This window comes from Macaca nemestrina, chromosome 1 (genome assembly GCF_043159975.1).
Source record: "Macaca nemestrina isolate mMacNem1 chromosome 1, mMacNem.hap1, whole genome shotgun sequence".
Taxonomy (NCBI): domain Eukaryota; kingdom Metazoa; phylum Chordata; class Mammalia; order Primates; family Cercopithecidae; genus Macaca; species Macaca nemestrina.
This window is the reverse complement of record NC_092125.1, coordinates 16,937,296-17,009,384: the sequence shown is the minus strand read 5'-3', so window position 1 is coordinate 17,009,384 and position 72,089 is coordinate 16,937,296. Positions and strand designations below refer to the sequence as shown.

The following is a 72,089-nucleotide window of genomic DNA, read 5'->3' as shown; positions in this document are numbered from 1 at the left end:
TTCTTTCTGCTCTGAGGATCATGTAACCCCAGGCATGTTTCCAGTGTTGGTTTAAGAGGGTCAGCTGGAGGGGGCCATTGGTAAGTGTCATCTGGTGTCACTGCAGACAGCGGTGCAGAGCAAGCTGACATCATGGTACCTGCATGTGAGTCCAGGGAGCTACATGTCTCTCTGCTTGAGCGTGTCTCTGACACTCCCATTTTTGGTGTAATGTCGAGCTTCTTTGCTTATAAATATTGTGAATAGGCCGGGCACGGTGGTTCATGCCTGTAATCCCAGCATTTGGAGAGGCCGATGCTGACAGATCACAAGGTCAGGAGTTCGAGACCAACCTGGCCAATATGGTGAAACCCCCTCTCTACCAAAAATAAAAAAATTAGCCTGGCCTGGTGGGGGGCACCTGTAGTCCCAGCTAGTTGGGAGGCTGAGGCAGGAGAATCACTTGAACCCGGGAGGCAGAGGTTGCAGTGAGTTGAGATCACGCCACTGCCCTCCAGCCTGGGTGACAGAGCGAGACTCCATCTCAGAAAAAAAAAAAAAAAATTGTGAATATATTTTCTGAATCTTGGTCAGGGTATATTATACAAAAGCTTCCTTGGTTTCATACCATTGGCTACTACTAAGATGTAGGGTTTTAGATGACCAACATGGAGGGCATATGTAAGTAGATGAGAAAGATTCTGATGTTCGCGACAATGGCCAACATCGCTGAGGGTGGCTTTTCATAGAAGGCCACAAGGAATAACATGCAGGGGAAGTAATTTAACTTAGGAGGAAGAAAATATCTCTCAAGGGCCCAGAGACTAGGTCCAGAGAAAAGTCGAAGAGTGTTGCCAGGATATTAGCATTAAGTTAAAAGAGAAACAAAAGGAACTATCTAAGAATGGAACCAGCAATTTCTCTCTTTTCCTCTGCTGACTTCGTGATTGTCACATAGTATTTTCTCTAAATTAAACATCTGAATTCTATGTTAAAAGCATTCCTAAAACACTTTCTTATATGGTAGTTATAGCCAGTCCAGAAATTACAGATGTAATCGTCTCACATTTTTAAGACTAGAAGTTCTTGGACTTGCTCATAAAGACAGCATCAGAATAAAGTAACCATCAATGACCTACAAATACAGTCAGCCCAGATAGTAAATAACCAGGCTAAAAGAGTCTGAAAGCTGCTGCTCAGGAAGCTGGGCAGGAAATTGCAGTCAGAGGTTACAGTCTTCCCTTTTTTCAACCAAGCTGAACCAGCAACATTTCCACCTGTAACAGGTCTGCTCAAGTCTCCCTGGTCCCAGACAATATCAGAAGCAAAATAAGAAACACAATTTTTAGAGAAGGAAATGTTGTAACAGAAAGATTCAGTTTCCAGAAGGTGCTATTTCTTTGGAAGGCGCTACCATGGGGAGCAATATAGCTGTGTTGGCATGACATGGGCCATGGGGAGCATCCTGCCTATGGAAGGTCGATGGACTAAGTATACTGGCCTCAGTAGGACTTGGGTTGTTCATAGCTCCAGGTTGCAACAGGGATAAAAAAGACTGGTTTTAGTATATGTGGCTATTACATATGCATGAATAATATTACATATTACTCATGTGTATAAAGTACACAATTTGCATGATCAAGTAAACTTTACCAAAGGTAACAGAGAGTCTACAGATTCAAAATTTAGAGATGATTAATCATTTCATAAAGAGCTCTCATTCTTCAATAGGTGTCATTACAGGCTTTCTTCAAATAGCAGTAACCCTTTGTGCATTTGAAAATGGAATGCATGTATATTTATTGATTTATTAACATACATATATATATATATTTTTTACTTTTAGAGACAGGGTCTCATTCTGTTACTCAGGCTGAAGTATACTGGTGCAATCATAGCTCACTGCAGCCTCAAACTCCCAGGCTCAAGCAATCCTACCACCTCGGCCTCCCAAGTAGCTAGGACTACAGACATGTGCCACCACACCTGGCTGATGTTTTTCCCATTTTTTGTAGCGACAAGGTCTTGCTATGTTGCCCAAGCTGGTCTGGTGGAACTCCTGAACCTCAAGAGATCCTCCTGCCTCAGCTTCCCAAAGTGCTGGGATTATAGGCATGAGCCACTATACTTGGCCACATTTATATTCATCAACAACCTTTCAAGAGTACATCTATTACATATAATAATTTTCATCAGTAAATAACCTCCAGTGTGTATATAGCTTTTACATGCACACCCAATTATGTTTTAGCAAAATTAATTCCATAATAATGTATAACCAAATAAATGCATTACCTCACCCAGTAATTTTTAGTGATAATTATGTAGGGATTTATACAAATGAGATTATCTCACTGCCACCTCCTCCCCTTGAAAGATCAGTAATGAGATCATTGTGATATACAGTAGGATTTAATAGAGATATTAAGTCAGACTTCCTTGTGTTCCTAATATATGTTCATGTAGCCCTTGGCTAGAAGGCTACAACCCTTGCTCTAGGTCGAGCCCTAAGTAATGCTGTCATCTGGGTAGGATCAACCCAACTGCTAAGCAATTGTCTCTAACTTAAGAGCTTATCAACAGGCTCACAGTCCCTAAACCATCTCCATTACCTTGCCATAGACTCTGAACTACCACCATGAATTATTTCTTTAGATTAAGACTTCTCACGTCAGAGCCTTGCTAGCTCTGGCACATTAACTCATTCACTATTTAGCATAATTCAGTTTGCATTCCATAGCAAGCTTGGCCCTAAGAGGGTAAGATGGAAGAAAGGCTCAACCCAGAGCGCTGGGCAGGGATGCGAACGGGAGACCTGGGGAAGGGAAAGGTGTATGAGGGAATGGTTGGATAAAGCAGAACAACACATGTGCTTGCATAAAGAGGAGAAAAGCAGGAACCAAAAGGAGGCAGGAAACAGAAGCTATGCAAACCCCTGATTTGGAACAGGTTCAGGACCTGGGCAGTGGCTGTCAATGGTGGGTATACCTTTTATGGCATGGATGCAGAAACTGTTATGGGATCCTTCTGATCACACTGTTCTGTGAATTGTTCAGATAGAGATACACTGACAATGCAAACAGATCTAGTTACCAGCATTTGTCTTCCTTAGTTTGGTCTTTTTGGCAGGGGAAGGGGAGATGAAGCCACTTTTAAAAACACAACTTATTCAAACAAATACAATGATTGTTTAGCCTTTTCAGCATTGACACGACCCTCACTGCGTGTGTCCTGATCTTCCCCAGTAATTGATATCAAACTGAACAAGTGGGATCACTATTTCTTTTGACCCCCTCCTTTTCTCTCCTTTTAATGTTTCCACCAAAAATACTGGGCATCTTCTTTCAGAACCATCTCTAACTTTATTTATTTAAAATAACAATAATAGCACCATAGCCCCATTTTCAGACACTGTTCTAAATGTACAGTAGATCCTACTCAATTCCTCATATCCCCCAAGGGGCATGTCTACACCTGTTCATGGTGGCACTTAGATGTTCTGAGGGATTGTGCTTCTGCTCGTGCCAGGAGTTATTTTCAGAAGGTTTCTATCGCTTCCTCATTGTCTGTATTTTTCTTTTCATTTCTATTGCAGAAGACGGGGTTTGAAGAATGAGTTCAATATCTCGGCCATTTCAGACCCATCATTAATTTCATGCCCAGCCTGATTTATTTGTGGACCCGTTTTCACTTCGGTATCTCTTTTCCCCGGTTTATTAGTCAAAAGCTCTTCTATTATTTTTAACCCTGTTTACTAGAATTATCTTTGCCACTACCTTGTAAGTTACACATGTTTTTTTCTGTTCATAATTCTCTTCTCTCTACATCTCAGCATGGATTTTCCTACGAGAAAATCTATACAAAATCATTCCCCAAATCACAGCACATATTTCAAGGGTCTTTATGTTTTCTCTCCTTGGTGGAATTGTGATCTTTCTGACCTTAATTATCCTAGTAGACTGTTTGGTCTTCCTCACAGGCTTTGCTTGCTTCCTTTGCTTGTTAGAAAGGTGGCAGGTCCCTGCTTCTAATCTGTTCTCCTGGGAGAGAGTTGGACCTGTGGACGCTGCCTGTACCACCTGTTCTCTTGGGACAGCCAGCAATCTTGAGAAGTCAGGCCCGGCTTGATGGATGTCAGAACTGCAGGGTGGCTCTGCCCTGAAGATCACTGTGGAGCCTCTTCCTTCCAACCCTGGAATGAAGAGGCCTGAACAGCAGGGGTGCTTGTCTGTAGTGTTCTCTGGCCCCTTTCTTTCCCACTGTCTATAAAGATACAGAAGCCACAACTGTTACAAAGACCCAATTTAACTTCAGGGTCCCTAAGGCAGAATCAAGACAAAATGGAGAGAAATGTTGATAAAATCTACCCCCAGCCTTTTCCCTTGTCCCTCCCAAGGTATCTCCTGCTCCCAGCTATCTGGCATCTTGTTCTGGTCCCCTAAGGGTCTGGTCATAACTTTCCATAAGCACACAGCCCAGGTCTGCCCTCCCAGAATGTGCTCCTCCTTTGGGACATCTCTACCCCGCCATGATTACTATCTTAGAAGGAGCTGAGCCGAATTGCTTCCCAGAAGAGACTGGCCAGCCCACAATGACACTGCTTGAGGGCTCTGAGCCTCCTGCAATGCTTCTTAAAAAATAGTGGTGTCCTCTTTTACCCCTCCTACCCTCTAGGAAATAACCCTGGTCAAATAGTGGGCTGTTGGCTGGACACCGTGGGCTCATGCCTGTAATCCCAGCACTTTGGGAGGCCGAAGTGGGAGGATCACTTGAAGCCAGACGTTCTAGACCAGCCTGGCCAACATAGTGAGACCTCATCTCTACAAAAACTTTTAAAAATTAGCTGGGTGTGGTGGGCAATACCTCTAGTCTTAGCAGAAGGATGGTTTGAGCCTGGGAGGTTGAGGCTACAGTAAGTTATGATGGCACAACTGCACTGCAGCCTGGGCAACAGAGCAAGACCCTGTTTCTAAAAACAACAAAAAATAGTTGACTCAATTTACTCACAGCCTAAGTTGAAAGATACAAATGAAGTATCAGCAACAGGGCAGATTCGGTGGGAGGTGGAAAAGAGAGGGAATTCACACACAGAAAAGATGACAGAAGAGGAAATGGGGAGTTGGGAAAGGTTAAAAATAGCAGTGAGGTGATGACGTAATAGGAGCAATGTTTCTTGCATTACAGATTGACAGAGAAAAACAGGCATCCTCACCCTTTGTCCCGCAGAGTAGGGGAGGGGGATTCCCCCAGCAGCTAATCCTCCTCCTTCCACCCAAGGCCTCCCACCCTCTCCTCCAGTCCTGTACCTCCACTGCTTTCCATCCTCCTCAGGTTCAGGACCATCGCCAAGGAAAGCTTCCTTTTGCTCCTGATATTTGGCTGTGTCCCCACCCAAATCTCATCTTAAATTGTGGCTCCCATAATTGCCACGTATTGTGGAGGGAACCCGGTGCAAGATAATTGAATCATGGGGGTGGTTTCACCCATACTGTTCTCATGGTACTAAGTCTCACGAGATCTGATGGTTTTATAAGGGGAAAGCCGTTCGCTTGGTTCTCATTCTGTCTTGCCTGCTGGCAGGTAGGATGTGCCTTTTGCCTTCCACCATGATTGTGAGGCCTCCCCCGCCACGTGGAACTGTGAGTCCTTTAAGCCTGTTTTTCTTCATAAATTACCCAGTCTCGGGTATGTCTTTATCAGCAGCATGAAAATGGACTAATACAGCTCCTCTTTGAAAAGCCTGGGGAGAGGTGTGGTTTGCTCCTGAGCATCAGAGCTCCCTGTGTGGACCCTGGGGACACTGCCAGCTAGACATGGGCTGAGCACTCCAGATCCATCACCTCATTTAATCCTCACAAAAGTTGGCATTAAAGATGATGACATGAGGTGTACAGGTTTGGGTGATTTGCCCAAGATCCAACAGCTGGTAAAGGGTTAACCATTGTGTGTGCATCCTGAGTGTGGGGCTCCAACAATTCTGTCTCCCTTCTCCTTTGGTGTGTTTGGCATGATGTCATCAGGGCAGTAGATGGGGTTCTGGGTGGTGTGCACAGCACTGGGTCCCTATCCACATTTCACACCAACTAGTAACCATTTATTATTCATTCCACTTAAAGGGATTGACCTGACTTTTCTGAGACAATAACTACTGAAGGTGGAAAATAAGAACTGATGTCTCGCAATCATAGGCCTACGAGCCTCAGATTGTCACATAAACAGAGAGGAACTTTGATATTATTTTCAAAGAAGACTACCACAGAACTCATAAGAAGAGTGATACCCATGTGTTGCTGAAACTGCCTCTGCAAAGATAATGACAGTGAGAGAACTTAGCATGGCTGACTCCATCTTGCTTCCAGTCTCACAAGCTGCCTGTCTTCACTCATTCCTGGGCATAAGCCAAGCTAACCATGAAGGAAATTGGTTTATAATTTAATTTTGAAGCAAAGGTGAAAATAGTACTTCCCTAAAGCTGCTCCCGTTCTTGTTTGGGAGCCAAAATCACCTTTGAAAGATGAAAAAAAAAATGGTCACAAGACTAGGATTATGGGAGAGGCCTGAATTCTGCTAAAACATAGGCATAGTTTCTATAAACCCTTATTGCTAAGGAGTCATGTGGCCAGAGGTCTGTTCCTATAGAAAACATTAGTATTGTAGAACCTAAGATTGATCTTTTGAGATGCTTTTCAGACCTTTGCATTCTGGCAACTGACTGACCCTACCTGGACTCATTGAGTTGACTCATGAGTCAACCAGTTCTGTGGCCCCCATCCAGAGGCAGACTCAGCACATGAGGGCTGTTTTCCGCACCCCTATGACTGCATCCCCAACCAGTCAGAAGCATCCATTCCCGAGTCCCCTGCCCACCAAACCATCCTTGAAACACCTTAGCATCTCAGCCTTCAGGGAAACTGATTTGAGTGATAACTCCTGTTCATCCGTGTGGCTGGCCTTGCATTAAATAAACTCTTGACTGCAATACCACATTCTCAGTCAACCTTTTTTGTCTGTGCAGTGGGCAGGAAAAATCTGTCAAGTGAGTACACTACAAGCCTCCTAGGTGCCAGGCACTGTGCCTGTGCTAACTGGGATCCTCAGGATAATTTTGCCAGGGAATTATTGCCTGCCATACAGCTGACTGAGCCTAGGTGCAGAGAGGTTACATGCCTTGTCAAGGCCACACAGCTAGGAGGAAGCCGAGCCTGGATTCAGGCGGCACCAGTCTGAATCCAGGTATACAACATTTCTGCTTCCCAAATACACGCTTTATAGCTTTTGAAGTAGCAAGAATGGGTTCAGGAACTCATCATAGGAGACATGCCCAGACTGTGCACAGTTGCCCAAGAATTAGAGGGAAGAGGAAGAGTCATGGGTGAGGGTGGAGCCAGAGTGGAAGGAAAGGGAGGAAGTTTCTTCTAAAACAGATAAAGAAGGGGATGTGCCTGCTGGGCAGCTGTCTGATGGCCCAAAACTGTCACCAGTATCAACCTGGCTAACTCAGGTCCCCCAAATCCTTCCTCACCTTACTGTGTGGGTATAAATGAAGTTACTCTGACATGGTAAGACCTGGAGTAAGTAAACAAACAAACAAAACAAGCAGATAAGACAACAGAGAGAGAAAGAAAGAGAAAAGGGAGGGAGGGAGGGAGGAAGGAAGGAAGGAAGGAAGAAAGGAAGGAAAGAAGGAAGGAAGGAAGGAAGGAAGGAAGGAAGGAAGGAAGGAAGGAAGGAAGGAAGGAAGGAAAAAAGAGGAAAGAAAGAGTCCACTCATTTTTCTCACTTAGGTAGACTTCCCATCCTCCTCTGAGCATTAATTGTGCTCACGTACATTTACATACGCTAAAAGCTGACAGCTGAGGTCAGCTGAGATTTTGGAAACAAATAAAGATAATGTGGTGTTATGAATTAAGAATGAGTTTTGTTGTTTATATTTCAAATTCTTGTATTTGCCTCCTAAGAGTTACCTCCTTTTAGAAACTACAGGAAAAAGATCTTAAGAGAAGGAGAATTACTGAAAACAATGGAGCATGTTTTACGAGATATTTTGATTTAAAAATGTTTTTGGACACGAATTCCTTGGCCAGTGAAAAATGAATAGTAAAGGAAATCTGTTTGTTGTTTCTCTCTGGTCCCAGTAAGTTTTCATTGTGCAAACATTTAAAGTGCCCTATTCTGATGGCATGTCAACTTACAAGCTCGCCAGAGGTGCCCAAATGCCTGGTCTGGCCCTGGTTTCAAGTAGCAATTTGAGCCAGCACTGCAGATCCGGCTGGATGACAGAGGTAAGGCCAGGGAAGATCAGGACAGGGCCAGAGAAACAGCCAAACTCTCCCAGGAAGGGCTGGAGGCTTCGACCAATTGTCATTGTCTCCTGTTCTTCCAGCACAGCTCTGGCTGTTTCCTGGCAGCCTTGCCCTGAAGGACTCATCTCACTGTGTCCTTTGTCAGGCCAAGTCGCCTGCCATGCTCTGCCTTGTCCCCAGCAAGGGAGGGTAAACAGGGAACTCCTCCCAGGGAAAGGCTGCTGGCCAAAAGAGAAGACGGGCATTTCCTTAGCTGGATGAACATCTGCATGGGCAGCAGACTTGCTGTTTGAGCAGGTGGAGAGGAGACGTGAGGCACAGGGCAGAGTAGAGAAAGGAGGCATGGCTGGGACCGCTGGTGCTCCCACAGATGGGCATGGCCAAGTATGGGCCCCTGGGGACACGCAGCTGCTGCAGAGGTCACTGGTTTGACTGACTCACCAGTGTGCCTTTGGCGAAGGCTACTGTGGGAGCAAGCACCCCAGGAGAAACAGGCTGTGGGGGCAGTGCTGAGGGTGGGAACAGAGGGGTTTGGAAGTGGGGGAGTAAGGTGGATCTTCCTTGTGTGCTCTATATGCCAGCCAGCACCTGTCCCCCACCCTCAGGCAAGCCGTCCTGGCCAGGGGCAGAGTGGAGGCAGCCAGATATACAAGGGAGAACAGTCTTTTTTCAAATCCTTTGTTCCCAAGCAAATTGGAAAGAAGGAGAGACCTGGAAGAGAGAGGTACGTAGGAGAGGAGAGCAACCTCCTTCGCTCTTTGTACCAAGGCTTCCTGGCTATAGCCTGGCCCGTGGGAGGGTGGGGGAAGGAGGAATTGGTCATTGGACTGGATATGAAATAAATAGACACTTGAAACAGGCCTGGGCTGTTTCAGTTACTGAAAGTAAATGGAATGTTATAAAATCTGCCCCAAATGTCATTCAGTGATGGGAAAGGGCATAGTTGAAGGGAGTGAATAAGAACAAAAAAAAAAAGTCACATTTGAATTCCTACTGAATTCACACATCTCAATGAACTGGCTGCCTGTGTCCTACAGGGTCTGTCCCTGAGGGCAGGGCTGTGTCCAGGCGAGTTAGAGGCAAAGCCAGGAGGGCTGGGGATATTGCAGCTGCACACACATGGCTGAGGCCAGGACTCAGGTCCTTGGACTGCAGCGCCAGAGATGAAGATGCGGGGAAGGGGAGGTGTGGGGGTTCAGTGTGGAGCAAATGCGTGAGGCACATCCTGGTGGGAAATAGTGGGAGAATAGAACAGCCAGGTGAACTGAGCTCTGGGCTCAGACCAAGGCTGTGCATCTGAATTTCTGCTGAAGATCCAGAAGTCAGCCCTCAAAGGAACCTGGATCCATTTTCAAGGTGCTGCTTTGCTTTCAGCTTCAGCAAATGATGATAGCACGGTCTAAATCCTAATCCTAACAACAGCAGCTTACCGTGATTGCAGGATCCTCATTTACTGTCATCATCCCCAGTTTACTGATGAAGACACTGTGGCCTACAAAGTGTGGCAGCTAGGTTACTTTCCACCAGAATTTGTCCCCACTTTCTAGAAGAGAGTTCTCAGTTGCTCTGACAAGTGGCTGCCTGTCCAAGGACTACGCTTCCCAGCTTTCCTTGCATCCTTCTCCACTTTCTCTCACCTCACCTCTTCGCTGGATGCCGAAGATGCAGAGGCCCTCGGGGATGGTGGGGCCACAAGACCAGAGAGACTGTTCCCCCAAATCAGGGTGTCGAGGGAAGCTGTCCTCCAACCAGGAGCCCTTGGATTAAAATGTAAATGCAAGTAAAAAGTAAACTTCTATTATGCCAAGCTACCAAGATTTTGAAGTTCATTTGTTACAGCAGGCAGAATTATCCCAACTAGCACAGAGAAATGGAATAAGTTTGACGAGCCATACGGCCAGTGAGTGGGAAGACTGGAGATAAACTCAGATCTGCCCAACTCCAGAGGAACACCCAGGCCAATCAGGTGCACATCCTGCCAATGCAGGTCTCATGTATGACGGGATCCCCCTGCCCATACAGCCTGCGTGTCTGTCTTCGCACCTAATGCTATTGTAATGGGACAAATGTGGGCTGGCCCAAGGAGTGGACACAGGATAACTATTCTGAGTCTGTGGGTTCCCCTCTGGGGTCAGCATCCAAGCTGTGAGACATTGTGCTGAAACTTCATACCAACCCCACTTCCAGGTGAGACCAGACAGGAGGTCCATTGAAGTGTGGCCAGCAGACAATGTCTGTTTTTGTTTTTGGGGTTTTTTTGGATTAAAACATAGATGGGGCAGTCTTCCTAAAAAGGTACGTGTTCACTGGACTCTCCACGCTAACTCAAGGACCCTGGAGTAGGAACTGGAAATGGGTGAAGAAGTTCCACATATAGACTCCAGCAGAGCTTGGGAGCCATCCCGAGAGCTTCAGCTTCTGCTGTTTGATGTGGAATTGACCTGACAGTAACAATGATAACAACAGCTGACGTTTATCCAGGGCTTCCAGTGTTCCAGGCACTGAGCTCACACTGTACCATCTCGTGTCATCCCCACAGCAGTCTCATGAGCGAGGGTCTTCTGCCAAGTTCACTCTGTTAATGAGGAAATGAGGATGTAGAGGGAATAAGCCCCTTGCCCAGAGCCACACAGTTACAGAGCAGCAGAGCTGAGACTCACAGCAAACTCTGCTTCCAGAATTCTGCTCTGAAACACTCGTCTCCAAGTGCTCTGGATCTTGCTCTCCATCAGAGACAAAGGAGCAAAATTTAAAAATTAATTTTATACATGTGCAACGCTCACTATGTACATTCAATGTCAGTAGAGCAGGAAGATAGGAAAAAACTAGCGACTTTCTAACGTTTCTTCCCTTGCCCTTGGGACTGTGCACCCCTGGAGTGGGCGCACTCCCTTTGGAAACAAGCTCTGGACCCCTCTCTGGATTGTACTCAGATGCCAGGACCACATGTGCTTCAGTGGCCAGGATCTTTTCCAAGGGCGGGCAGCCCTGCTCCAGGAGAGAACTCAGGGGAAATGGGAAGGCATGGGAAACACTGATCCTACATTTTGTCCATTGCACTGTCTTCATCACAAGATGCTGGGCAGTTCTGAAGCCTTGTGGTTGCAAAAGCCTTGTAAGATTCAGACTACCACTAGAAGGCATGTTTCTTTTATAGAAATGTCCATAACGGCTGAAAAGTGAATGGGAGTGAATGCTTCATCAAGGCCCGTGAGCTCTAGGTAGCCTTGGAGGTCAGGCGCTGACAGTTACCATGCTGTCAGTGGAGGTCATCATTGATGGAAGAGTAGGTGGAGGCGGGTGGCAGCATGCAAGTGTTCCACAGAGAGATAAAATACCCTAATAACCCTACTTTCATGAGGTCAGAAACCTGCATTTGTCTAGCTTGGCAAGGCACTGGAGATAGTGGAGGGGAGCCAGTACCATCTGGGCTTCTCCATGTGCAGTGCCCCTTCCCGAGAGTACATCAGGATGTCAGGGAGGCAGGCGGTCTCAGAGTGGGCCAGCAAGTTTTGGAAGGTGTCATTCATAAAATATTGAAACACCGAGGCTGCAGAACACAAACCAAATGGCCATGACAGGTTCTGCGCAGGGGAGAGTACAATGGAACCCGACCTCCATTCATTCCTGACTCTCATCCGGCTCAGTGGGCTCCAGTGTGTGTGGACTCCAGCCATGGGAGCAGGTCCAACGGTGCCGAAATTAGCAGAAGCAAGCACTTGCCATCGATGGTCACTTTGGGAAGGGCATCTCTTGCAGTTTTAAAACACTGTTCTGTTTCTTTGTAACAAAATATAGCAGGGTCTCAGCCAAAAAGAAAATGGCACATAAACCTTTGTCCTAAAGCTATGTTCAGGGATTTAAAAAAGGGTGCAAGCCCTACTTCAGACCATGCCCAGGTTTCCGAGTGTCTAGCACAATCCAACAGAGGGGGTAGGCTGCAGGGAGGAGAGAGTGATGGGGAGGAAAGAGTAATATGACATGATGTTCTATTCTACAGAGCAACACATGTTCTAACATGTGTGAGAATGGCTGCCTCTCCTCTACGAAGAGATGCCGGTGACAGCCAGGACTGGTGTAGGCTCTGTTGAGCATCGCAGTCGTATGTGAGTGCTCAAGAGATGCTATTCACTTTCTCAGGTAGGTGTCTCCCTCTGACTGCTTGTCCCCTTCTTTCAGAACCTGCCAGACCCCTTTTCAGGGAGTCCTCTACAGACAATAGACCAAAGAGGGAGCCTGCCCCAACCCAGAGTTGATTGAACCCAGGTTGGACACTGAGTTCCCCCCACCCCCATTGAGATGGGCCTCTCTCATCCTCTTTTGTGGAATTTGAACCAAGCGACTCACGTAATTTCCTCTGGGGTCTTGAAATATGAAAGGATTTAACACAGAGATGGGTGGGAGGTGGGCAGCCATGTTGGATCCTCCATAGAGAATTGAGGACATTGTGTCTGCAGAGAGACACACACACATAAGAAAGATGGCGGCAGAGATGCAGAGATGAGCTCAGCAGCCCTGGATCAAGTGGCTCAACATATCCCGTCCTTGACTTTCCAGATCCCAGCTGTGGTCCCATATGGGGCCTGCGGCATGCCCTGTCCTTGGGTTCTTTGAGCTACCCTTGTAGCCTCCAATAAATCCACTTTGCCCCGAGCTAGGAAGAATAGTTCTTGTGCCAAGTGATTCTGGACTAAGACACCCTATACCCTGCCAATGCAGCAGGCCAGTGTGGGATTCTGGAGCCCCAGATGACACAAAGCTTTCCTTCTACTTTAATCCAGAACGCATTCACCGATTCTCCCCACATGCCAAGCACGGGGAGAGAGCCTGGGACACCAGGCATGACACACACCCATGCTCATGCTTTCTCTCAATGCCTGCTTCAGTTCCTAAAGAAAGGAAACAGCAGAATCACTTCCCTCTCATCAGTTGACATCAGTATTCATGCTTTCGTGACATTCTACATGTCTCCAACATCTGTGATGGCATCGCCCCAGAAAGGGATGTAAACTGGGAAGTGGGTGGAAGTGAAAACAATAGCCTTTATTTATATGCTTCTCCCTTAAACAGGTGGATCTGGGGGAAATATTTTGAGCTCTATTTAATGCAGAGCTAAGTGGGGATAATTTGATTCCTTTTGCTTCCCCAGATGCGGTTTGTAGAGGGAACTTCACAGGCTCCCTGGAATTGCTCACATTTGGCAGCTAAAGCGGAAACACCGATCCAAAATACTCACCCCAGGCGTGGGGTCACTCCCAGTGGCGGAACTGCCCTGCATTTCCATTGCCTGGACTGAGGAACAGGTGAAAGGGGAACCACATCAGTGTGGTGGCCTGGGATGTGCCTACTCCCTAAGCCAAGCTTCTCTGTCCTGAGTGGGCTTAGGGTCCCCTGCAGCACGGGTGTTAAATGCTGCTTCCTAGGCCTCACTCTCAGAGCTTCCAGTTCAGTCGAGTCCAGGTCCCTAACCTGTTGTCATCCAGTTTATTTTGATCAGGTGCCCCACAACCACACTTTGAGAAGTAGATCGAGTCCATCTGGGCATCTTCCCTGTTGTCCCTAAAAATAAGGTTAAAAAAAGGCACCAGTTCAAAAATCCAGTTTATTTGTTTGAAGTTCAGGTTTACAGTTCCTCCAATCCTCAGATAACAGAAGAAGCATCTGGAAGGAAATAACTCCTGCACCCACCACACCCCAACTACGCCAAGGGAGTTCACACCCATGACCTCTGGGCTCCTCCCACGGCAGGGAAGCCTTTGATTCCGCGCCTACTCCTTGAGTCTAGAGGTCATAGGCAGCCAGTGGACATTTCTGGGTTCTGGGTCAGCTGCAGCTGCATTCCTGGGCAGGGGCTGTGTGATGTGCTGAGCGTGTCTTGGAAGAGTCGCTGGAATCCACTTACCTGGGATGCTGCTCCTAAAAACCCCTTTTCCAGCTGCGGCTGTGGTCACCTGCAACATCCGTTCAGCCACACAGGTGATCCAACCGGCTTCAGTCAGGGTTCTGGTAAGTGGCCCCTGCCTTGATTCCTAGGCTTGAGTTTCCTTCTTGATAATCTGCCCAGTCTTTAGTTTCCCCAAGGCTGAGATTCTACTTTCCTGTCTTCCAAAAACTTCTCCCTGGGGAAAGAGAGTCTGCTTTTGTAGACAGATTTTGTAGACATTGAACCCTGCTGACCCTGCTGTCTGCTGGGTGCCCCTGTCACCATGCCCTGCCTACGTGACATGATATCACCTTTGGGGTCCCCAATTTCTCACCACTTGCCTGGACTGTCCCTTGTGCAGTAGCCGGCCTCTAGAGCCACCCTCTACCCACCTGGCCTTGCTTTCTACCATGTTTCCCCACCCAGTCTACCTTGGGGCTATTCCAACTTGCTCCTGGCAAAGGGCTACTGAGTTTCTAGGTCTCAGTCCCTCCTCACCAGGCTTGTCTAAGACCTACATCCAACAGATTTAAAGCCAACTGGAGGCCAAGATCATTGGCTCATGCCTGTAATCCCAGCACTTTGAGAGACCAAGGAAGAAGGATCATTTGAGCTCAAGAGTTCAAGGCCAGCCTGGGCAGTAAGACTCTGCCTCTAATAAAATAAAATAAAATAAAATAAGATACAATAAAATAAAATAAAATAAAAGTCAGACATGGTAGTGTTCCTGTACTCCTAGCTACTTGAGAGGCTAAGGCAGCAGGACGCTTGAGTCCAGGAGATCAAGGTTGCAGTGAGCTATGATTATACCGCTGCATGCTAGCCTGAGCGGCAGAGTGAGACCCTGTGTCCAGAAAAAATAAATAATTTAAAATAAAAAATAAAAATCATCTCCCAGGGGTATAATTGTTTCTCGTTTATCTCCTAAAATGGATGGAAATATGAGTCAGGGCTCTTGGTTAGAAAACTGGTGCCCCTGCTATTTAAGCAAAATATAGGACTTTGTGAAGGAAAGAAAACGTAGGGGTGAGAAGTAGAGAGGAATGAGTAGAAATAGGGAGACCAGTGGCTATTTCCCCACAAATCTTAGATTGCATCCTGGAATCTTTCCTTTCCTACTCTTTGGACCTGCCTGGGCTCTTAGAAAACTTCCCAAGGCACTGTCCTCCTGAGTCCCCCTAGGGTGACTAAGCAATCAGAAAGCTTCTGCTGCTTCTCTGCTCTCAGCCCGCCTGGGGTCGCATGTGACATCTGGCTGCTGTTCCGCCATCCACTCTAACAGCCTCTTTGTACCTCTCTGCTCTTGGTCCCCCGGGAAGCAGTGTCACGTGGGTGCTGAGAGCATTCACTCCAGTGGGGTGGTTTCAAATCCCATCTCTGCTACTTATCACCTGTGTGACCTCAGGCAAGTCACTTAGTACCTCTGACCTCAGTTTCCTCACCTGAAAAGGAGAGTATGTTTGGCATATACTTATAAGGCTGCTGTGAGGATTAAATGAATTCAATATGTATAAGGTTCTTAGAACAGTGCCTGGCCCATAGCAAGCACTATCCCATATAAGCATTCTTTATGATTATTATGGCTCTCTCTCCATTCTAGTTAATTTTCTCATCATCTTCTTTACTGCCCAGTCTGGTCTGCATGCATTCCCATAAGGTTGCTATAATCTCTTTCACCTCCATTCAAAACACTGCAACATCTTCCTCAATTTCAGCTCAGTTCTGGGCCCACCTCTTCTAATACGGAATCCACACTTTCCTAACGAGCAAGAGAGTAGCCATTTTTACTAGGATCCTTAATCAGAGTAATATTTACTCAAGATTTTAGTGAAGCTTCTACTATCTGGACTGTCAGATTTGGAGTCAAAGGTGGTGCCTGGGTTTCTCTGTGCTTCTCATGTCCTGCCTGATACTGGGCAGCGGGTGGCATGCTCTCTGCAAGCACTGCTTCTCTTCACTGTACGCTCTAAAATATCCTTTGCATGCACTAGGCTGTATATCTACTAGATGCACAGTTGGTTTGGCCAATAGCTAGACCATCATTTAAAGACTGTTACGTGGAGCACCCTCTGGCTCTGTGATTGCCACGACTGCATGATGGAATTGTGAGACAAAAGCGAGACCCTGTCTGTGATGAAGAACCCCCTCAGAAGAAGCTCTTCTTCCAAGTCTATAAAACAAACCCCTCTGAAGTTGGTTACTAGGGTCCAAAATTCCAGGCCTTTCACCAGAATACTTTACAGATCAAAGTTAAGTAGGAAAATTTAATAAAACTACAGCCTCGGGTGTGGTTATTCTCAAAGCATGACATTTACCTCAGTTCACCAAAATTTCCCCTTTAGGCCACTGTTTCAGTAATTCGGGTCTTTAGTAGGGGAGATAATATTTTTTGCCATGCTATAAGTTCTTTTCTTTTAGAGGTATATATTTTCTGCAGTGAACACCAAGAATGTTAACGGGCCATCCATTTAACTTTGATTTCATAAAGTGTGAGAAAAGTGGCGGCAGGCTGCGGCACTTTTGCCAGGGGGTGGCAATTAAGCAGGTTGAGAAGGGACTTGAGCAAGTCAGGGACTCACTCTGAAATGAAATTACTGGAATTTGCTCTGTCGGAACTGTGATTCATGCAGAGATCTGAGAAGCAAGACTAAAGACTAATGAAACCGCCTTCCTTTAAACTCCAAGCTAAGTAGCTAACAAGCCCTCGGTACCTTGTTGGTAAAGTCAGATTTTCTTTCAGCTTCATCGCAGTTCTACAGTACTCCACGTTGATGGAGAACCCTCATTTTCCACTTATCTACATATTGATTGCATAAACATGTGTCCCCTAGGGAATCTGTAGTGGCAGTAAGCTTCAAAGGCTTCCTTACATATTTATAGCTGGAAGAAAGGTCTCAAGGGAGTCTTGTACCTTGATTGAGGTGCCCCCCTGGAACTCCAGGCTTATTGGTGGGACTGCTAAATTCCAAGACTAGTGTGTCAGTTCAGAAGATACAGGACTTAGCAGTCCAATGCTTTTGATTTCAAAAGACTAATTTATTCACTGATATTGGGAGATCAGCCTAGGAACTGGCGCTGGTCATTTATCTGAAACATCATTCCCTTTCCAGATAGAAAGTACAAGAGGCAGATTACATTATGGATCAAAAGTTATAGTGTGTGTAAAAGAGTAAAAATACTTGGAAACTGTTAAGGGAATATTTGTTCCAGCTAATGTTCTCTTGGATACAAGGTGTCATAGTATACTGTATACACAGTTACTGTATCATGCTTCTGTCTCTCTTTCCTGCTCCACTGTTATATCCTAAGGTCAGAGTCTGGATCCTGTTCAGCTTTGTGTCCCTAGTGCCTACAGCAGAGTCAGCACTCACTAAAGGCTTACTAAATGAATGCTGAATTAAAGAAGGAAGGCTTTGTTTTTGATCTTGAAAAATAAGTCAGTTTCAGGGCAGCGGACTATCCTGTATGATACTGTAGCACTGGATACATGTCATTATAGCGCATAGCATATACAACAAGAGTGAACCCTCATGAAATCTGTGCACTGTGGGTGATGGCGTGTCAAGGTAGGCTAATTAATTGTAACAAATGGACCACTCTGGTGGAGGATGTTGATAGTAGGGAAGGCTGTGCAGTGTGTGGGGACGGAGTGTACATGGGAATTCCCTGTACTTTCCATTTGATTTTTGTTACTACACTAAACTTGGGTCAGCTTGCCCAGCATGCAGAAACAGTTAAATATTGACACCTGGATTTGCAGTGAGAGAAACTGAGGCAATTATTGCAGAATGCCAAGCATGGAGAATCAGGCAGCTAATGCTTGAGATCCAACATCCCCAATGGCTTACAAGCAAGGGTTTTTAAAGGGAAGAGTATATTTCAGGAAAGCAGAAGTTACAGGCAAAATCATAAATCAATACATGGCAGTTATATATTGATTTGGTCTAAGAAGACACGATATCTTGAAGCAAGGGATTGCAGGTCATAGGTGGATTCAGAGATTCTTTGATTTGCAATTGGTTAAGGAGGCGAGGCTTTGTCTAAAGTCTTGGGGTCAGCAGAAAAGAATGTTAAGGTCTGGCCTGGGGGTGTGACTCTCTCCAGGCCCCCCAGAAGAAATTTAAAACAAAGAACAACTGTCAGAGTTCAGTCCTCAGTTCCCCTTTATCTGAGATCTATGTGACGGCAGTCAGCATTTTCCATCTGGTGGGGGGGTCCTGGTTTCTGAAAAACAACTCTAAGATGTATGTTAAGATGTTATCTTTAGCTTCTATAGGGAACCAAACATCTTGTGACTACTTTACCTGAGTGGGTATTAAGTTTATTATTAAATACCTTCATGCTTAATGGGTTATTCATTTATTTCCCAAGTCTAGGTGCCTGGAGTTTAATTCCAATCTAGGTGCCTCAAATTTCCCTTGAAGGGACTAAAGATTTTTCCTTTATTTTCATGCTTGGGGGATCTGGAGGGCTCTAAGTGGGGTCCCTGCACCATCTTGTTTTGCTGTGAACCTAAAACTGCTCTAAAAAATGAGGTCTATTAAAAAAAATAAGTCAAATTTCAATATGGAGTGATGGTGAGTGAAATTATTCAAGGCAGAAAGAACATCATGAGGCAAAATACTGAGGTGGTGGTCCTGTGTGGGATGAGGATTAGAAACAGACTCAAGAAAATTAGTGATGTTCAAGTTTGGCTTCAGGAAACTATATATATATATAAGGGGAATCATGAGAGATAAGAACTGCAAAACAGTTCAAGGAGAGAGGATGAAGGCCTGGGATAAACTAAAAGCTTCAACTCAGTTGAGTAGGCAGCAGGGAGTCACTGAAAGCTTCTCAGGTTACATTGCAGCAAGGATTAAAGTTGCTATTAAATCTGGGTCAAATTGTCAGATTTCTTTATTTCATCTAGTTTAGTGATCTCCAATTGCACTGCATCAATCACTCCCTTCAGGTACAAACAGCAGAAGCATCAAATATATTTGCCTAGAGTCACTATGAGTTGTACACTCCTCACTATTTCCTCATTCTACATTCAGATAGTTTCAAAACAAAAACTTACTGTGATTAGACTCAATGGGTTTTTTTTTATTACTTCCCCCTACTTTTGCCTTTTACTTTTAGCTTCAACACAATATCTATCCCAGATCCCTCCCAGAGATGTGCAGTGAAGGAGGTAAATGCAGAGATCTGATTAAAGAAGGCAGGACAGGGGCAATCGGCATGATGTCCATCCAGGAAGCTCTACAACTCTTAAAGAGACAACAGGAAAAATGCTTATCTAGAAATGTCCTTGTGTCAATACTCCTTATTCCAGGGAACTGCAGAGAGGGTAGAGAAGCCACCATCAGTCATAAGAGGAGCTAGCTCTTAACCGTCACCAGGGAGAAGTGCTCCAAAACTTTGGCTGTGAATGAGAGTCCCTTCTGACCAGATCCCCTCTTTGGGCTGCTGAGAATGCCCACTTTATGGGGATACCACCTTATAGTAAAGGCACCGATGAGAATGCTTTATGTGGGCTGGGATGATAAATTCAGATAGTATTGATATGGGAGGGGGGCAAGGAAGTGATGAGTGGAGAAGGCGGGAGTCCCTAGTGAGGTGGCCACTTCTGGGCCTGTGCCCACGGACCTAGGTAAGGACAGGTATTTCTGTTTTCCTGCCCAAATGTTGCATTTTCCAAGACCACCTTGGCCCCCCATGCCCCCATCCTGTGCCTATGAAAACCCTGAGACCGTAGAGGGCAGACACACAAGCAGCTGGACATCAAGAGGAACACACTGGCAGAAGAACACACCGACAGGCACTGGCAGATGCCGGCAAGCCATGGGCCCGAGGAACGACGCACAGTTTGGCCACTGCGGTCAGAGGACAGCGCCGCTGCTAGGTTGCCTGACTCCAGGGTACAACCACCACCTTCCCACTCAATCCCCCTTCTGGCTTCCCCATCCACCTCACTGAGAGCTACCACCACTCAATAAAAAATTTTGCACCCATCCTCCAAGTCCACGTGTGATCCACGTGTGATCCAAGGCAAGAAGCCAGGATACAGAAAGTCCTCTGTCCTTGCGATAAGGCAGAGGATCGAACTGAGCTGATTAACCCAAGCTGCCTACAGATGGTGAAACCAAAAGGGCACACTGTAACAAGCCCACTGGGGCTCCAGGAGCTAGAGGCTGCTGTGGAGTCGGAGCCCACACTCTCCGTCATCTGCCCCTCTACCTGCTCTCCCTAGGGGTTGTGAGCAGTGGGGCACTGAAGAAGCGAGCCACATCTCCATCGCATGCCCTGCGAGGGGGACAAGGAAACTTTTTCCATTTCAGTATGGAATACTGAGATGGTGGGAAAGACAGGTAATTGCTGTAGCATTAACCTGGAAGCACAGAGAGGAGATGGTGAAAGGAAACGGATTGGGTAAATAATGTTAGCAACCAGCAGTCCATTCTACTGCTTTGGGATATTTCCTCACTTTCTCTCCATGGGATTCTCACCATTGTGGAGACCCAGTAAGAAGAGAAGGGGGTGGTTAGCACAGTGGTTCCTAGGTCAGGAAGAGTTCTGGAGAGGCTAACATTTGAAATGATACTAATGCAATAGCTAAAATGTAATAAACTCTGCCAATTCCTGTTCAACGGGCTTCACCTGGATTATCCCTCACTGTAAGGCAGGTTCTATTAGGTACCTTCCACACAGGTGGGGACACAAGGTAAAAAGAGGTTATGTAACTTACTGATGTTTACAAGGTATGTGAATAGCAGAGCCTGTCTGTCTATCTGCAGAAATGGTGCCACTCATACTGCTGAAGAAAGAGCTGGGTGGTACAGACAGAAGGGTGAAATGGAAGAACATAGGCTGTCTTTGAACAGCTTCTTCCCAGATTGTTTTTGGGAAGCATTTTGGTTTGGCATCCTCCCAAAATGCTTTTCGAGACCCTTTATATAAAAAAAGTCTCTTCTTTGCCTGTTTCTGTTGCTGGTTCAAACTCCCACAGCCTCATCCATGACTTCTCCTCTGTCTGTGAGTCACACAGCATGCATACCAGGGCAGGTGGCTATCTTGGCTGAGGACACAAAAACATAGACAGAAAAGGTTGATTCATGTACCTGTGAGTGCATGTATGTATGGTGCATTCTTGCAGGGCAGGGAGCTGCACTCTGCCTTAGAGTCTGGGATGGGCTGTGTAGGTGGGTAGTTCAAGGTCAACTAGTTATGGAAGGCCCTTTTGCTTTGTGTTCATTTTCCTTTTGGAAAATGTCAAGTTATTTAAACTTGACCCACAATCACTGATAAAAATCTTATAAAGTGTTTTCCTCTGAAAGCAAATAGCATTTTTCCAGCCACTCTTAATTACAGTATGTTGCAGGGAAATGAAAAACGACTTCCCTCCACTCCTCTATGTTCCTTGGCTGGGCTACGAATTAAATTGGCATGAGACAGATGAACAGGAGAAAAAGCTATTTAATTATATGCATATGTATGGGATTGTCACAAATAAGAGACTTGAAGAGGGTCAGATGACTGAAGCTTATGTAGTTTCCTGAGTTACAGAAAGGACTAGGGGATTGGGGCTTGAGGCTTATGCAGTGGGGGTGGTGACCCAAGTTATGGAAGGGTTAGGGGAGGAAATGTATGGTGAACAAAGGTTGACCTGCTATGCAGATAAAAAGCCTTTGGGGTAATAAAAGTTGTCTCTGAGCAGCCCTCACAAGATTAGGTGATGGTTTGTCTGGGTATAGTGTCAACCTCCAATCTTTCTCTTCTGTGATCTGAGTTCATCTTCTCTGTTTGAGAAGATTCCTAGGGAAAGGATTCATGACAATTGAGCTCCTTTTGCAGGATCATCTTTAGGCAGGTAAGGGGAGCTCAGGGAAGCCACTGCCTGCATCTGCTATTCCCCCAAGTGCCCTCACTTCTAAATAAGCAGCATACTGAAGTGTCATATCTTGGGGTGGCATTTCCTGAACTCCTTCAATGTATATACCCCTCCATGATACAGGATAGTCAGCTGTGGGCAGGGTGAGAGCTCAATGCAGAATTGAGGAATAATATGATTGCAGTTATGAGTAAGGCCTCCAGATCCAGGACCTCCCCATATCCCCTTCCTTAAGGGCCTTAGGGGTCTGTTACTCTGTTTCCCTTTTCATTCAACTATCAAGAAAATTTAAAGTTTTCAAAAGGGCTAAGGAGAGACTCTGTGGGCAAAGAAATCCTTTGACCGTCAGATACATCCCCCGATTGCCTGAAACATGGCAGAAATAAATGGTATTATTCTTGGAATCAGTCCTAATGTTCACCAATCGATATTTTTAAAAGTCTTAAAAGAGCCATGGGGTAGGCTAATGAGGTACTTAAGAGAAAACCGCATGGGCATATTTTGAGTCAACAATATGAACCAACAAGTCCTTAGGTGCAACATTTGCCATATCATCTCCCTTTAGCAATGTGAAAGAAAGCAGAGTTAGGGACTATGTTCAGAAAAATAAGACCATGACCAAGGCCTTTGCTTCACATTGCTGCCTGCTCTGCAAATATTGCTACAACTCCTAAGTGGAAGCACTTAGGAGACAGAATTTACCAACATGATCCTCATCTTGGGTGGAGTCAGGAGCCGGGTAAGGATGGAAAATGCAATGGAGCACCAGGGAAGGCCTCACAAGGAAAAGAAGCTGTGCAAATCACATGGATTTGCATGGCTGGAGGAGCTCTGGGGCTGTCATCCTGTTGGAAAGACCTTAGACTTGGAGGCACAGAACACAGATGGAGTTGCCTGCCCACTCCCTCAGTTCTCCCAAAACTACTACATAGCCTGAACCTTCTAGATGCAGAGAGATGAACTTATTACATACTGTGAATGCCTTAGGTTGTGCATTAGGACTTAATTTTTTCCAGGAGGTTCCTGGTTGACAAATTGCCTTCTTTTTTAAGTGTCAAGAATATTATTTATTAAGGAAAAATTAACTTTTCAAAACTCCAGGGGCCCAGTAGGGATGTTGACCTGCAAATTGGAGGAGGCCATTTCAAACAAACACAGTATGCACAGGCATTATGAGGGGTGCAGATGTGACTGGGATCATATGAAGCCTCTTTCTGAGATTCAGGTAAGATCAGCTCAAAGCCCTTATCTAAGCCCCATGGAGAGTTGGTTGCCTCCCTAAAATTTTGTGGCTGCCCAAGGATTTTGCCTTCTCTGATGCCTTTGGCCCCAGCAGCCTATCTTAACAGAATACTTGCCATTCACTTTGTGTCATTTAGGTCTTTATTTCTACCCTAGAGTTGATAAAAATATGGGGCTCATATTCTTTTCTTGAATTACTTAAAACCCTCATCTGATGTCTTTGTGCATGCAGTGAACTTACGTGGAAGAGTTTCAGCAGCAGCAACATTAGCAACTTATGATTAAATATCAGACCTCTATAGCCTAAAAGAGCTTTGTCTACCCATCAGGTGGTCAGCCATCTCTGCCATCTCCAGTCCTCAGAGCCCTCCTTTGTATGCCTAGCTTTCACCAGTCCCTGCCCTATACTCGGCTCAGAGCTTCTCTTTATACTCAAGGACTCCATTCAGCTCAAGCTTAGAGATGACTGCTCGAAACGGAATGATTACTTTCACAATGGGCACCTCTTTCCTCTCCAGGATGTGGTGGAGAATCTGGAGATGTAATTTCTTTCCAATGACATAAGATAGATAAAATGATTTCTGTCTTTAAGAGCCTTAAATCCAGTTGGAAAATCATTTAATAATTAATAGGCTGTATGGGAAAAAAAACACGGTCAGAGTTAGAGACATGTATTCAATCTTCCAGTGCCGCCCCGATAAGCCAATGACCTTGGACAAGTTACTCATATAGTTTCTCATCTGTAAAATATGGATTATATCATGCAATGTTGACAGCTGTTATAGATGTGAAGCTATATGTTTAAAATGGCTAACACAGTGCTGGCATCATGGCACGCAGTAATAAATTCCAGAAATTTTTATTCATTCCTAAAGTATCTGTCATGCAGTAGATGAATATTAAGTGATAGCTACCTTCTGAAGAACAATATCTTAAGTGTTAAATAGAACATCAGCAACATATGAGATGGTGTGAAGTAAAGTGAACTTGGAGGAATTCTTTTCCTTCAAAGAGTGTGATTTTGTTAAAAAGGCCTTTGAAATAAAACAAGAATGCATTCCATAAGAGAGCTCAAAGACAAAACAGTTCTCCGTGTCTCCTTGTTCAGCCCAACAGGTTAACTCAGCATTTCTCTGGTGTGTAGTGCCTTTGTGCCCGAAGATCATATCGCACATAAACATTTGTAAGCAATGGGTCATACTTCAGGAAGAGTTGTGAGGTAAAGGAAGCAAGCACTGTGGAAGAGGGTGATGTAAACATTTAGAAACATTTAGATAGGGACCTTGGGCAAACAAAGAGAGGAAAGGAGAGAATTTGAATGATTCTATGAGCAAAGTGGAAATGATGCAAGTATAATCTCATATATTTTCTAAACGTCTGAAAGACTCATAAGTAAAACATCTTAGAGACATAAGAGTGCATTGATTTTTATAATTTACCTACAGGAGACATATTAGGGTTCTCTAGAGGGACAGAACTAATAGAAGATACACACACACACACACACACACACACACACACACACACACACACACACACATATATCTCCTGTATTCCATATATATATATATATATATGAGTTTATTAAGTACTTAGTATTAAGTATTAACTTACACCATCACAAGGTTCCCACAATAGGCTGTCTGCAAGCTGAGGAGCAAGGAGAGACAGTCCGAGTCCCAAAACTGAAGAACTTGGGGTCTGATGTTCAAGGGCAGGAAGCATCCAGCATGGGAAAAAGATGTAGGCTGGGAGGCTAGGCTAGTCTCCCCTTTTCATGTTTTTTTGCCTGCTTTATATTCACTGGCAACTGATTAGACTGTGCCCACCAGATTAAGGGTGGATCTGCCTTCTCCAGCCCACTGACTCAAATGTTAATCTCTTCTGGCAATACCCTCACAGACACACCCAGGATCAATACTTTGTATCCTTCAATCCAATCAAGTTGACACTCAGTATTCACCATCACAAGTCCACCCCTTGTCAACTTGAACCCATACACATCTCCTAAGATCATACATAACCTTCAAATAAAGACAATAATAAGGTCATGATTACACCTAACATAATACAACCTTCCTTTGTACAACCAGAAATGGACCGATCCCCAGCCCAAATACTGTTATACAAGGTTAACAATACTTAATATCCTGATATGAAGTCAATAAACCTTATGTTTTATTGATGTTTATTGATGTTTCCACATGATAAAGGAAAAAGAAATAAAGATATTTTTTTAGTACCAAGTGTATACATGCACAAACATGTTTTTAGCAAAAGAAGAAGGAAATACTCATGACAATTACAATCCCCATTTCTGCAGCTGGTCACATGGTCGTAGCTGGTATTGATGACTACCTTCTTCTACTACCCATTCTGTATTCCCTTTGTCTTCAGCAAGCACCTCAGCAGATTGCGGGTTTTTTCCTGGAGGAGTGACCCAAACCTTTATTCCTGAGGGGTCTGGGCCATTTGCAGTTCTGCCTGGATTTGGCTGTTGTAGTTTCCCATAATTACAGGGCACGCTAATACTAAGAGACGCCCTAATGGATCTCCTGAATTCCATGTATACTCTTCCTTACCTCCAGGTTGTGGAGTAGCAGACTGATTTCATCTTGATAGTCTGGGTCAGTCACTCCAGCCAACACTGTAACTCCCTTCTTAGCCTGTTGACTTAAAGGTAGGAGGAGCCCAAAGTGTTCAGGTGGCAATCTTAACTTCCAGTGTAATGGAATCTTTGTTGTGTCTCTTAGGGGCAGAGTTCCTCCCTCTGGAACTAAGACCTCTAGACCAGCAGAATGTAATGTTATGGGAACAGGAAGCAAAAACTTTGCTAGTGAATCACTAGGGGTGATGGTGAGGGTGCCAGTTCTACTTCCACCCCTTGATTCTTGGACTCATGAATCCTGGCTATGGGAGAAACAGGACCATATATTTGATGTTGATTCAGAGCATACACGGCCTTCTGAGAACTTTGCCCAAGCTCTGCAAAGTATTATCACCTAGTTGGTGTTGTAATTGTGGCTTCAAAAGGCCATTCCACCATTCTGTCAATGTCATCCAGCTGCTTCAGGATGATGAAGAACATGATAAGACCAGTGAATTCCATGAGCATGCGCCCACTGCCACACTTCTTTAGCTGTAAAGTGAGTGCCTTGGTCAGAGGCAGTGCTGTGTGGAATACCATGACAGTGGATAAGGCATTCTGTGAGTCCATAGATGGTAGTCCTGATAGAAGCATCGCATGCAGGATAGGCAAGCCCACGTCTGGAGTAAGTGTCTATTCCAGTGAGGACAAACCTCTGCCCTTTCCACAAAGGAAGAGGTCCAATATAATCAACCTGTCACCAGGTAGCTGGCTGATCACCTTGAGGAATAATGACATATCAGGGACTGCTGGCCCTTGATTTCTGCTGCTGGCAAATTGGACACTCAGCAGTGGCCATAGTGAGGTCACCCTTGGTGAGAGGAAGTCCATGTTGCTGAGCCCATATGAAACCTCCATCCCTGCCACCATGGCCACTTTGTTCATGGGCCCATTGGGCAATGACAGGGGTGACTGGGGAAAGAGACTGAGTGGTGTCCACAGAATGGGTCATCCTATCCACTTGATTATTAAAATCCTCCTCTGCTGAGGTCGCCCATCAGTGAGCACTCACATGGGATACAAATATCTTCACAGTTTTTGACCACTCAAAGAGGTCCATCCACATACTTCTTCCCCAAATTTCTTTGTCACCAATTTTCCAATCACGCTGTTTCCAAGTCCCTGACCATCCAGCCAAACTATTGACTACAGCCCCTGAATCAGCATATAATTGCACATCTGGCCATTTCTCCTGCCATGCAAAGTGCACAACCAGGTGCACTGCTCAAAATTCTGCCTACTGGGAAGATTTTCCTTCACTGCTGTCCTTCACGAATGTCCTAGAAAGGGGCTGTAGTGCTGCAGTTGTCCACTTTTGGGTGGTCCCTGCATATTGTACAGAACCATCTGTGAACCAGGTCCTAGTATTCTCTTCCTCTGTCAACTGATCATAGGGAACTCCCGATGAGGCTGGGGAAGAGAAGGCAAGGTGACAGAAGTGGAGACCCTGGGCATTTGAGCCATTTCCTCATGTAACTTGTGCCTTCAGGACTTGCTCGAGCCTGATCACATATATACCACTTCCATTTGATGATGGAATACTGCTCTGCATGACCCATTTTATGGCTGGATGAGCCAGAAAGCTCCCAGTTAATGATAGGCAGTTCAGGTTGCATGGTGACTTGCTGACTCATAGTCAAACATTCAGTTTTCACCAAAGCCCAGTAACAGACCAAAAGCTGTCTCTCAAAAGGAGAGTAGTTATCTGCAGAAGATAGCAGGGCCTTGTTCCAAAATCCTAAAGGCCTCCACTTTGATTCACTTATGGGAGCCTTCCAAAGGCTCCAAACAGCACCCATATCTGCCATTGACACCTCAAGCACCATTGAATCTGCTGTGTCATATGGGCCAAGTGACAGAGCAGCTTGCACACCAGCCTGAACCTTTTGCAGAGCCTTCTCCTGTTCTGGACCTTACTCAAAACTGCAGCCTTTTAGGTCACTTGATAAATGGGCCAGAGAAACACACCCAAATGAGGAATGTGTTGCCTCCAAAATCCAAATAGGGCTACTAGGCATTGTGCCTCTTTCTTGGTTGTAGGAGGGGCAAAATGTAGCAACTTATCCTTTACCTTAGAAGTAATATCTTGAAAGACCCCACACCACTGGATCTCTAGAAATTTTACTGAGGTAGAAGGTCCCTGAATTTTAGTCAGGTTTATTTCCCATCCCCTGGCATACAAATCTCTCACCAATAAGTCCAGTGTGTTTGCTACTTCTTGCTCACTGAACCCAATAAGCATAATGTCATCAATGTAACGCACCAGTGTGATATCTCGTGGAAACAAAAAGTGACTAAGGTCTCTTCTAATAAGATGATGACACAAACCTGGAGAGCTGATATACGGTAGGACAATAAAGGTATATTGCTGGCCTTGCCAGCTGAAGGCAAATTGCTTCTGGTGGGCCTCACGGACAGGAATGGAGAAAAAGTCGTTTGCCAAAACAATGGCTGCATACCAGGTACCAGGAGATGTATCAATTTGCTCAAGCAATGAAACCACATCTGGTACAGCAGCTGCAATTGGAGTCACCACTTGGTTAAGCTTACAATAATCCACTGTCATTCTCCAAGATCCATCAGTCTTCTGCACAGGCCAAATGGGGGAGTTGAATGGGGTTGTGGTGGGAATCACCACCCCTGCATCCTTCAAGTCCTTGATGGTGGCACTAATCTCCGCAGTCCCTCCAGGAATGTGATATTGTTTTTGATTTACCATTTTTCTAGGTAGAGGCAGCTCTAATGGCTTCCACTTGGCCTTTCCCACATAATATCCCTCAGCCTACCTGTCAGGGACCCAATGTGGGGGTTCTGCTAGCTGCTAAGTATGTCTATGCCACTTATGAATTCTGGCACTGGGAGCACAACCACAGGATGAGTCTGGGGACCCACTGTAAGTTGACCTGAGCTAAAACTCCATTAATTACCTGACCTCTATAAGCCCCTACTTTAACTGGAGGACCACAGTGATGTGTTGGGTCCCCTGGAATCAATGTCAGCTCAGAGCCAGTGTCCAGTAGGCCCCCAAATGTCAGATCATTTCCCTTTCCCCAATGAATAGCTATCCTGGTAAAAGGCTGGAGGTCTCCTTGTTCCTCAAGGGGACCCAGCCTCCCCTTTATTCAAGGAGTTCTGGGTCAGTAAACTGGCTCAAGTCTGGATATTGATTGCGGGGCCATGATTCTCTGTTTTTATGATTTAAATTAGTCTTTTGTCCATTCAAGCTAGAAATTTTCTGCTTGCATAAATTAAGTAGGAATGCAGTGGGCTTCCTATCAATTTCACTTCTAGGAGCACCATGATTTATTAGTCAATGCCAGAGCTCTGCATGAGTCAGACTATTCTGATTGCCGCTTTGCTTTGGCTGTCCACTCCGTACCTACACCCACCTTGCCTTGGACGCTGAGTGCCGCCGCTTGGCCCCTGACACCTTGGGATCCAATTATTCCCATTGTATTTAAATTTTGTAGTTGAGTGACTGTGGTTCCCATGGTTAGATCTGACATACAGAGAAAAGCAATTACAGAGCTCTTCAAAGATGCAGGTGCTGCTCTCACAAATTTATTTTGCAAGGCATTGGTCAAGGGTACATCTTCTGGACCCTCCCAGTGGGGATAGGTTGGTCTAAAGTGGCTAATCCACTTCACCATCCCAATCTCCCTAAGTATTTTGATCCCTTCCTCTACATTAGACCAAGGGAGATCAGGCATTTCCAGCTCACTCACAGTGGGCCATCTTTTGATCTGTACTTCAGCTAACCAAGCAAATAAACTATTAAAACCTTTTTTAAGTCCTCAAGCTGCAACATTAAAAGCAGAGTTCCTACTAAGTGGGCCCAAATCAATAAATTCAGCCTGACCCAACCCTATGTTCCTTCCACCATTATGAAAGCAGACAGAGAAAAATGACACACTACCTACAGAAGAACACCAATTCAAATGACAGTGGATTTTTCATCTAAAACCATGGAGCCCAGAAGAAAGAATGCAACATTTTTTTTCAAGTGCTAAAAGAAAAGAACTTTAATTACAAATTCTATATCTGATAAAATTAGCCTTCAGGAATGAAGGGGAAATAAATTCTCAGATGAAAAAAACTTAAGGAATTTGCTGCTCATTGACCTACCCTTAAGCAATGGCTGAACAAAGTCCTTCAATCAGATGGAAACAATAAAAGAAGGAAGCTTAGAGCATGAGGAAGAAAGAAAGAACAATGAAAGGAGCACAAGTACAGGTATATACAACAGACAATTCCTTTCCTGATGACTTTTTAAAATCATATGTGATGACTGAAGCAAAAATTATAACACCATTGGATGCTAAAGACAATGATACTTAACAATGGGAAAGGCAAAAGTATTTAAATAGCAGTGAAGTTCAAACTTCACTAAAGATGGCAAAATGTTGATACCAGTAGACTATGATAAGTTTCACATGTCTATTATGATAACCGGAGCAAGCACTAGGAAAACCACACAGAAATAGGCCAAAAAAAAAAAAAAAAAAAAAAACACTACAAATGAATTAAAATATAATCCTAAAAAATATGCAAGTAATCCACATGAAGGCAATAAAAGACAAACAGAAAAATGAGGCCTAGAGAAAACATATGAAAAATAAATAATAAAATGGCAATTCTATCAATAATTACCTTGAAAGTAAATGCTCTAAATATATCAACCAAAAGACAAAGATTAAGAGAGAAAATTTTAAAAACATGACTCAACTATATGCTGTTTACAAGAAACTTATTTCAACTTCAATGATCTAGATAGATAAAAAGTAAAAGGATGGAAAAAGATATAGCATGCAAACATCAAATTTTCTTAAAAAGCAGGAGATCCTACATTAATATCAGATAAATTGGATTTAAAGAAAAGTTACTTGAGAAAAGGAAGGACATTACTATATCATAAAAGAATCAATCCACTAGGAAGACATAATAATTCTAAAGGTATATGCCCCAAACAACAGATTTTCAAACTATATGAGGCAAAAATTGACAGAGCTGAAAGGAGAAATAAATAAATCCACAGTTATACTTGGGGATTTTAACCCTGCCCCGTTGGAAAGTAACGAAATGACTAGTCAAAAAATCAATAAGGATGTAGGATATCTGAACACCATAATCAATCAACTGGACCTAAAGTGCATGGATAGAACACTCCAACCAGCAGTAACAGAATATACTTTTTTTTTTTTCAATTTTCTGTAGAACATTCACCAAACTAGTTCATATCCTGGATCATTACAAAAAATTCAACAAATTTCAAATAATTTAAATCATGAGTTTGTTCTCTGATCACGGTATAATCAAACCAGAAATCAGTAGGAGAAAGACAACAGAAAATATTTAAACAGGTGTTAATTAAACAATATGCTTCTAATGATTCACAGGCCACACAAGAAATCTCAAAGGAAATAACAAATATATAAAATTAAATAAGAATATTTAAAAAGTCAGACTTGCAGGATGCATCTAAAGCAGTGCAGAGAGGAGAATTTGTAGCATTAAAGTGCAAATTAATGTTAGAAATGAGGAGAGGTCTCCAATCGATAATTTAAATTCTTACCTCAAGAAACTTGAAGAAAATAGACCAAAATAAACTCAAGCAAACAGAAGGAAGGAAACAGTAAAAATGGCAAAATAATAATAATAATGATAATAAATTACTGTAATTCAAAACAGGAAAACAAGAGAGGAATGCAATGAAACAAGAAATTGGATTTTTAAAAAAGAATCAATAAAATCAGCAAATCTCCTGACAAAAATAAAAAAAAAAATAAGTAAAAGAGTAAACCTCTGACAAAAATTTTAAAAAGAGAAGGCATGTATCATTGATATCAGGAATAAAACAGGGAATATCACTATAGATCTTGCAGCTATTGTGAGTGTAATAAGAGAACATCATGAGTGAAAAAAACAAGTTTACACTCATGTATACAGCAACTTAGAATAAATTAACCCATTCCTCAAACGAAACCCTACTACCAAACCTCAACCAAGATAAAATAGATAATCTGAATAGTTACATAGTCATTAAATAAACTGAAATTTTAGTTTAAAATTTCCTGAAAAAGAAATCTCCAGCCCAGATGGCTTCATTAGAGAATCTTAACCAGATATTCTGTAGAAGAAATAAAGAAGAATTAATGTCAATGTGATGCAATCTCTTCCACAAAATAGAAAAGGGGAGAACAAGGCTGGGTGCAGTGGCTCACACCTGTAATCTCAGCATTTTTGGAGGCTGAGGTGGGTGGATTCCTTGAGCCTAGAAGCTCGAGATCAGCCTGGGCAGCATGGTGAAACCCTGTCTCTACAAAAAATACAAAAATCAGCCAGGTGTGGTGGCACATGCCTGTAGCCCCAGCTACCCCCCCCCTCAACACACACACACGAAAAAGAAAACCAGAACATTTCTCAACTCCTTTTAAGGGGCTAGTATTAACCTGATACTAAAACCAGACAAATGAAGTACAAAGAATAAAAACTCTCATGAGACAACAATGTCTTTCATGAATCTGATGCAAAAATCCACAACAAAATATATTAGCAGATTGAAGCCAATCATGAACAAGGACCAAGTAAGATTTATTCTATATATGCAAGGCTTATCCAACATTCAAAAATCCGTATTACAGAATACTATTCAGCAATGAAATAAGAAAGAGCTATTGACACACAGCATCCTGGACGAATCTTCAGGGAATTGCTTAGTGATAAAGGCCAATCCCACAAAGTTTCATACTGCATGATGTTATTTATACAGTACTTTTGAAATGAAAAAATTTTAGAAATGGAGAACAGATTAGTTAGTGGTTGTCATGGGATAGGGACATGGATGATGGGGTGGGAGAAAGGTTGGTGTGATTCTGAAAGGGAAATGGGAAGGATCCTTGTGAAACTGTTGTGTATCTTACAGGTCTTGGTATGTACATGAACCTAGAAGTAAACATTGCATGGAAGCAAATACACACACACACACACACACACACACACACACCCCCAACAAAACACCACCTCCGACAGGTATAAATAAAACTGGGAAAACGTAAAAAAGGTCAGCTAATTGTATTAATGTCAATATCCTCATTGAAATATTATACTATATTTTTGAAAAATGTTCCCATTGGGAAATTGAGTGAAGGAGACATGTGGTCTCCCTGTATTATTTCTTATGACTATACGTCTTTCTACAATTATATCAAAACAAAAGTTTAATTAAAAATACTAATTGATCATATTTAAGTGAGAATTTTGTTTCAAAGCATTAAAATAAAGAGCTCATATATTTACTCTTTGATCATTCATTGCTCTAGTTGAGGGTCTCTGCCCCTCCTTCTTCCGTAATGATCTCCCTTCCATCAAACTTTCAGAGTTAGACTGAAGAACAATATGCAATATAATTTTGTCATTTAGAGATTTGTTTTGTTTTGTTTTTGTTTCACTGAGACAGGGTCTTGCTCTGTCACCCAGGCTGGACTGCAGTGGCACAATTATGGCTCACTACAGCCTCGAGACTTCCCAGGCTCAAATGACCTTCCCACCTCAGTCTTCTGAGTAAGCTGAGACTACAGGCACACGCCACCACACCCAGCTAATTTTTTTTTTTTAAATTATTTTGTGATGGGGGCCTCACTCTTTTACCAGGCTGGTCTCAAACTCCTGGGCTCAAGTGATCCTCCTACCTTGGCCTCTCAAACTGCTGGGATTGCAGGCGTGAGCCACCACACCTGGCCCATTTTGGGTTTTGTGCCCTTCCTGAGCAGAAGTGGTGAATTCAAGGATGGGCGCCGTGGCTCATGCCTGTAATCCCAGCACTTTGGGAGGCCAAGGCGGGTGGATCACGAGGTCAGGAGATCGAGACCATCCTGGCTAACACGATGAAACCCCGTCTCTACTAAAAAATACAAAAAACTAGCCGGGCGAGGTGGCGGGTGCCTGTAGTCCCAGCTACTCTGGAGGCTGAGGCAGGAGAATGGCGTAAACCGGGAGGCTGAGCATGCATTGAGCTGAGATGGAGCCACTGCACTCCAGCCTGGGCGACAGAGCGAGACTCCGTCTCAAAAAAAAAAAAAAAAAAAAGAAGTGGTGAATTCATTACTACTCCACCCAATATCTAAAGCTATTCAGTGTCTCTTGAATCCAACAACATTTTACATTTAAAGAGAATCAACAGCATTGTTTCTTGTTTTGTTTTCTACAAGTAGCTTGCAATTAGAAGATAACATAACATTTCTAAAAACTTTTTCTGTTGATAATAGTTATAATCTTATTTAAAGAAACCTACTACATACAAACCTGACTGTCCCCAAAAAAAGATTTTAGATGATGAGAATTTCCCTTCCAATAGAATTTAATACTTTTCATTATAAAATAAATAGTGTGGTCAAATGTGATTACAACAAAGTGCTGTTTATTCATTAATGGGGATTATGTGATGAAAAGTAGATCTGGATTGTGTTAATAGAGGTATAGTCCCAGGTACTCCTCTACAAGAACTTTGCAAAGCAATGTAGACATTCCTCAACTTATGATGGGGTTATATCCCAAAGAACCCCTCATAAGTAAAAAATACCATAAGTAAAAAATGCATTTAATACACCTAACCTACCAAAAGTCATAGATTAGCTTAGTGTACCTTAAATGTGCTCAGAACACATAGCCTATAGTTGGGTAAAATCATCTATCACGAAGCCTGTTTTATAAATATAAGTATTGAATATCTCATGTAATTTATTGAAGACTGTACTAAAAATGAAAAAGAGAATCGTTGTTTGGGTACTCACCATTAATGTACACAGCTTAAAGCACACTGGGTGTGAAGAGGGTTTTATGCATTGAACTAAAATTAATTGCTGGATAATGGGGATGCTACGGTGACAGGGCCATCGATTTCTCTCTCTCGTGTGGAGGCTTGAGAATAGCTGTTGGAAGACAGTGGGGCATTGACACTTGTTGATGGTTTGGCAAGCATAGAGTTCTTCAGGAAGATAAGTTTTAACCGTGCAGTTCGTTTCTTCTTTTCTTTATATATTTCTCTACAGCAAGCAAGAGCAGCCTGCATCTGCCTGTCAGCTCTTGAGAATCTCTAGCAATGGACGTCCATTTCTTCCACCGTTCATAAGCCACTGCTGAGGGTAACCAATGTCTCCACCAGTTTCTTTGCTGCAAACTTTCTTGGTGCCTCGGGTGTAACTTATTTTTCCTCTGCTTCAATTTCTTTCTTTCTTCTTCAGTCTGATCAGTTTCTCCTTAGGAAGCTCTTCAGTCCCAATGCCAATAAACTCATGAATATCCTCTTCATCAACCTCCAATTCTGGCTGTTCCCCAAGCACTAATATTGTTAGTTACTATTTCATCAAGAGCAGAATCTTTGTTAAAGCCTTTAAATGCATTTACATACATCTTCAAAACTTTCCTCCAAATGCCATTCATGCATTGTTGTGTGTCTTCTCATGCTGGAGCAAAGATCCAGGCAGCATTTAGAATATTAAAACCTTTCCAAAACTCTCAGAGCGTTAGGTCAGATTCAGTCTCTTTAACAGCCTTTGCAAATATTGAGTGGATAAGTAGTATGCTTAGAACAGAGCTCTTGTGCCTTGTTCCATGAGTTGAATGAGTGCGGTTGTGTTCAGAAGTGGCGAATATACAATCTTTACATCAAGATGGATGTCACCGGATAAGCTATGGAGGACCTGGAGCATTGTCTAAGATCAGAGCAATCTTGAATGAGATGTTGCTTTGCCTATAATACTCTCTTGCCTGCAGAATAAAACACTTCAAACCCGTCTTTAAACAGTGCTGATGTCATCCAGGCTTTCTTGTGATGGCAATAATAAACAGGAAACAAATACTTGTTCACATTCTCAAATGCTCTAGAGTTCCCTAAGTGGTAGATTAGGAAGGCTTTGATTTGAACCCTGCAACATTTCCACCCCAAAACAACATTCCAGGATATTTGAATGCCTTGAATCCTGGCATTGTCTTGGCCTGTTAATATATGTATGCACCAGCATACGCTTCCAGAACAAACTCATTTTATTGACATTAAATATTTATTCTGGCAAATATTTCTCATCCACAATTATCCTATGGAGCTTTTTCTTAAATGCTTCAAGACCTTCAGTATCGGCAGTTGCTGCCTCACTGCTGACCTTCACGTTATGAAAGTTACGATGCCTTTTGAAGTGTTGGAACCCGCCCATGACTTGCTATAAACATTTGCATTTGGGAAAGATCACAGGCATGCTCTTTTAGTGTATTGAAAAGACTTCTCGCCTTAGCCTGGATCATCAGTAGGCTAAGCAGTATGTGCTTCTGTGTCTGGTCTTCCACTCACATGACAAGTAATTTTTCCAAATCATCAATCAGCCCAGCTCTTTTTTTGTGATAACAGTAGATTTGACTGATGTTGATGGTTCCACTGCATCACAAATTTGCTTGTTATTCCTTAAGATGATCGTGGCTTTCTACAGTCCTAACTCACGTGTGATGGCCATTGCTGGCTTGCTGTCTCCGTACTGGGCAATTATTTTGAGTTTTGGCTCAAGAGTAATTCCCTCTGCTTTTCCTTCTCCCCAGATATAGATGAGTGTTTTGTAGACATGATGGGATGTGAAAATTAAAAACACAATATTCCAAACAACACGGGGAACACAGTATGCTGTAGAGTATCAGTTGTTTGCCCTCATGATTGCATGGTTGACGGGGACCTGTGGCTCGCTGTTGCTGCCCAACACTGCAAGAGAGTATTATACTGCATTATACTAGGAATTATAGTATTATACTAGTGAAATGCTCAAAATTTAAAATTCAAAGTACAGTCTCTACTGAGTGCGTTTCATTTTTGCACCACCATAACGTTTAAAAATCATAAGTCGAATTATAAGTCAGGAACCATCTGTGTACTCTTATCTTAAGCAGGGCAGAAACCAACCCAAAAAGGCCATAGAACAACTAGCTCTAGGCCTGAAGTTGGCAAACTTTTTCTGTAAAGAACCAGACAGTAAATATTTTAGGCTTCCTGGGCTGTATGATTTCTGTTGCAACTGCTCAACTCTCTGTCCTTTTGGGAAGAAGGCAGCCATAGACAATCCATAAATCAATAGTGGGGCTAGGCACAATGGCTCACACCTGTAATCCCAGAACTTCGGGAGGCTGAGGTGGGTGAATCGCTTGAGCCCAGGAGTTCAAGGCCAGCCTGGGCAACATGGCAAAACCCCATCTCTACAAAAAAATACAAAAATTAGCCAGGCATGGTGGTGCACACCTGTAGTACCAGCTACTTGGGAGGCTGAGGCAGGAGGATTACTTTGAGCCTGGGAGGTCGAGGCTGCAGTGAGCCAAGTTCATGCCACTGCACTCCAGCCTGGGTGACAGAGTGAGACCCCATCTCAAAAAAAAAAAAAAAAAGGTGTAGCTGTGTGCCAATAAAACTTTATTTTGGGAACCTAAAATTTGAATGTCATACAATTTTCAAGAGTCACGAACTAACTATTACTGTTCTTTGATTTTTCTTCAATCCCTTAAAAGTGTACACAGGCCATACAGGAACAAGTGGTGGGCTGGACTTGGCCTGCAAGCTGAGGATGTGGACTCCTGTTCTAGGTCATGAGACAGCCTGTTAAATATCAGCCTAGCTTCTGGAAAGAAAAACTAAGGAATTAAACTTGGTTCCCATGATCTTAATGTGCATTTGACAACATAAAATCTATTTAGGTAGTTTGTCAAAAAATTAGCAAGAAATATTTTCGTAGGTACAAAATGATACATTTCATTAAGAGATAGTATTGATGTCCATGTGACTGTACATATACGTATATATTATTTATATGTGTGTGTGTGTGTGTGTATGCCTGTATCTCTTCCCCCCCACAACACACACTGAGTAAATACACAACAATGGGAATTATTTTCATGTTCCTGTCTGCAAGAAAAGGGTTAATCTGTGGACTATTAATTGCTCCTGAAATCCAGTCTGGAGCTGCTGCTGACACCAAGGAAATATTCTGCATTTATATTCGAAGCCGACAAACCTTGAGAAATCCTGCTGTTGGAAGTGTGAGTCAATGTGCTTTCATCTGCAGTTTCTCTTTACCGTGCAGCTTGGAATGTGAGTACTGGCATTGTCGGGTGCTGTCAGTCACCGCAACTGATTCAGAGTGAGACTGTAATTGAGTCAGAGAATTTCAGATAATGGTCTTATGAATGATGCTATCTTTTTACCCACCTGAGGGGAATCTGTCCTTCTGAATGGAGCTATTTATTCTATTCCTTGCTCATCAGCTTAAAGTTTGGGCATCATTAGAGTCACGGAGATGCCAGTGATTCACTTCCTTCGGTGGTATGTCGAGGGTCAATGGGAATTGTCAAAAAATCTAGGGGATTTTAATTTAAGAGGAAAACTCAAATGTACTCCAGAGCCCATTTTCATTTTGTCATCCTTAGTTTTGAGAAAACTCCTTGGTATTATGCTCACTGTTTTGGAATTTTCTTTTGTAGCAGGGGGTGGCTGCATTCCTTCACTTAAAGGCATTGTAATGATACATTGTATAATTTTATGGCCAAATGCAGCTGATGGAGATAAAACTTCTCAGGAGTAACATTATCATACTGCCATTTGTTCCCAAAGCTACTTCTAAAACGTCTTTTTAACCTTTGTCCCCTAAAACTATTTCTGCATATCTCACTATTTTCTGCATATCCCCAAGAGACAATAATTTTGTACAAAATTTTCCTATGGGTAGAAAGTAGATAGACTTTTTCAAACTACATGAGCCTTACCTTCCCCCTGATATTCTGATAAGTTTTCCCCCTCCAGCCTTTGAGAATCCATTTGTTTGAATGTAGGGATTTGAATCACATCACTCAACATCCTGTATGTCTCTGATTCTTAGATTTCTCCGTAACGCTTATAGTGATTTACTGCAGATTATTGACTCATTTTTTTTTTCTTTTTACCAAGTCACTAATGCATGTACAATTTGATACCAGGATAAAGAATGACATAATTTTCTTTCGTTATGATTTCTCATTGGCCAATGTCAGAAAGAAAAACAGAACAAAATGAATGTCTGCCTGATGCAAAATCCTAATCAGGGTCCAGGGAACTCAAAACAAATTAGACCAACTTCTCAGTACTCTGAAGAGGTTACTAGACCTTATTTTTACTTTTGCAGCAGAAACGTGGGAGATCCAGTTTGAGACCAGCCTGGCCAACATGGCGAAACCCTGTCTCTACCAAAAATACAAAAAATTAGCCGAGCGTGGTGGTGGGCACCTGTCATCCCAGCTACTTGGGAGGCTGAGGCAGGACACTCACTTGAACCCAGGAGGCGGAGGTTACAGTTAGCTGAGATCATGCCAGTGCACTCCAGCCAGGGTAGAGCAAGACCCTGTCTCAATAAATAAATAAATAAATAAATAAATAAATAAATAAATAAATACAAACAAGAACCGTGGGAGATCCTGGGGAGGTTAGGAGGAGAAGCCCAGTGTGGTTGGCCTTCCCAGCAATCGTAGGGACTGGATTTCCTTCCTAGAAGTAGTCCATCCAACTTTGACCCCATTTCCAGGTTATCTCAGAATACCAACAACGTGTTCGGTGTTTAAGTAGAAATATCATTTGCCGTGGGTGGAGAAACAGGCCTAAAGAAGATAAATTCTGATCCAAGCCATACATTTAGCAGGGAGAAGACTCAAGGTAGAAATCACAATTATCTGCTCTCATCGGTTGCTTCTCTTCCTGCCTCCTCTCAGGGGGTCACGCATTGAGAGAGCAGCATGGGCCAAGCCACATGGGAACCCAACTGGATGCTGAATACAGGGGTGCGCTGCCCAGCTCTGCCTTTAGGGTTGAGGCACTCATTTGTTCGCTGAGCTGCTGTTAGTTGGAAAAGGTTGGGTCTTCTCCCAAGGGACAGAGAGCATCCAGTGACTGCTTGATGAGGAAGATATAAAGAACTGGCACTTGGTATGAAGAACTGGCATTGGGCCGTAAGGCAGGACAACTCTGAAGGGTCCTCCAGGTCCCTGAGGATTAGCTGAGGCCTTTGTTGTGAATGCATTAAGAGTAAATATCAGCGGGGGTGTGCTGGCTCATGTCTGTAATCCCTGCACTTTGGGAGGCTGAACTGGGCAGATCACTTGAGGTCAGGAGTTTGAGACCAGCCTGGCCAACATGGTGAAACCCCATGTCTATTTAGAAAAAAAAAAATTAGCAGGGTTTGGTGGCAGGTGCCTGTAATCCCAGCTACTTGGGAGGCTGAGGCAAGAGAACCGCTTGAACCCAGGAGGTGGAGGTTGCAGTGAGCCGAGATCGCACCACTGCACTCCAGCCTGGGCGACAAAGTGAGACTCCATCTCAAAAAAAAAAGAGTAAATTCCTACCTCACCACAGTTTTCATTCCTGTGAACATAGTCCCCTATATTCATCCAAATTAAGTACTCTCCCCAGAAACTTCCTTTCCTCGGAAAGGAAAGAAAAGAAACTGGAAAAAACTCTGAACTGAGTCAAAAACAGCTTCCTAAGGAGCCACCAAAACAGGTCAAATAATAGCAATTATCTGGGAATGGAGTTTTGAGGCCAAAAATCTTTGCAGGACTCCCCGTTACTTTCAGATAAGATGAAAAGTCTATAGTGGGACATGCAAAGTCTTTTAGGGTCTGGTCCCTGCCTAAATCCCCAGTCTCTTTGGCTGACAAGCTACTTAATGTTTAGACTGACCCTATTTTGTCCCCTCCAGTGGCTGCCAGGCTGCTGTTTTTCACCTGATTGAGAGCTTTTGTTTTCAAAATGATTGTGCGGCTGGGGAGGGAGGATAATCGGAATAGGGCAAATTAGAGCAACACAAAGCTCACTGTTCTTACTGAGATTCAGTTCTTTTTCTTGAGAAATGCTCCCTGGGTTGCTGCAAGTGTTTTGCTAAGTTCCACGGTTCTAGAAGTGGGAATTCTTACCATTTTTGCCAGTGTTCTCATTGCTTTTATAAAGGATGAGATTTTCAGAAGACCTTATTCTGTTGTTTTTTAGTTGATATCCAAACTAAGTTTTAAAGAGTAAATAGAGGAGAGGTTTGTTGTGGCAGAGGTGACAGCTTGGGCAGAAAAAAAAAAAAAAAGACGGGAGAAAGTTTGACATATGCAGAAGCACTGCAAGCAGCTTGGAATTGCTGGAACATGAAGTTGAGACAAAGGAGCACAAGGAAAAAAGTCTGAGGAGGCAGGCAGTTGTCAGATAATGAGTGGTCCATGTGCTACATTTGAAGATGTTTAAACTTTTTTTTGTCTGTCTCAGCTGTTTTCCTTTCAGGGCCAACTTCAAACCTCAGTGATTGCTGAAAACCTGGTATAGCCACGCAAACTCACAAGTTTTGAATTATCTGATACTAGTAACCTTCCCCTCACCAACTAAGCATTATTCACCGGTGGTCAATACTTCTATATAATTATCTCTTTAAAATTTCTAAATGCATTTTTAGCTAGCCAATCCTAGCATTCAATACCTATCACTGCATTAAAAAAATGGGAGGCATTTGGGAGACCTGTATTAATTGATTACCGGAGAGATTATTGAGAAGTGCTCCCAGGTTCTTATTTTGGAGTATAACTCTTGATGATACAACCAGCAAGTGTTAGTTTGGAAACATAGAAACCATTTTAGGTATTTTCACCAGGAAGAACTTAATATGAAGACTTAGAGGTTCCTATAACCATTGGATATGTTGGGAAGATTGAAGATCGAGAAGGTTTTCAGTGAATCCTAAAGTGGGGTGGTCACAAGAGGCCATCCTTGATGATCTTAGCTAACTGCAGCACAAATGAATAATTTTCAAGGAACCCTTGGGAGCTGCTGGCAATCCCCACATCTATCAGTTGCCAGTGCCTACATTTTTACTTAGCAACTAATACAGGAGAATAGTGATGTATCTTCTGTCTGTGAAACCTCTTGCAAACACCTCACATTGGTAGCCGGGTATGCTTGCTGCTGTACCACTGAGCTCTCCATTCAGCAATGAAGGACTTACCTCTTAGCTGCTGGGAGTGTTACCAGATGAAATTCTTCAGATATCAGCTATCTTTAGAAATTGCCCTCTGCTGAAGTTCAGAACCACCTTTCTCAAGGCCACGTTCTCTTCTCAAAGAAGCCCACCTTCAACAAGTGGTCAGTGTAAGGATATAAAGGTCCCAACTCATCCCACCACCACCGGATACTCTGAGCTACAGTCGTCTCCCAGCTATTCTCCCTGTGTGTATCAAGTCCCTGTCCACCCCATCCTCACTATAGCAGGAAGGAGGTAGTCAAAGGCAAATCTGATTATTTCCCCCCACCAGCCTCTCAGATGACCCCCAATGCTCCTGTCTCCTGGTATCCACCTCCTTGGTAGTCCCCTCCCACATTGTATCAGAGTAGGTCTGTGTTTCCCATAGATGTTGGTAGAAATAATGGAATGTCACTGCCAAGATGAGGTTATAAAAACCCTTTCCTGTTGGGCTGGCTCACACTCCCTCTCACTTGCTCTGGGGGATACAGCTTCTCTGAGGCACACAGCTGCTCTATGCTGAATGGCTGTATAGAGAGGCCCACAAAGAGGAAGAGAGACCTCCTGAGTGATTCTGGAAGCAGATCCTCAGCCCCAGTCAAGCTTCACACAATGGGAGCCCCCAGTGCAGTGATTGCAACCTCTTGTGGGACCCTGAGCTAGAACCACCCAGCTAAGCCACACCTGAATTCCTCACCCTCAGAAATGGCATGAGATAATCAGTGTTTGTTGTTTGAAGCTGCTAAGTTTTGGGGTAATTTGTTACATCACAAAAAATAAGTATCATCCAGTGGTTTCCCAAAATTCTTTAACATGGTTCTAAAGGCTCAATATGATCTGACCACTGACTATAATGTCTGCACATCTGCCGCCATCTCCTCTCTGCCGCATACTTTTCCTAGACTATCCTTCCACCAATACTGTTACCACTCTGCACACACCATTTCCACTGCCAAGAACGTGCTCCTCAGATTTGTTCATCAAAGTTAAAATCTACTTCCTCACATTTCAGTCCAAGCCACTTCCTCATGGAAGCCTTCTTTTGTCTCCCAAATGACTAAGTCGAATCCTTCTTTTATAAGCCAGGATGGCCTCACTCACTCACTTCTCTTTGAGGGCACTTGCCTGGTTTAATAATAGCTAATATTTATTGATGAATTACTATGTGCTGGCACAATCCTAAGTGCTTTGCATAATGCATATAAACCCTCACAACCATCCAGCAAAGTGCCCCCACTTTACAGATGAAGAAACTGAGGCACAGAAAGGTCCAGAATGTTGCTGAAGGTCACCCAGTGAGTATGCAGATTTACATATTCCTGTGTGTTTATTTGAGTGCATCCATTATTCCAGGAAACTGGATGCTCCGTCATGGCAGACACCTCTTCTTCTTTTGCTCACAGTGGCCCTAAGTCTTCTTTCCTAACTATCCCAATCGTATAAACATGGAGTTGTCAGTGAACCTAGGAAAGGCCTGAGTTACAGAATTTCCATGGAGCAGGGAACAAAGAGACCCTGTAGCCCACTTTGAGATTTGGACATGCAAAGGTCAAACTGTGTGGACAGCGGCTTCTTTATGTGACCGGTTCTTCTGTTCCTTCCTTCTCTGCTAATACAGTCCTGCTGTTCAAAATGAACTCCAGAATAGCACAAAGTACAGGCAAGGAAGGTTTTCAGGAGGGAATACTGCCAACCAGGCAGGACTGGAGCCCTAGACGTTTTCTTTCTGGGCAGCAGGAGCACATTTCATCAATGGTGGGGGTGTGGAGCCTCGGGCCAAAGGCTGAGGTAGACAGACTTCCAGGAGATGAGGCCATCGCCGGCAGCTAATGCCCAGGACCCCACAGTCAACCCTCTGCCACTCAGGTCCTGCCAGACAGGAGCAGCAGGCACAGCCACCCAGGCAGAAGAGAGGATGGTGCACAAGGAGGGCGTAATGCCAGATGGTGGAGCTGGATGAATGGCCAGCCAGCCGGCATCAGCCAAGTGCCAACTGTTAGCAGAGCCCAAGCAGCACAGTAGAAGGCAGGAAGTGGGGTGGCTCACCCCAGCTCCTCCCAGGGTGCCGGGGCTGACAGCCAGGGGTCCACCCTGGTGAGGCAGGACCCTCTCCTCCTCACACTGTGCAACGAGCTCTGATCCTGGGGTCATAAGATGTTGGTTCAAACCCAACTACATACTAGCATGTGACCTTAACCAAATCACATGACCGTACCTGCTCTGATTGGGCAGGTGCCATGGGAACAAACTAAGTTACATGTATAGAGATGGTTTGCTAACAGCAAACTACAAATGAGTATCTACAGGGTTGCTATGACACTCCAAACACTCATCAATTGTTTTCTGTTTGCAGTCTACTTTTGAATACTAAAAGTGTGGGCCCACCTAAAGGGATTACAAATTAAAACAACATAGACTTGGTTCGCAGCAGTTACAGATCCATCAGTACTGCAATTACCAGGGGCTCATGGTCTTTGTCAAAGCGGCCTGGGCTTGCCATCGGTCTAGTAAACCTTTTCCCTGGGCCCCTCTCTGGCACTCACTGTTCCCCTTCTCTCACTCATGCTTGTTGCTGGAGTAATGTCCTCTGGTGATGGTTCTGGCCACTTTGCAAGGCCTTCCCTCTTCACCCTCCCAACAAGCTTATCTCCGTCCACTCCATTCCCTTCTTCTTGGGGCCCATTCACATAAGCACTCCCTGATAGATGTTAGAGTAACAGTGTGTGTACTGAGTTGTAGCAAAAAATAAATTTAAACGTGGATCAAAACTGGGAGGCTTGCTGAGGAAATGTTTTCAATCCACCTGGGCACGCCACGTTTTGTTTGAACTCATTGGCTTCCACACCGGCTGTGTGATGGGGACATGCCACCCTAACCTCTCTGTGGGAATGCCAGGCAGACAGATGCAGAACGAGCTCCAAGGGCCCTGCTGGTAGTGCTCAGTCTTGAAAAGGTCTAGCGGTTTGAGTCTCTCTTCAATGAGATACTCTAGATTTTGTAACTCTGCAAAGTTTTTATTCATCTGACATAAGTTCATTTCATCTAAGTGGTTATGATTTCCCCACTGTGAGCCAGATATTGTGCTAGAAGCTTGTATAGAAATAGGAACCAGGCTGGGTGTGGTGGCTCATGCCTGTAATCCCAGCACTCTGGGAGGCCGAGGTGAGGGAATCACTTGAGGTCAGGAGTTTAAGACCAGACTAAGTGAGACACCATCTCTATCAAAAAAAAAAAAAAAAAAAAAAAAAAAAAAAAAAAAAAAAGAAAGGAAAAAGAAAGAAAGAAAAGGAAAGAAAAGAAAAAAAAGAAAAGAAAAGAGGACCCAGACACAGCCCTACCTTCAAGGTGCACTGTAGTAGAACGGTTTCCAAAGTAATGAGTAAGTTGTCTGGACTGTACTAGAAGGCTCTACAGAGTAGGCAGCCTTTGAATAGAGTCTTAGGGTCTTAAAGAATAGTCAAGAATGCTGGGGCAGAGTTTGCAAAGACATAGGACATGAAGGCAAACATAGCTGTGCCATGATGGGTGTTCTGGGTCAGCCTAACTCTGTCAGAGATGCTTCAGGAAACCTCCCAGCCAAGGCCTGGGAAGAGGAGACAACCAACCCTCAGCTCCAGCTAACTGTCACCCTGTGGAAGACAGGCTCAGCTTGGCCTCCTCTTGGAGCTTTCAAAAGATATCAGCAATTCAGATTTCACACACACACACAAATTCCCTGATTTTTCATTGTTGGTGACCAATTCAAAGAAAAAAAGACTGTTCGGGCCAATTGCAACAGATGCTATGGTGCCCCAAACACAGCCAGTCATCTTCCAGCTGCTCTGAGCATCAGGCTTCCTTCCCCTTCCCCAGCTTGCCTTTCCCTTCACTCCTGCTCTGCCTCTCCCCTTCTCCAGCCTGCACATTTCTTCCTTCACTATCATAGGTGTTTCTCTCTCTTTTTCCAAGACAGTTCTATAGAGTGGAACTATCACAAGTTTTGAAGTCAGCCATCCTAGTAAAATTCTAGGTTGCCATTTACCATGTGATTTTAGGTAGGTTTTAGGTAGGTCTTTTTCTTGATGTCCTGAATGGGCAAAAGAGGGTAAGAATATCCACACTGCAAATTTGTCACAAGATTGCATGACATCAGGTCCATAAAGAGCTTGAAACATGGGTCCCCTGAAATATTGGGTCCCCTGCTCCCAGTTTGCTTCTTTTGTTTCATTTCTTCTTCCTCACTTTCTCTGTTGATTAGAAGAATTAGGCAGAATAAGTAAAACACCAGATAAAATTTTCTTTACATTGTATTTTAAGAAAAACATTAGATTAGATAACATAATTTTTTATCTACATAGATTCTAATTTTTCTTTTTTTGTTGTTGTTGTTATTTCATACCTATAAATTAGTGGGCAAAATTCCCAGTAAATAAATAATAAAGAATAAGGGCAAAATTCCCAGTAAAGAAAGTGGTCATCAGAAGCCAAGAGTGTTTCAAGAGTGGCGAGCCCTTGAGCCACCCAATGAAGTTACACCATTCACACCTGGTGAATCATAGCTTCCTGCCCAGACGCTATGTTCTCTTTACTTCCTAAGAAGCAATGATGCATTCTCAAGGGCAACGAACATGAAGGAACACAGAGCACATGCCAGATGTCCGATCCTTCCGGCCATAGGTACTGAGGCAGAGATAGAGCCTGGCATGCCTCTTCTACCATATCTTTCCATTTTTAATGTGCAAAGTGAGGTGCTATGCTAAAATCCTGTTTTCTTCCAAGTGTTTTATGAGGCTTTCATATGCACTCTGAATCATCATTTGATTTGGTTTATTACAAGTGATACAATTCAGAAATAGCCAGGTGGAAGAGATGCACAGGACAAGGTGTGGGGAACAGGCACCCATGCCTCCCTGGGTGAATGACACCTCCCAATACCTCAATGTGTTCACCAATTTGGAAGCTCCACAGGTGTTTCCTGAAGATCTTCCAAAGCCAGGCCCCAGGCCCTGCCTCTATAGAACTGATCTGTCACCTGAGACTCCAAGTGCAGACCAGAGGAGGTATTTGGAGCACCAGCTTGAAATCCTGTAGCTAGAGTTCAGGAGAGTGGGGTGTCAAACAGGAGCTAGAGAGAGGAGTTGCCTGGCTGTGAGGCTGGGAAAGAGGAAGGCCTGGTTAGGATTAGTCCATTATCCAATACAAGGAAATTCATTTTGAGAAACAAAATTAAATGCTAAGCCCCCCAACCTACTGAAAGGACCATATCTTGCTCAAGGGGACCACAGAGCAACCTTGAAAACTGACTTCTCAGCCTTGATGGGATGGGAGATCAGACAGACCTAGTTATACCTGCTCCTTTGTTAGCCACAAATAGACTTTCTTCCCTAAAGGCTGAGCAGAAACCATACCTTTCAAATCCACCGCTGATACCAACCAACTGTCTAACACTTCCCCTCCTTTTATGCCTAACAAGAGACTCAGCTACTCAGGAGGTTGAGGCTGGAAGATCCCTTGAGCCGAGGAGTTCTGGGCTGTGGTGTGCTATACCAATTGGGTGCTTGCACTAAGTTTGTCATCGATATTGTGACCTCCTGGGAGTATGGGGCCACCAGGTTGCATAGGGAGGGGTGAACTGGCCCAGGTCAGAAATGGAGTGGGTAAAATTTCCTGTGCTGATTAGTAGTGGAATCGTGCCTGTGAAAAACCACAGCACTCCAGCCTGGGCAACATAGTGATACCTGTCTGAAAAAAATAAACAAATGAATAAAAAAGAGCCCATCAACCACCCAGTAGTTATGACCAGTCTACAGAGAATTTCACGTCCTCTGCTTTACCTTTTGGTATCAGAAGGCTGACAACTTCAACTTCAGGTCATGCTAATGCTGCCATTATTTGTACATAGGACAGATGAAGGGGCATGAAGTTCCACTGCACATATGCATGTTTCTCTTTTCATAAATATTCATGATCCCTCCCATAGCCTATTGAATATGTATATTTGACCACTCCATTCAAGGTATTTTTTTTCCCTTTACCCCTCCCTCAGAGTGCCTATTTCTGGCTTCTGGCTTCTGGCCAGAGGCTACATTTCCCATTCTGCCAGAATGGCCACCTGCAGGCTGCAACCCTTTATGAGAAATAAAGCTCCCTTTTTTAAATTTATGAACCTCATCATTTTTCAGTTGGCAATTGTATGGGCACTGGGGAGTCACTGAAGGATTCTTTACCGAAAGAAACAGATCAAACTGGGCTTCAGAAAGATTATGCTGACTGCAGATGAATTAGACAAGACCCATACTGGGCATCTCTTGCTTAGATGATGCAGTAGCCTTCTAACCGGGCCTCTTGCATTCACCTTTGCCTTGCTTTAACTGAGCCTCAAATCAGCAGCCAGAGAGATCCTGACAAAATGTGTTAGGTGTGATCGCCAAGGCCTCCGAGGATGCCTCCCTTGTGGTCATGAAGGCTAATGTTCTTTCTACAGCCTTAATCCCTGCGCAACCTCCCTTAACCTTGTCCCCCAACTGCCCTCTCCTCGCTTCCTCCACAGCGGTCATGCTCATATATCCACATGACCCCCTGCCCTTTCTGCGTCCCATCGTCAGGCTCTCTCCTCATGTTGTTGCACTTGCCCTTCCTGCTCTTCCCTCACCTATCACAGAGCGGCTACCTCCCTCCCTCAGGTCCTCACTCAAGTGTCACCTCCCCAGGGAGGACTGCCCTGGCCCGCTTCTGTAAAATCACACTGTATGGCAGAAGCACTGGACAGCAGTAACTTAAGCATATCCTGAAAAAGACCCTATGATCTGAGACAAATGTGTGTTTGGAGTTCCAAGCTAAGAAATCCAAGAGTGGCCAACCTAGAGATTCACTCTTTATCTATGAAGAACATCCTAGCCCCTAGCCCATCCCTTGGAACGCGGGCTGTACAGGGGATTGAGGCCCTTTGTTTTGGTTGAAATGAAGGTTGCTAGGTAGAGGTTGATAAGTGAAAACGCCATATAAACTGCATGCTTTTTATACACAGTAAGTTTTCCTGTCCAGCCCACCGCCTCTGGATGACCCTGTGTGTAAGTCCTCAAAAAACCTTATGTCTTGTTTGCTGGCTCCAGGTCTCTTTTTTGGTCTGTTGAACACTGTGCCATCAGTATTGGAGTCAAGAGAGCTTTGCATCACACACACACACACACACACACACAGACACATACACACTCTCCCCACTTCATAGCTGGACTGCAGTGCATCGTGGCACCTGATACAAGGAACAAGCAGGTAGTGAATGGAGCCCTTGCTCCACTTGCCAAGGAATGTCCCATTGTGGTTCGCTTTGCCCAGAGGAAGGGTGCTTTGACTGAGCATGAAGGCCAAACTATATCCTGCAGAAAGAGGGCACTGTTTTATTTGTCTAGAATCTGCCTCATTCTGCACTCATCCCCCTCCCTTTTACTTATCATCACCTTACATGTTACATAGTTTATTTCTTTACCTCGTTGGTGTCTGTCTCCCCTGCTAAAATGTAAGCTCCGTGAGTTTCAATCAATACTCTTTCCTTGGGGTCTAGAACAATGCCTGATACGTAGTAGATGCTCAATAATATTTTCTGAATGATTTATGGGTGAATAGATGGAAGGCAGGAAGGTAGAAGAGAAGGAAGAAAAGAGAGGAGAGAGATTAGAGGCAGGGAAATGCAGTCTATGTTCATAATTTATACGAAACAGAATAACAACTAAGGTGGTGATATGACTGTTTTGAGTATAATCTTGCTTTTCTCTGACCCTCTCCAGCTAATTGTATCACCCAATCAATCCCTGTAAACCTCTGGGTGAGACGAAGGAGGGATCCCCTCTTTTAGGGGCCTACAGACCCCAAGCATGGAAATAAAGGAAAATCCTGAGTTCCTTCACAGGAAATTCCGGGCACCTAGCTAGCCCTGAGAAGTAAATAAGTAATTTGTTAAACAAGAAGGTAAAAGCAGCCTAAAACAATAGCTAAAAAAGTTAGAGTCCCAGAGATGTTTGCTCTCCCTATGGAAATTAAAGATAACATCTTAACATATGTCCCTGAGTTGTCTTTCAGAGGCTGGGACCCCCACAGTACTGATCCGCTGGCACTTAGACCCCAGATGAGGGGGAAGCGAAGACTAAACTTTGCTTATCGCCCTTTGTTCTAATGTTCTTCCTAAAGGGCTTGGAGACAGTCACTCCCCTAACATTTTTCTACTGACCCACAATTTTTAAACAAAGCTTCTCTTCCTTAACCAATTGTAAATCAGAAGATCTTTAAATCTGCCTCTGCCCTGCAAGCAGGTGCTTCAAGATATCCCCCCTTTTTGTCCAAAACCAACGCGTAACTTTCATATATTGATTGATGATTTTGCCAGTAGCGTCATCTCTCCTGAAATTTACCCCTCCTTTAGAAACCCTTACCTGCAAGCCATTAGGGAGTTTGGGTCTATCAGCATGAGCTGCCCTGATTCGCCTTGCTTGATGCTCTACAATAAGTGCCTTCCTTTCTATCACGGCAGAAACCTCAGTGTGAGCATCTGGTTTCATTGCACCAGGCGAGTGGTCGCCGGTTTGGTTCTGTAACATGAATATCACCATGCCCAGGACAGCGACTCCAAATTTCTACACTCCTCAGTTTGATGTAGCTTCTCTTTGGCCTTTGTGTCTGTTATTTCATTTTCTTGGTCCCCGTTGGTTTTTTCATATTAAAACCCATTTTTATCTCGGTCTCCATTTCTCCCATTTGAATTTTCATTTAAGCCCAAGTGATTTTCTAATAGCTTGAGTCCCTTATTGAGTCATTTGTCTCAGGGCCAAATGCAGAGATGATGGCTCCGCTTTCTCTCTGTGTGCTTAGCAGAGAGGCTTTTGCTTATGAGCCTGGGGTGCTGAGCAGTTTAAGAAAGTGCCCTTGGGCTGTGACTGCACTGCCATCCTGAAGAGGTGACCTCTCCTCATTGAAGGGAAGGGAGAGGCCTTCCCAGGCTCCTCTCTCACCCCAATTCCTCCCCCAATCAAAACACTTGCAATCTGGGTGGTAATTGATGCAATAAGGTTCAAAGGTAAAAAGCTAACCAGGCTTTGTCTTTTAAATGAAAACCCCATTCTGAAATAGAGCACAGCAGGTGGGCAGGAGCTGCACTCCTTTCGAAAGCCGTCACACATCTGTGCAGAGGCATGGTTTGGTTTTTTTTTCTTTTTTTTTTTAAGCAGCAACTGCAGCAGCAGCCTGGGAACCACTCCGTACCTGCTGCTCAGGCTTAGCTGCTTCTCTGCAAACTGTATTCAGTGGCAGGCCATTTCCCTGTTAGGGAGGGCCTGTTGGGGGGGGGGGTTTCCCTGTCTCTAGGGACCAGCTTTGGAGCCAGAGCATTGCATTCCCCACCTGAAAATCCCAAATATGCATTTTCTGCTTCTGAAAGGAAATCACTGTCCATGAAAGCTAAAAACACCCACTGTCCAGAAAAAAATCCACACACATATGCATATGTGTCTATATATATAGAAGTATATATAAGATGTACAATTGAATAATATATAGCGAATAGTATATTAATAATTAATAATATTTATTAGTAATATATTATTCAAATTTGTCATCTCACTCCTCCTCCAGTAGAAGTTCTTTAAGATACAGGATGAAAATTTCGGTGACTGTAGATATCTTTCCTCCTTGAGGTACTCAGGATTGGGTCATTGTGGATTGGAGGATCCATGGGTAGATTTTTAAATTCAAAACTGGGGGCTAAAGCAGCTGTCTGGGCAAACCAGATTAATACATTAAAAAGAAATAAAACCCAGAAGTGACTGGAATTTCCTTACTTGGAGTGGCACGTTCTACATTTGCTGTTTTGTCAATGGAGAGCGAGACCGGGGTATTTTCTAAGCTTCCTGGTCTCCCAGGAGAACTTTGTTTAGTTCTTTAAATCACAGCTTTTAAATTCCTGGCCAGCTGCCTAAAGGCTGTATTGTTGAACCTGCCTTTTGTCTTCTTCATAACTGTGCATACCCTCACAGGATCTTTAGGGGTTAAGGAATTGTCCTTCAGTGAGTTTCAGTCAAAGGAGGCAGAACCTGGAACTCAACATCAGCCCTTTTGGTGGGGCTTAGGCAGCTTTCCGGATGGGAAGAGGGCTTACCCCCAGCGGTCTGCATGTAGCTCTTCAGGCTAAAATGCCTGTCATCTGCTACAGATCAAATGCAGGACTAATTGGCACTCCTGAGCCAACTCATTTTTGGATGAGTTTCCTTCTGATGTTTTAAAGCATCTCAAAAGCCTCTTCTATAAATGATTCTCAAGGACCCTCGCAGAGAGAGATTAGTCTCTTCACTATAATAGGAGTAGGCTTTGGTCCAGATTTATAACCATCCTATCTTTCATATTGAATAATAAAATCTAGGTTTAGTTTAATTTCTTCTAATTCATTTTCAGTAACTTATCTTAGAAGCTTAACCAAAAAGAGGAGAATGAAGAAGGAAATCAACTCATTTGCCACTGTCAAAACAGTTATAAGGCGAAAGATGTATGTGGTCTGAAGAGAAACCAGAGAATGATATAACTTAAAAATGATTTCAGGCACGTGCAAATGGGATAATTAACAAATATATCAAAACGAATAGGGGGAAATTCTAATGCTGTAAGCTAGAAATTTCATGAAAACATGCCTGCAGAGAGCAAACTCTTTTTTTTTTTTTTTTTTTAAAGAAAGAAAACCATAATAATTATCATAAGGTCACTACTAAGTGCCAGACATCAGGCTGAATTTTTTGGAGGCACTAATGTATCTAATTTCCATGAAGCCTTTTCAAAGTAAATGTTATTCTCCCCATTTTACAGAAGGGGACACTGAGACTCAGCAATATTAACTGACTTACCCTATCAATAGATAGTAAGTAAATTTGAACCCGGGGCTACTCAGCTCCAAAGTCCTTTCTATTTACATAACTGTCATTAAAAAAAAAAATCTAACAACGATAATGACAGCAGCAATAACTCTAAGAATGTGTAAGAAAAGAAATTTGAAACAATTATTTACAAATATTTTATACTTTTAAAAGACTCTATTCATTTCAGGTTTCTGAATGTCTGTATCCGCATTAACCAATAGAATTTTCTGCAGTGAATGTAAATATTTTATCTCTGTGCTATCCAATCAGGTAGTCACAAGATACAGAGAAATACTGAGCAATGAAATTGTGTTTTATGTGACCAAGAATCTCAATTCTTAATTTTATTTCATTTTGAATAATTAATTAATAATTAATTATTTAATTTCTATTTAAATAACCACATGCTGTATGCCTAATGGATCAGGCAGCACCAGATCTACATATTTATAATTAAAATGCTCAAAGACAATTTCGGAAAGAGGAAATTTTAATGCAAGTTTAGTGCCAAAGCTGATATTTTTCGTTAATGCCATTAATGAAATTCCTGGAAAATAGATGAGTCTCATGTAATTGCAGACTCACCCATGGGTATTTATACTGTGGATTGAGAGTTAGTTCTCATAATGAATTCCTACATGTCATCAATGCCCAAATGGATTTAGGACACAATTTTAATTCTCACGTCTGCAATTCTCACATCGACAAGGGACACATTTTATTTTATAATAGTAAATTTAAATATGGCAGAGGAAAGGATTTTGCTTTTTTTACTACACACACACACACACACACACACACACACACACACACACACACACACACATTTTTCCTGAAAGCCTTTTTTTTGTATTATAAACATACAATCCAGATTCCAGTTATTCTCAAAACCAAGCACTTTTTTTGTTATTGTTCTTTATTTTGTAATGTATGATAGTGTGTGATGTGGTTTGGCTCTGCGTCTCCACCCAAATCTCATATCAAACTGTAATCCCCGTATTCCCCATGTGTCAAGGGAGGGACCTAGTGGGGGTGATTGGGTCATGGGGGCAACAGTATTGCTGTTCTCATGATCGTGAGTGAGTTCTCACGAGATCTGATGGTTTTATAAGTGTTTGACAGTTCCTCCTTCGCACACACCCTCTCTCTCCTTCTGCCTTGTGAAGAAGGTGCCTGCTTCCCCTTCTGCTATAATTGTAAGTTTCCTGAGGCCTCCCCAGCCATGTGGAACTGTGAGTCAATCAAATTTCCTTTGTTTATAAATTACCCAGTCTCAGGTGGTATCTTCATAGCAGTGTGAGATGGACTAACACAATATGTAAAGATATGACCTCCAAAATGTTATCAGAGACACTCTGACCCACATTCGCTCAGATAGGTTACAATTCCTCCCTGCTCAGGGGAAGATATTTCTGCCTCATCCAGATCCCTTTCCTGGCCATCACCCATCCCTCAACTGCTGTGAGTGTTGCCTGCTAATGGCTCAAAGCTGCCCCTTCTCTAAAGAATGGCCATGGAAAAATGGGAACCCCTAGCCCAGGAGACTACACCTTCCTACAATCCATACTCATTCATCCTTGGGGGATGACAGGGTGATGGAGGAGCAGGTTCCAAAAGACCAGTCTCCCTGGTCAAAGTAGAACCAATTTTATGGTACAATTCTTGCTCCAGAGCTCCCCATGGGATCAGGCTGGTGGTTGTCTCCAGGCGAGTTTATATCCTTCCTTAACTCCTTGCCATAGTCTATTCAGGATGCTATAATAAAATGTCATAGGCTGAGGAGTTTATAAACAACAGAAATTCATTCCTCATGGTCTGGAGGATAGGACAGCCAAGATTAAGGTACTGGCAGACTCAGTGTCTGGTAAGGGCCCACTTTATCACAGACGGTGCCTTCTCTGTGTCCTCACATGGTGGAAGAAGTGGACAAGCTTGCTTGGGGTTATTTTATGAGGGCACTAATCTCATTTCCGATGACCCCACCTCCCAATACCATCACTCTGGTGATTACTTTTTAACATGTGAATTTTAGAAGGACACAAACATTGAGACCATCGCCCTCTTCCTCTGTTCTATCTTACTTCCCCATCCCTTCCCCAGATACCACAAGCTCAATAAGTCACATGCACCTGAATCCTTGTCTCAGGTCCTGCTTCTAGGAAAACCTGCCTAACACACCATCTCAAAGACCTGAGTTATTTGCACGACCAAGAAGTTGCCTGTCAATGTCTGGGCTCACATGTTCCTCCTCAGAAAAGTATAGAAGATATTTTCACTAATAAGCTTTGAGAAACAGTAAACTTTTGTTTGTTCTTTTCCATGCAAAAATTTATCTAAGACATTCCAGAGGTAAAAGGGTTATGTGATATCACCACAGCCTAGATTTGGAATACAAACCCAACTACAAAATAGAGGCTGTCACTCCTGCCTAGTTAATCAGTCAAAATGGGAGTGCTCATTGGAGTAAGTATATTTTCTGGCTACAGCACAATTTAGAAAGGCATGATGGCTAATTTTATGCATCAACTTGACTGGACCACAGGGTGCGCAGACATTGGGCTGACCATTATTCTGGTGTGTCTATGAGGGTGTTTCTGGATGAGATTTGCATTTGATTCAGTAGAATGAGTAAAGCAGATTGCCCTTCCTAATGTGGGTGGGCCCCATCCAATCAGTTGAAGACCAGAATAGAACAAAACAGCTAAGTAAGACAGAATTGCTCCTGTCTGATTGAGCTGGGATATTGGTCTTTTTCAGCCTTTGAACTTAGTCTAAAATACTGGCACTTCTTGGGTCTTGAGCCTGCTGGCTTTCAGACTGGAACTTACACTATCCACTTTCCTGGCTCTCAGGCCTTAGGACTCAGACTGGGAATATCCTATCAGCTTTCTTGGAGCTTTGGCTTGCGGCTATAGACCTTGGAACTTCTCAGCCGCATAAACTCATGAGCCAATAACTTATAATGAATGTCATTTGGTATCTACCTGTATTCTATAACCAGATAGATTGATTGATTGATTGATCATCAATCATAGGTAATCTCCTATTGATCATGTTTCTCTGAAGAACCTTGCCTAATACAGAAGGTAAATTTTGCATAAGCTGATTGTTTAAGATTTAGATTCAGTAGACAAGGAAGCAAAAGAGTACACAGTGGGTTTTACATATAAAGTTATGATAACCACATCTCATTTCTTAAGCATACACACACACACACACACACACACACACACACACACACACACACACATGCAAAGGGCTTAGGCCAAAGGAAAGGAAATATGCATTCTGTATGTCCTGTGTTGCCCCCAGTCCCACTGAATATTAAACAAGAACAAAAGCACTCATTTAGAATATACAATGATTTGGTAGAAAACAAAGTGTCAATTTATTCATCCATAATGAGAAATAAAACCATCAAGCAGATTGGATTCTGATGTTTGCTGTTCAGTTTATTCTACCCCTGCAGGCAAATTTACAGGGGAAACTAAATTGAAACTAGAATTTTTTATTGTCTGAGGAGCAGAAGGGATTTGGATGACTCTCCATGCAGAAGTCACTCATCTATGACCACCTGACTTTCTGCTCTTCCTGTGGGGCACGCCAGCTGCAAAGCGGCTTGGGCCAGGTCTCTCTCCCCTGAGCAAGGATGGAGGCCCCTTGCCAGCAGAAGCCTCTCTCGTTGTCATTTTTCTGGACTTTCTTGACTGGCCAGCTCCCTTTTGTCTAAGTGCCATATTTTATAGGTTTTTTCTGTAACATTTTTTTGGTCCTGTTTATTTTTTTCTGATGTCAAAGATATATGATCATTTATAAAATCTTTGGACCAAGTAACAATTTCTTACCACCTAGAGATAATCACTGAGAAATGAGAGCAAAGTGAGTACCTGCCTTGTAGTGAAGAATAAAGGAGCATGCATGGAATTGAGGACATTGCCTGGAGCATAGAAGAGCTCAGAATGATCTTTCTCACACCTTTTTAAATATTCTTTATATCGAGGTTCAGCAAACTTTTTCTTTAAATAGCTGGATAGTAAATAATTTAGACTTTGTGGGTCTCAGGGTCTTGCAACTACACAACTCTGTCACTGTACTGTAAAAGCAGCCACAGATACTATGTAATGAATGCTTGTGCCTGTGTTCTAATAAAACTTTATTTACAAAACAGTCAGCATGCCACCTTTGGTCCAAGGGCCATAGTTTGCCGACCTCTAATCTACATCATCATCTAAAATGGCTCCAGAGTAAATAATGGATTTCATTATTAAGAAAAAATTTTATTTTCTAGTAAAATAATTTACAAATGCTTCTCTCTTTGCTTTTCAAATGTGCCTTTTGTTCAGTATCAGGATCAATTTATAAATAATTGCTCAGTATAACTTCTGGGTGTGCTTCAGGCATGAGAAGTGGGGCACGTTTCCTGACGGCAAATGTTGACAGCACATCTACTCGGGCAGAATGTGCCCAGCGACCCAGCCATCCGTCCTCTCAGAATGCACCACACGGGTTTCCTAGAATGCATACACAAGGGTATTCATGGCAGAATGGTGTCATATCCAGGAGCTGAATGCAATCCAAACACCTGTGGAGTAGAAAGGATAAATTGTATATTATAACATAAAATACTATATGGCAATGAGAATGAACTAACTACAACTGCATACAACAGCGTGGATGCCTCTCACAAACATAATGCTGAGTGGAGGAAAGAGAGCATGCAATTTGATTTTATTTTCATACAGTTCAAAAACTAATCCATGATGTTGAAATCACATAAGTGGTTTTCCTTGGGAGAGAGGTAGTTAGTGGCTGGGAAGGGTAGGAAAGGGCTTCTGGAGTGCTAATAATTTGTTAGTCCGGGGACTGATTTCACAAGCAAATTCACTTTTATGAAGCTCTATTTAAATTTTTTAAAAATTGCAACAGTTATTTTAACAACTACCTATATGAAAAGACAGCCACATGCCAGGCACTATGCCCTTGACACCAGTTGTCTATCTAATCCTCACAAAACTCCTCCAAAGTGTTTTCTCAGCCCCATTTCATTATGAAAACAAAGGCTCAGAGAGGTTAAGAAACTTGCTCAAAGTCACACAGGTAGTGAGTGGCTGAACTTGATGATATTCTGCAAACAGACACCAGGAGAAAAATATACAACTTTATGAAATCGGTCTATAAACTGGGTATCCTAGTGGGACCGTGTTATGAGATTTTGAGGAGGGAGAAATCTTGGAGATGAAAGACGGAGGTGACACCTGCACTGTGTTGAGAAGCAGGAGGAAAGAAGGAGGTGTGTGCGCAAGGCTGAAGCACCTCAGTATCTAAGTGCCTCTCCCTCCCCTTCAGTCTGGACTGCCATAGTGCAGACAGGGGGATTGGAAACAGGAAGGTTTCTCCTGCTCATTGATTCCTTTTCAAAATATACACCAGCTCTAGCATGGCTCAACATGGAAGTGATGATTTCTCCTGGGAGGAACCAATGGTTCCAGAATGAATCCATGCACAGACATGGCTTCTGTGGGCTACAGCCTTAGATGTTGTATTTGTAATCAAAGCAGAAAAAGCCCTGACTCTGGGTGATTAAATATGGAGAAAAACTAAGAACGCCATATAACCAGTCTTCTCTAGAACTACTGTAGGTCCAATTCTGTCCCTTGGCCCCCCCTCTCTCTCTCCTAGAAACTCGCATTACAGAGTCAGTATTTGCAAGCTTGGTGCTAGACACTACAACATCTTATTTTTTTAAAATGATGATCTTAACGTAACCTGGTTCATATAGAAGCTTGTGAAAATATTCATATGTCCCCAAATAGAAATAGGAGAGTCTATGACCCAATAAACAAATACTGCAAAAAACTGGTAACTTTCAAATAAAGTCTATCTGTAGCACAAGCAGTAGAACTTGAGAATTTGCAACATTTATCTGAATCCCTGAAGGTATTAATAAACTTTTATATGGAGCAAACAGTCTAGATGCTAGAAAATATACATCATAATGTTTTATGTTTTATTTAGCTGCAGTACATAAATTCCCCCGGGCCCCACAGGCAAATACTGGTGGGCTATGACTTCCGGCATTTAAAGGGATTCTCAGACATTTATCTTAGCCATTCCAGTGTGATGCTTCCACTCTTTATTGTGGAATCAGTTCCTTTGGGCTTTGGGGAATTTGTGATTGCTGTTTTCAAAATTCTCTTTGCAGAATTTAATGAAGTCAAAATTATACAAAAGAATCATTTTTGAGAGAAGTGAGTCATCTATGTTCTCTATCCGAAGTGCGCATGGAAATCCGTTGCTTTAATTGTATCTAAATACCTTCTCTTTCATACTGGTTTGGTTTATGTACATATATGCCAGCAAAGAAATAGCTATTATGGCTGTAAATTGTACCTGATATGAGATTAATAGCTATAAAAATAGTCCTCGGGGGAATTAGGGGTCTGGTTTAACCATCTCTGTAATGTTCCTGCTTCCAGAGCGATATTTCACGGGTGTTGTAAAATTTATAAGACTATATTCACGAGGTCTGCATGGTTCCAACTAGACAAGACTGGCTGTTTATCTTAGCATTCAGTGTCTAATAGAAGCTGCCTTCATGATATTCCAGGTGTCACAATAAACACACAGTACAAGTGTTTATAGAAGCTGCACTCAATACTGGATCACAGAGCTTACTCTGAAGGTGAAGGAAGAGATCAATAAAAAAAACTGACCTCCTCTTTCAATAATGACTCAGGAGGGCAGAGGAGGGTAGGCCGGACATGATGGGGGATGAGGGGGTCAGATAATAGTAATTGCCACTTCATTAACCCCCCACAGGCTGGAGAGGAAGGAGGAGTGGAATATATTCTATGTACCTCTCATTGTTGGGCTGAAGGCAAACGGCTAACTCCACTGGTATGCTGAGACAGCTTTTATCAGCTCTCAGGAGCTTATTGCTAAATTTTTAGAAATTTTGTGAGCCTGTTGTTCAATACTGCCTTTATGAAATATTGAATCATGCAAACTTACAATTAAATAAAATATACTTAACAAAATTAATAAATGCTCAAAATTCTTCATTTCCTAATCATTGTGCTACATTTTACTATTATCTATGCTCGGCCTTTATCTACATCTCTTGCCTATAAGATGGAAATGCTGAAATGATATGCAACTGTACAACTGGACAACTGGATAACTGTACAAACCTTCCTGGTTGTACAACTTCACAGTCAGGAAAATCAGATTGGTAGCTTGTCCCTCGCTGGAAGTATTTACACCACAGAAACTGGCAAATACTAAATCTCTTAGTGTGTGTGTTTGGTGTGGGATAGCCAGTTAAACATATTCCACTGGTCTATATGTCTGGTTTTATGCCAGTACCATGCTGTTTTGTTACTATAGTTCTGTAGTATGATTTGAAGTCAGGTAATGTGAGGGAGTTTACCAGCACACCATAGCCGAATCCCCTTTTTGCTGTTGTTTTTTTCCTAACATCCTAGTTGTTGATCACAATGGCCACTTGTACCCCTTCCTCACTTTCTATGCCATTCTCTGGCTACCGTTTCTTGGAACAGTTGAACAGGCCTTCCTGCTGTGGTTAAAGGAAAACCAAAAGAAGGAAAGATGAAAAAGATGGTTGCCATCTTCCCTGTGGCCCTTCCTAGTGAGGTAGCAGACTAGCAGGACTTATTTCCTGGTCCCAGCAGGATGAAATAAGGAAACTGGTTAGAACCAGCATATGGCATTGAAGGTAACCTCTGGTTGCCCTCACTGCTCATCAGCACTCACGCTTACATTACCTGGCTTCAAATCATACTACAGAGCTGTAGTAACAAAACAGCATGGTGCTGGAATGAAAATAGACACATAAACCAATGGAACAGAATAGAGAACTCAGAAACAAGTCCACACACCAACAGTAAACTCATTTTCAACAAAGGGGCCAAGAGCATACACTGGGGAGTCTCTTCAATAAATGGTGCTGGGAAAACCGGATATCCATACACAGAATGAAACTAGACTCCTATCTCTTGCCAAATACATAAATCAAAGTAGATTAAAGACTTTATGTAAGACCTCAAACTGTGAAACTACTACAAGAAAACACTGGCGAAACTCTCTAGGACATTGGTCTTGGCAAAAATTTGAGTAATATCCCACAAGCACAGGCAGCCAAAGCAAAAGTGGACAAATGGGATTACATCAAGTTAAAAAGCTTCTGCATGACAAAGTAAATGATTAACAAAGTGAAGAGACAACCCACAGAATGGGAGAAAATATTTTCAAATTACCCATCTGACCAGAGGAGTTCAAACAACTTTATAGGAAAAAAAAAACCCTAAAATATGTTTTAAAATGGGCAAATGATCTGAATAGACAGTTCTTAAAAGAAGAGGCACAAATGACAAACAGGCATATGAAAAGGTGATCAACATCATTGATCATCAGAGAAATGCACATCAAAACTATAATGAGATATCATCTCACCTCAGTTAAAATGTCTTATGTGCAAAAGACAGGCAATAACAAATACTGGCGAGGATGTGGAGAAAAGGAAACCCTTGTACACTGTTGGTGGGAATGTAAATTAGTACCACCACTATGGAGAATAGTTTGGAGGTTCCTCAAAAAACTAAAAATAGAGCTACCATATGATCCAGCAATCCCACTGCTGGGTATATACCCAAAAGAAAGGAAACCAGTATGTAGAAGAGATATCTGCACTCCTATGAGTGTTGCAGCCCTGTTCACAACAGCCAAGATATGGAAGCAACCTAAGTATCCATCAGTGGATGAATAGATAAGAAAACATTGTCCGTATACACAACACAATACTATTTGGCCATAAAAAGAATGAGATCCTGTTATTTGCAACAGCATGGATGGAACTGGAGGTTATTAAGTAAAATAAGCCAGGCATAGAAATGCGAACTTCACATGTTCTCACTTATTTGGGGGAGTCAAAGATTAAAACAATTGAACTCATGGAGGTAGAGAGTAGAAGGATGTTTACCAAAGGCTTGGAAGGGTAGTGGAGGGGTTGGGGGACAAGCAGGGATGGTAAATGGGTATAAAAAATAATCAGAAAGAATGAATAAGGCCAAGTACTTGATAGCACAACAGACTGACTATAGTCAATAATAATTTTTATTTTTATTTTTTTTAGATGGGGTCTCACTCTGTCACCCAGGCTGGAATACAGTGGTGCAATCATGGCTCACTGCAGCCTCGACCTCCCTGGGCTCATGTGATTCTCCCAAGTAGCTGGGAGTACAGGTGTACACCATCACACTTGGCTATTTTTTTTTATTTTTATTTTTTGTAGAGACAGGGCTTTGCCATTACCCGAGCTGGTCTCAAAACTCCTGACCTCAAGAGATCCACCTGCCTTAGCCTCCCAAAGTTCTAGAATTATAGGGATGAGCCACTACCCCCAGCCTTATAGTCAATAATAACTTAATTGTACATTTTAAAATAAAGAGTATAATTGGATTGTTTGTAACACAAAGGATACAAGTTTGAGGGGATAGATACCTCATTTACCATGATGTAATTATTACACATCACATGTCTGTATCAAAGTATCTCATTTACTCCATAAATATATACAATATGTACCCAAAAAATAAAAAAATAAAAAAGACACTCCCACCAGTGCCATGACAGTTTACAAATGCCATGGCAACAGCAGAAGTTAACACCTATTTTCTAAAGATTTCTGGATAACTTGCTCCTTAATTTGCATGTAATTAAAAAGTCAGTATAAATACAGCTACCCAACAGCCTATGGGTTAGCCTTGCTCTGCAGAAAGCAGCCACTCTGCTGTACACTGCCGCTTCAGTAAACCTACTTTCCTCTACTGTCAGCTTGCTGTTGAATTCTTTCCTGAGTGAAGCCAAGAACCCTCCCAGATTAAGCCCCACTTTTGAGGCTCACCTGCCCCTGCATCATAAATGTGGATTAAATTCCCATTATTAGTGTCCACTGTTGTCATCCCAAGGCCTGTATGCATCCTCCTGTCCCCCTCTTCCACTTACAGCCCCTCTCTCTTTCTGCATTCCTATGCCCTGGAGAACCTCATACAACACTCTGGGTTTGGGGCGGAGGAAGCAGGAGAGCAGGAAACGGCAGAAAGAGCATGGAGGCAGGTATCAGAAAACCAGGATTTTTGAGCCAATGGTTTGCCACTTTTTAACCTGTGATAAGTCACATGTACTGTGTGAGCTCTATTTTCTCATCTGAAGAATGGGGTGAAAGTAATATCTTCCATGCCTACCTTATGGAGTGCTGTGCAATTGGATGCAGTAATGAGTATATGAGAAGATGATCCATAAACAACCACTTTTACATTTCTGGGTCTTCAATATGTCCCTGTTAAAAAGTATTCTTAAATACTCTACAGAAATAACAAGCACTAACTGATTTTTGTTGAGCATCATAAAATGTTAGAACTAGAAGAAATCTTTCAGATAATCTACCAATGTATTGTTCCAACTAGGAAAATCCCAGATCTGCCTCAAATCTTGCCCCCTCAGAAACTATTTTACATAAAACCAAAAGGCTTATTTGGGATCTTTGTGTCAAGAGAAACAAAGACTCATTCAGTTCCTTCAGGAGGAAAAATAGAGAGAGTAGGTTATTACAAAGGCACACATGGATTGTGAAGGTGAGAGCTCATGGAAATAATAGTAACATTGATAATAGCACTTTAGTGCTTTCTGTGTTCCATGTATTATTTCTTTTAATCTTTGCAACAAATGTATGAATTGTGTCCTACATTTTCCAATTGAGAAGACAGAGGCTTAGACAGGTTAAATATCTTACACCATTGCACAGCTATGTTGTGCCAAACTGAAATATGAACTAGGGTCTCCAGAACTATGCTTGTAACTTGTATGGCATGTTCTTCCATGAACACAAACTTCAGGGCAGCTGCTCCCCTGGGAGCCAACGCCAGGAGGGGTTTGCTGAATGACACAGAGAAGCATGTTCTCTCTCTTGTAGCATCTGCTTCTCTATCAGCTTCTGTGCTGTCTTTTGCTCCCAGGCTTCTAACTTCAGCTTGCTGGACTATAGTGATCACTGCAGCTTCAACTGGACATGTCCTTTCATTAACTCAGTCTCTGGGTTTTCTAATTTCAACTGCCAAGAGTGAATTCACATTGGTCCTTCCTGTCCTTTCTAGCCTGGCCATAAGTTAATTCCTGGATTAGGCCTCTGTTCCTGCTCCAATCAGCTGTGGGCATGCGGCCTGGAATAGCATGTTTTGTACACCCATTCTTTTATTTGACCTCCTAGAGCTTCTCATATTCTTCCTTTTTTATAGCTATTTGTATATTCGTTTTAACTTCTCTTCTTGACAAAAAGAACCAGAAGTACAGACTGATTTAGCTTTGTTTCCAGCATTTAGCACAGTAGCAGGTGTTCCAGGAGGGTTAGTTGAAGAGGTAAACTATCCTTTGGCAGATGGAGAGGCCAGATTTACACTAGTGAAGATAAGTGTATAATTTAAGTAGTAATCTAGGGAATTGAAGGATTTATTACTTTGCTTCAATTCTCTGTTTCAGTGAAAGGATAAAATTCTTGGTCTTTATTATTTAGATTATTGGATCAATTTTCAGTTTCACTTAGCTGATTTCCATTTTCTGCAAGACACCGAGAGTAAGTTTATTTTTTGGGCCATAGTCAAGGTGTATCAATAACCCAGAAAAGAGAAGCAACCACTGGTGTCTCCTAGCCCGCAGGTAGTTCTGGGCTAAGCAGGAAGGAGCACACTTACTGCTGGTAACTACCTCTGGTTCTTTCCATCGAGGCACACTAGAAGACTTCCAGAGGCTCTTTGCAGCCGTGTTGGGATCATGTGGTTAGTCAGATGTCTTATTCTGTTTTTTGTTGCTTATAATGGAGTACCTGAAACTGGGTAATTTATAAAGGAAACTAATTTATTTCTTACAGTTCTGGAGGCTCAGAGGTTTAAGGTCGAGGGATTGGATCAGGTGAGAGACTTCTTGCCAGTGGGGACTCTCCGAAGAGTCCTGAAGCAGCACAGGGCATTGCGTGGTGAGAGGACTGTGCTAATGTGCTAGCTCGGGTCTCTCTTCCTCTTCTTATAAAGCCACCAGTCCCACTCCCATGATAACCCATTAATTCATTAACCCATCAATCCATTAACCTATGAATAGGTTAATCCATTCATAAATGCAGATCTCTTATGACCCCATTACTTCTTAAAGGCTCCATCCTTCAGTACTGCCACATTGGGGATTATGTTTTGACATGTGTTTTGGAGGGGATATCCAAACCACAGCATCAAGCCAGCGAACCCCCAGTAGAAGTGAAGGGAGTCATCTCCCTTTAGAGGAAATTAAAAATGGATCTGAGTTTTCTTACCCCTTTCTTCCCTACCACATTAGTGGTGGAGGCTACCTGTTGAGATGGTAGAGCTGCAACATGAAAGCATACCCTGGAGAGTCACCTGACATGTGCCTTACTTTGTGTGAGCAAGAAATAGGCCCCGGTTGTTCTATTTTTTGAGATTTGGAGGTTAATCTGTTACCAAGGAATACCATCACCTTTCCTGAGGAATACCAGCTTTCTAAACTATCAACCCATAGCCCTGGCCTGACCCAGACTTGCTCAGAGGCTACCTTCCCCATTCAGATCCTGTCAGGGTGGGTAGCTCAGTGACTCGCAAGTAGTAGTCATGGTGAGCATGAACTTTGAATTAGATAGACCCAGATTTGAATCATCTCTGATACTTCGTAGCTATAGATCTTTGGGAGAGTTAAATCCTCTGTACCTCTTTTTTTTTTTTATTTCTAGAAAGGGGGTGACACAGTGTCACAACTCATGAGGCAACTCATATGGATAAAATGAGAAAATGCATACTTAGCCTGCCTTCTATTAGTTTAGAGTCCTTCCATTTCCCTTCATGTATACTATGTTCCATCTCTCTTAAAGTCACCCAATGCAGGGACCATCCCTGCATTGCATCCCATAGTCTCTACTAGCATAGTTACATGCACCTACTATAATTCTGCTGAATTAAGTTATACTTCATTAAATTGGAAGATGAGGATGACCTGGAAACCAGCTTTAGCAATGGCCAGTCTCAACAAACCCAGATACTAATTGATGTAGCCACACTTTGGTTCTGCAGTGGCCAGGTGATATGGATATTCCAGAAACATTTAACAATTTACTTGCAGCCTCACCATGACTTTGAAGTGATATATTGGTCTGCATAAGTGTTCTTTGAGTGACTCTAGCCTTAGCAAGCGTTCTTCATCCAATAGCCACCCTTTGGGATTAGATATTAGGCCATCATTGGATGTTCTGGTTCTTCCATAGATGATCTTATAAAATTACAAGACTTAAGTCCAGACTTTCATCCCACATAAGCATGTTTAAGATTAAGTAGGGTTATAATTAGTTCCTGAATAAATTGTGGGTGTGGGTGTGTTGGCTTCATGAGGCCAGATGTTCCCTAACAGTCACACTTGATACATCTAGACAGTTTCCCCAGAGCATCTCACAATTTTTGGATTCACTCCAGGTAGTTCCAAAAAATGACCTCAGTTCTGCAGATTTCACTTTTAGAAAAAGACTAGACTTCCATATGTTTCCTAAATAGAAATGGAAAAATAACATGCAGGAAATTATATGTGTGAGAAAAAGTAGTTAAGAGTCTCCTATTAAAAAGCCAAAGTAAATTTCTTGAGGCTTTAATTAAACAAGGCATCAAGCAAAAAATCTTAAGTAAACTATAGGCTTTAAATATTCATCAAAGGAAATCCATATGTAGCAATAGATTTGTACAGAATTCCTCCTAGCCATATATTCTGACAAACCTCATGTCCTCTGAGCTGGTCTCATATTATGTATAGCACTAAAGGTATCTTATACAAATGCCATAGCTGGTCTTTGAAAGAGCACCCTTTTCATATGCATTCAAGATGTAACTATTGTCTTCTACTAGGTAGTGGTAAGAACCCAAAGCATTTCTCCTGATTTTCCCCCTAAAACCTTCAACCATTGGATTTGGAAGAAAGACATTGAAAATATCATTTCCACACAACATACTGCACTCAAGCAACATTCAAACCCAAGTCCATTGGGATTCTAGTCAGAAGTCATCAGCAGTGGCCTGATTGTGCTGGGACCTTCTCTTTGCTCTGACCAGATGTGGTTAGAACTAACTAGATGTTAGGTCTTTGAGAGTCCAATGACGAGGACACTTGTGGAGAAAAATGCACTCACATGATGAAAGTCTAATGAAAAATTCAACTCCCTGCCTCTGCCCTCCGTTTCATTTGTGCTTTTATGAGAACCCATGTTTATAGGGAAGCTTCTGTTTGCTTCAGCTCCTGGCAGCTGCTTTTGTTTCTCTTCCTGGTGAGTAAGTCGGTGTTGGAAAAGAGAGATAGATGGGCTTGGAGATCTAACAACTTTTGCAGGCTTGACAGAATTTTTTCCACACAATGGTTTTTTTGGAAAATGTCCTTAAAAGAGGTCTGTACGGTCTTATCCAGTTCCCTGTTCTTTAACTTCTGTGTGCAGATAGAAAGAAAGAGACACTTGGTCAAGACTGCCCCCAAAGGGCTCCACAGTCCCTCTAGAACTGTCTGTGATAGAAGGAATACCTTAGATCTCATCATGCTCCTCCTACTATGAACTAGAGTCTTTTCTATTCTTGTGTAAGTTAATTTTTTTAAAAAAAATGTTGTCCATAGTGGATGTCAACAGGTGAAGGAGCTATTCATTTCTGTACTCCCTGTTTTAATCCTCCTCTACCTTTTTCTTCCAGTCCCTAAAGGGGGAATTCAGACCGACGTAAATCAGAAAGCACCACAGACTCCACTGTGAGCTGGAGACAAGGAATAAAATCAGGAAATGCTTAACTCAACAGGCAATCTCTTTGCTAGCTGGGGCCGTCTAATTAAACAGCTGATTGAGTGCATTCACCCACATCTCCTGCAGCGGGCATCATGAAATCTAAGCACTAAGCTACAGTACTTATTTGGAAGATTTTTTCACACAGTATTAAGGAAGAAACAGCTTTTTACAAAATCACAGCTCCATCACCTTTCTAGTGCTAATGACCAGGTTCAAATATGAAATATCACTTTCCAGATCTCTGTCCTCTGTCTTTTGAGGACCCAGCGTTCACCTGACCCACACAACTCACAGCAAACCCCAAGCCAAATGAGACCTGAGCAAGTGAAAATTACAAAACCAGCAATTCTCTTTCCATTGGTCTGTCAGCATGAAGTGCCCACTTTCCCTGCAGTGTTAATAACCAAATATGAAATATTTAAATGGCTGCAAATTGCATCAATTAAAATTGTTTCCATCCCAAGTAAGCACAGATTGCTTGGCTGTTTTGACCCAACGTCTTTTTATGTTTGATATACTTTCTTAATTAAAAAGTGCACAATGATCAAAAAAGCATGGGTAATTGTAGCATTAAGTTTTAAGTGCAAAATCTAAAAAAAAAGGAAAAGGCTGAGGTTGAACTCTTTTGTAACATATCAACTTCATGTATTACTGCTTCGTTACTTTGAAAACATAACAAGCCATGGATATGAGGGGTGCTTTTTGATGCTAAAGTTGACCTTGGTTTCTCTACCTAGGAAATGATGACCGCTTGGTATGACCAGGACTTAAGGAGCAGAACAAACACTTAAGGATGTCAAGGGAGAATTTTTCAAATTGAGCCCCAAACACAGGGGCTTCCACCGTTTGATGTAGTCTTTTAACAAATCAGATCAGATCAGTTTTTCTTCTGTTTAATACCCTCCAATAGCTTCCTACTGCATTTAGAACAAATCCAAGCTGCTGACCACAGGCCACGGGGCCCCACAAGCCCAGACAACATGCTTCCCTCCTTTTTTCCCACTCACCTCTCTCTAGCCACATTGGCTGAATGTTTTCTGGGAAAAAGAGATTATTCAGTTTTTTTCAGAGGTAACCTTCACCCTTTCGGTTTCCTCTGCTGAAATAATCTTCCTCAGATAATTTTTAGGATTTCTGGCTCTTTCTCTTCCTTTAATCTCTGTTCAAATACTCTCTCTCCAGAGAGATTTTCTCTGACCACTTTATCTCCCTCCCTGTCCCCTCTCACTGCTGAGGCTCTATCATGTCACCCTGTTGATCTCCTTCATCCCACACAAGGCTCTCAGAAATGACTTCTTTGACCATCATGTTCTTATTCAATACCTGTTTCTTATTCAATACCTGGTGAATCTTCAGAACCTGGAACGGTGCCTACACACAGCTGTGCCAAGCACTCCACTGAAATGATTAACACTGGCTCCACATCCAGGAAGCCTATAGATGTAGGTTCCTTCTGACTTAAAACGGAAGGGAATTCAGATGTGTGCCCCTCCCGGCCTCTGATCTGCTGACATCCAGCAGCGGGAACCCGTGATGTGATGGCTTCATTGCTATTGGGAGATAAGAACCAGAGGAGTTTGCTAGGAGAACTGCATCTGAGGGAAGATGCTTTATTAGGGACAGTCCACCAGTTATGCTGTGTGTGTGTGTGTGTGTGTGTGTGTGTGTGTGTGTGTGTGTGTGTTGAATGTTCTATTAAAACATCTATGAAATGGTACCTCTGAGGGAAAATGAAAGATTGTCTTTTCTTACAGGCTGTTTCCATGGTAGCGTAATACTCTTGGGCAGCACCCTAATGATGAGTTATTACTTTTTAGCTAAAACACATTGTAGGGAACCAATTAATAATATAACTTTCACAGTGAAACAATAGGTTAATTTTTCTTTCATTTATTCTCAGATGCAAACATGCATAGACATATGTGTAATAATTTATCCCAAGCTCTGACTCACTTGTCTTTAATCTTTCTTCACTGAGTTAGCAAAAGAAGGGAAAAGGAGGTGATATTGACCCTCTGGGAATCCCTCAGGCAAAAGATGTAGGTGGCATTGCAGATGCTGCCCTGAGAGAGAGTGTTTTAATCATGAAAGTCCCTTTCTAAAACTGCCAGACCAAGTGTTCTAGCAGCTATATTATGTCAGATGTGATTGCACCCACGGTGCCTCTTGAGCTGCGTATCAGAACTGATGTTACAAAATGGTTTGACTGCTTGCAAGGGCTTCTGAGAGAGATGCATCTGACATAATGAGAAACCTCTTCCTGGAGGAGTAGCCAAATCTCTGTTTGGCCAACTGGTCTTGGAGGCTTAGGGTGGTATCCTCCTTGTGGTCAAGATGCACAGATGGCTCAGATTAGTGGAATCGCCTGCAAGGGAGAGGAGATGACAGGGATTAGTACAGAGTGGAGCCGAGGACAATTCTGGGACAAGGCAACATCGGGCTGTGCCCCATGGGCTTCTGAGCAGCTAAAAGGCTTATGGATTTCTCTCTTAGGAACTGGGAATGTATTTGGTAGCTTAAGAGGTTAAATCCCTGGATTTCATGGTGCTTCTACATTTCTCAGATGCCTTTGTCCTCTTCCTTCCAAGTCCCATTTCTTCAGGCAGACCTGGATGTAGAGATGCCATCAAACTTATATATTATCCACAAAGAAAAATAATCAACAGAAATAGTTCACATGTTCATGTGTTCATGAGCGCTCAGGAAATCTAAATCCCCCAATGCATACGCATCAGATTATCATCTTTGATTTAAGGTAAATATTTTCAAGCCACATATTTGTCAAGTATAAAGAAAATATAAGATAATGAACAGCAGAGAAAATACAATAAAGAAGTAAAATATCCTGCATCTCCTGCCCTACAGCTGCTGCTACATGGAGATGGAAAAACAAATAAAAGACTGCAGCCGTTGTGTAAGTTACTGACACATTGTATTCTAAAACTGATTATATATTTTTTTCACAGCCCATGGAGAAAGTTGGATAATAGAAAAATAGAATATTCTATTAGTAGATATAGCTATATCATAATGTAGTTCACTTCAAAGTTCAAAAGTAAACCAAAAGAGAGAATTATCAATAAATAATACTTTAACTGGCCCAAATAATTTTTAAAGATTTGTTAAAATGGAATTGAGAATCATTTCTACTCAGTTTGATACATACAAAAAGATGTGCCTACATATTTTCTAGAAATAGCTTCAAGTGACTACCGGGTGAAGAGTAAAAAGAAAATGTAATGACATATCTCAGAGAAGGGAAAAGGTTGACATGTTAATAGAAAAGAGAAGAACGACTGTTCTTGAAAGAAAAGACAAATGTTTACAGAGCATCTCCACATGAATTCATGGAGACTTCTATTTCACCCCCAAAGGAACTCCGACAGGCTTCCCTGTGTCTCTCTCACAGATGAGGGGAGTGAGCTCAAAGCAATTAGATAATTTGTGCAAAGGGAAAATGACTGATAATGCACAGTGGTGGATTCTGAGCCTAGATTCATTAAAGCTAAAGAATTACCGCATTTGGTAAGTTCTCACCTAGATGCCTTTACATTTCTACAGAGGGCAGATAGCAACTGAAAATAAATAAATCAAAATAAAAAGATTTTAGGTTTTAATTTTCTAAATGTCTTTTTTCATATTGAATTGATATTTATTTCAAGACAGGCCATGTCAAAATAAAAAAAAGAGTCCACCCTTGTCTTTAACAATAATATTGCATTATGAAAGCACTTTACAAACGCCATCCCACCTTTTAGCATAAGTTATGGGTATGTGAGCTAATGATTACCTGAAAGCATCTCCTTATCCAGATCCTTAATTCAAGTGCTCTCTGAATATTACAAGGTGACAATAAGTGGGAAGTGTAGGAGGAAGAGGAAAAAGAGTGGACTGTTTCTTCTAGTTAAGGGTTTTATTGCAAACAGGGGATAAGGAAGTATGAAGATATTTTTGTTGTCTTTTCATCTTTACACTGTTGATATGGTTTGACTCTGTGTCCCCATCTAAATTTCATCTTGTAGCTCCCATAATTCCCACGTGTTATGAGAGGGGCCCGGTGGGAGGCGATTGAATCATGGGGCGGGTCTTTCCTGTGCTGTTCTCGCCATAGTGAATGGGTCTGACGAGATCTGATGGTTTTAAAAATGGGAGTCTCGGCTGGGCGCGGTGGTTCACGCCTGTAATCCCAGCACTTTGGGAGGCCAAGGCGGGTGGATCACAAGGTCAGGAGATCGAGACCATCCTGGCTAACACGATGAAACCCCGTCTCTACTAAAAATACAAAAAATTAGCCGGGCGCGGTGGCGGGTGCCTGTAGTCCCAGCTA

At 42.8% G+C, this 72,089-nt stretch overlaps 1 long non-coding RNA gene across 1 annotated transcript; it reads right to left on the bottom strand.

Moving 5' to 3' along the window:
- Positions 1 to 36,052: 36,052 nt before the first annotated feature.
- LOC105464132 (uncharacterized) lies at positions 36,053 to 50,857 on the bottom strand. Its single transcript, XR_976665.2, has 3 exons — positions 50,416 to 50,857; positions 38,006 to 38,137; positions 36,053 to 36,708 (listed from the first exon to the last, which is right to left on the bottom strand). It is a non-coding gene; the product is annotated as an uncharacterized lncRNA (long non-coding RNA).
- Between the last annotated feature and the right edge of the window lie 21,232 nt (positions 50,858 to 72,089).